The following is a 55,629-nucleotide window of genomic DNA, read 5'->3' as shown; positions in this document are numbered from 1 at the left end:
GCAAACATGATTTCTTAGAACTCACCGTAGATTTAGACCCCGAGGTAGATGTAGCCACGCCAAGTGTAGATGGTAACCGAACCGTCGCTACCGGCAGATCATCATCGTCTTCATCTTCATCAGCTAGAATCCAAAAACGTCCCCCAACCCGCTGCGTAGGTTTGGGTTCCTCGGCGTCCTTCGTAAGATCCACGACCTCAATTTGCTCCTCGCATTCTATGGGTGCCTGCACACACTCAAGAACCTCGATATGGAAAACATCGCTAATAAAACTCTTACCAATCGCAATATCTTCGCCAACGTTGAGATGTCGTCCGGCCAATATGTCTCTGTCTTCGTCACGGATCGTCTTCCAACGGGACGGATACGAGTAGATCAGGCCATTGATTCATCGCCCCGCCTTTCTATCATCCTGAAAACGCACGTACCATTTTGAATGATTCAAGAACTCCCAATCCCGATCTGCCGTCGAGGGATCCGGGCTGGACGACGTGGAAAGAAGAAGATTGGGCGCCGCCACCGACACCGGCCGCCACTCATCGGGTAGGAGCGGATCCGGCGAAAGTCGCAGAGGCGACGGTGGCGAAAGATCTGCTCCGCAGGATGTGACAACCGGGTGGAGCGGCGGTGAGGATCTCCCCTTCCCGTTGGCCCCCAACCCTGCCCCGTCCGCCGTCGAGATCAGCGGCGGTGGCTCCGGCAGAATTGGTGGCGTCGGGGACGCGCGGCCGCCGCCCGTGGAGTCGCCCGTTGAGTCGCCCATGGCAACATTTTGTGTGTGTGTGGTGGATAACCAACATTTTGTTTGTCAGACTGATTTTGAATATCAAAATACACGAAGGCCACGTACATTGGATGGAGGGAGCAGTTTATCTGTAGCAGATGACAGCCCCTCATGTATCTTTTTAAATCCGCGTGTCAAGTGCAGCAAGCCCACTAATAGTTAATTAGTAATAACAGATAACAGTGAGCATCCGATGTAGACCAGATCGGACCTCTCAATTATTACTACCAGGTGGTAAGAGCACTGACTGTGACAACAACTAGCACGCTCACTCATTCACACTCTCAAACTGAGCTGGTTGTGCTGTCTGTCTTCTCCACGGCCGGCGCTGCTCTGCTCTCCACTGCCCGCCCATCCCGCTCTTCACCTCCGCCTCGCCCTACTGTAAATCAGTTCCGTCCGCCTCCTTCCGGCAACGCATCTCCCGTCACCTCGCCCTCTCACTACGGCCACAGAGGCTCCTAGATCTGAACCAGCCGCCGCCGGACAGCAGCAGGTCAGTAAGCCTCTCTCTCTCTCTCTCTCTCTCTCTCTCTCCATTCATGTACCTTCCCCTGCCTGCTGTGACTCACTCAACCCCCATTTGCATCTAGGCAGGCGGCATCCGTCACCGGCAGGCAGGCGACATCCATCACCGGCAAACCTCCCACGCACCGTGCCTCGGACGCACAGCAGCAGGTCAGACCCCCCCCCCCCCCCCCCCCCCCTCTCTCTCTCTCTGGCACGATGAGTTATAGGATCAATGCCTAAGTTTTGTTGAGCACACAGATTTCTTTTCTGTAAGCATTGGTATTATGTGCTTTCCATAGTTGGTATAAAAATAAAGAAAACAGTTTAGTTCTGTTTCTGTTCTCTCTGTCTTGTGAATGGAAATGGTATTTCGCTTGTGAGTTGTGATTCAAAATTCTCTGGCCTCCTGGTGCCTTAATTATGTTTCTCTTGTGATTGCAAAATTCCCATCAGGCACAGGTACACACTTCCCTGGCCTGCTGTGCTGTGGCTCAACCCCCCATTTGCAGCAGCAGCAAGGTAATTGGCAGGCAGACGGCAGCGGCATCGATCCGTTGCCGGCAGAAGGCAGGAAGGCAACATCCATCACCAGCGCGCTTGCGCCAACGTACGTTGCTATACACGCACTCATCTTCATTCATTTGCAGCTTACAGCAGCCTACTAACGAACAAATTCCTTTTGATTTCTGGATTCGACCAGGGGATGGCCTACGCGGCCCTTGGCGTGGCGCAATGGGTGGTGGGCAAGGCGCTGGCCCCCGTTCTGGATGGTGTGCTGGGGGCTTGGGCAGCCGCCAGGAACTTTGGTCCTAACGTCGAGGCCCTCAGCACGGAACTGCTGCTCGTGAAGGCCACGCTCGAGCAGGCTGGCCGCAAGGAGCTCGGTGGGCCAGCCATGGAGATGCTTCTGCAGAGGCTGCAGGATTCGGCGCACAATGCCGAAGACTTGCTGGACGAGCTGGATTACTTCCGCATCCACGATGAGCTGCACAGCAAACATGATGCAGCAGATCAGCATGCTGAGGGTAGCATCCACGAACTCGCCCTCAATGCTTGCCACACCGCCAAAGCTGTTGGCAAAATGGTGAACTGTTGCCCGTGGCAGCGTGCTAAGCGCCAACAGAGGTCACACAGTGATTGCTCCTCAGTGTCAGACACCAATCAGGAGGTCAGGGGATGCATGCCCAAGCTCAGTAAACTCTTATGTTGCTCAAATTCTCCACATCCACATGTTGGTGATGATGATTGTGGCAAGTCACAAGAAACAACAAAGTTTGAGTTTAATAGGGTTGATTTCTCTCAAAGGATGAAGGACATTGCAGAGAAACTGCAGCTTGTGCGGAAGGATGTTAATGGACTTTTGCAGAGTTGTGACCCTAGAAGTGTCTCAAACATTGCCCAGTGTCGTCCTATCACCAAGGGTCGAATTGATGAGCCAAAACTGTACGGGAGGGATCGTGTCATGGATAGCATCATACAGGACATCACCAAGGGTCAATACTGTGACAAGAGTCTGACTGTGATTCCGGTTGTTGGTCCAGGGGGAATGGGGAAGACTACACTGATACAACACATATATCGCAGCCAACAAGTGCAGGATCATTTCCCAGTCATGATTTGGATATGTGTGTCACTCAGTTTCAATCTGGATAAGGTGCTAGAGCAGATTAAAGCATGCACCCCTGCAGCTGAAAAGGAAAAAATTGGCAGTATAACTGAAGATTTGATTGAGCAAAGATTAAAATCTAAAAGGTTCTTACTTGTATTGGATGATATATGGAAGATTAGTAATGAGGATGACTGGGGAAAATTATTGTCGACACTCAATAAATCAGAGGAAAAGGGTTCCATGATTCTGGTCACAACTCGGTTTGAAGCAATAGCACAGAAGGTTGAAACACCTTGCCAGTCAATAAAGCTGAATGGTTTAGAATCTGGAGAGTTTAGAAAGTTGTTCCTTGCATTTGTCTTTGGTGATGAGCAATATCCAAGGGATAAACAATTTTTGCTTGAGACTGGAGATAAGATAATGGAAAAACTAAAGGGCTCCCCTCTTGCGGCAAAAACGGTTGGTAGATTACTGAGCAAAGACCTTAGTTTGGGTCATTGGAAAAGGGTCCTAAAAAGTAAAGGATGGGAGAAGCAGACTGATGGCAATGAAATTATGCCTGCCTTGAAGCTTAGCTATGACTTTCTTCCTTTCCATCTGCAACAATGTTTTGCTTATTCTGGATTGTTTCCTGAAGATTACAATTTCAGAAGTGACGAGCTAATCAGTCTATGGATCGGACTAGATATTTTGATATCTGATGATCAAAACAAAACATTTCAAGATATAGGCTTGAGCAATTTAAATGAGTTAGTCATCCATGGATTTTTCAGAGAAGAGGAAACTAAGTATGGTCTGCGTTATGCTATGCATGACCTGCTGCATGATTTGGCATTGAAGGTTGCATCTCATGATTGTCTTAGTTTAAGTCTCCCTGGTGTTGGGTCAGTAGATTTTCAGTCAACCACCCGTCACTTGTCTATAAGCACATATGGTTTAGGTAAATATGATGCAATGTCTGGTAAAAAATTAAAGAGGGAATTGGAAGAACTAAGGACAAGATTTAAGGTTGAAGATTTGCAAACATTGATGTTATTTGGAGAAATGGATGAAGGTTTTGTCAAGATATTTGGTGATTTTTGGGGGGAAGCGAACACACTTCGTGTTCTTCATTTGCCCAATATGTTTTGTCCCATGGAGTTCATGTTACATAACTTTTCAGTACTTGTCCACCTACGATACCTATGTCTAGGGACAAGTAAGAGGCAGATGCATTTACCACTGAACATCTCTAAATTTTATCATTTAAGGATTCTAGATCTTAAATGGTGGAATGGCAGTCGTGATTTGCCTGATGACATGAGCAACCTTGCCAAACTGTGCCATTTTTATGTCCCAAGTGATGATCAGCTTCATTCTGATATTTATAATGTGGGGAAACTTATACTCTTAGAAGAGTTAAAGGTATTTCAAGTCAATAAAAAAGGTGAAGGGTTTGAACCAAAGCAACTAGAGCATTTGACCAAGCTAAGGGAGCTTGGCATCTACAAACTTGAGAAGATAGATACAGCAGAAGAAGCAACTCAAGCAAAATTGATGGAGAAAAGATACTTGAGGAGGTTAACATTGAGCTGGGATACTAGGCAGTCTAGTGTTGAGCCTGGTGTGGAAGCAGCGGTTCTTGAGAGCCTTCAACCTCATGGAGATCTTCAAGTGTTGTGCATTAGAGGGCATGGAGGTCCTTCTTGTCCAACATGGCTGGGTGATGAGTTCGCTGTTGAAGGTCTACAATCTCTTTTTCTGGATGGTGTTTCTTGGGAAGTTTTCCCTTCTTTAGGGAAGGCTTGGGATCTTCATGTATTAAGGTTGCAGAATATTGCCAGACCGAAGGATTTTATCATAGAGAAAAGCTTTTGCATGCTAACAAAGCTTATACTCATTGGCCTTGGAAGTTTTGAAAAATGGGTTTGCACAGGTGAACAAGAGTCTTCCATTGGTGGAGATTTGTTGCCACCGGATGCTCATATGTTCCCTCTTTTGCAAGTTCTGGTTATTAGAGACTGCCGGAAACTGTTGGGGTTGCCTTTCTCAAACCACATTGTTTCCCCAGATTGGTTCCCCAAGCTACAAGAGCTTGAGGTACATGACTGTCCTGAATTCTTGCCAGTGATTCCCATATCCTGGATCAAAAGCCTGCGTTCTATCAAGATGAAATATGTAAAGATGCTAAAGGAGTTTGTGCACTCAAAATCGTCCGATGGAGTTGAATTGAAAATTATTGGAGAGGGTGATCTGCATAGCTTAGACCAAGTGCTGGTTTTTGATAAAGAAACAAGTATTGAGAAGCTGACACTTGAGAGGTGCCCACCTCTGGAGTTGAAGCACCTTCTGATGCTGACCTCGCTGAAGACATTGATTGTACAACAATCAGATTCTCTAGTTGGACCACTAGGAGGTCAGGGTGATGTGGAATGGCAGCTCCATGTTGAGTGTATCGAGATCCATGGCTTAACTGGTAATACTGGCGAGGAACTGACAGAGCTCCTCCCAAAGCTCTCCAAATTGGAAATATCTGGGTGTCAAAACATAAAAAAGCTGGTAGTGGGGGTGGATGTGCAACAGACAACACAAGAAGCATCAGAGATAACCGCAGCAACAGAGGATGATGGGGTGCTGCTCTTCCCCGCTCATCTCCGTGACTCACTACGGGAATTGGATTTCACTTTGTGCCCAGAGCTGGTCCTGGTGGACCCGCCAACTCTTGTTCCTGGAGAAGGATGGCTACAAGCCTTGCGATCTCTCCAGAGATTAACAATACAGGGGTCCCCAAAGTTTCTATCCACCTTCTCCTTTTCCTGTCACATTTTCCCTTCCTCCCTGCAGTTTCTGGTGCTTTGTGATGTGGAAGGCATGGGACACTGGAGCCCCTCTCAAACCTCTCCTCTCTCACCAGATTAAAATTGCAAGGTTGTGGAGAGGATCTGAAATGTCAAGGCTTCTGGTCTCTCCTTACCACCAGAGGCCAGCTCAACGAATTAGAGGTCATGCACAGCCCTAGATTCTTTGCTGATTGGGATCCCAATCCCAGCTGGGCTTTGGAAGATGCTGAGGGAGGTGAAGAGCAGCAGGCACAGCTTGTTTCATCCATACTGCGTGAGCTTAAAACAAATGACGTGGCAGGACTTCTTGCTGCACCCGTCTGCAGATTCCTCTCTTCCTCCCTCACCAAGCTGAAACTTTTCGGGAATTGGTGTGAAGGGATGGAGCGGTTCAGCAAGGAGCAAGAGGACGCCCTTCAACTCCTCTCCTCCCTCCAGGTACTAGAGTTTTGGATTTTCAAGGACCTTCAACAACTCCCTGCAGGGCTGCGTAACCTTACCAGACTCAAGACATTATCAGTCATCTCCTGTCCAGCCATCTTGTCGTTGCCCAACGATGCTCTCCCGAATTCACTGGAAAAGCTACATGTCTATAATTGCAGGGGGTTGGAGGGAACCATCCCAAGAGGCAAAATACAGTGATCCAAGGTAACACAAACATACTTTCTTGTGTTTTCCCACTTTTCCCTTTGCCTGCAATCCCGCTTAATAACTCTGCATTTATTCATTAAGACGTGGCAGTCTTCTCACCTATTTTGGGTGTCACGGTCAAAATAGCAGTAGGACATCAGTATGGAAGAAATGAGACTTCGGGTCAAGCTACTGATATTAAAGTGATTTTTTCTTTTCATATGCTGCTATGTTGCTGTCAGTACCAGGTGTTCTTGCGTTTCTAATTTCTGTTGGCTTGCTCTTCAGGTGTTCTTATGTTTGTTTGGTGGGCTTTCAAGCCACTTGTGATTACATTTTGTCCAAAACTCATGAAGACTGAAGGTGTGTCCGGAAAATGTTCAGTTTTAGGGATCAAAGGATCATTTGGCATAATTATGGAAAACAATGAATTGTCAGTGTTTTGCTGTTGATCATGTTCACAGTTTTGCCATCCAGGTATACTTGCAACTGATAGGTTTGCAGTTTTTCAGTTCAGTCTACGTTGTACTGATACCAGGTATTCTTGCATCTGTCATACTGTTGTTGTTTAACGGAAATTTAATGGCGTATAGGATCTTCAGAAGAATAACCGGCATAGCATATCAGTGCATGTGTGGAGCCAGTTCAGATCATAAGCAGTAGTAGAAGTGTCAAGGTAATGCATTGCAGGTCATGTACAATTTTGAAATTGTAAAATTCCACTATGGCACTAAGGTGCATGCTCGCAGCCTATTTATAAATAACACTAGTTCATTACGTTGTTCCATCTTGGTATAACATAGTATGTAAATTACCTTTATTAACAGTGAATCAGGATGTCGATTATTTCGTTGCCCCCAACTATTTACATGTGAAACCTGCCTATCTAGTGATGGGACTGTAATGATATATTTTTACCTATTTCAGTCAGACATGCATGTACTGTTGGTAGCTAATCTGAGTTACGATGTTGCTTTGTTTTATAGATGAATCTCCTCGGAAGCCCCAGATTGAGTTGGGGGAAAGGTGTGGTTGACTGAGGCCGTCTTCTGCCACTGCAATAGCCACACGAGATTGGTGCTGTTCGGCGGATGCAGTTTTAAGTTTTAACTGTCAACTGTTCCTTGTGACACCTTTGATACCTTGCCCCTTATTCTCTATTCAAACGCATGCTGGTCGCCCAGGAATTGCTGCAGCCATTGCCGATAGCATCCCCCAAGGCACATTGTCAAGCTGTTATTGCATATGATATTTTCGAAGGTATCCCCGTGCTGCTGCTGCATTGTGCAAGAAAAGGATAAAAAGGTCAGGTCTAAATATTCAGATATGCTTCATTTTAATCACATGGAGGGATGATGCTTTTGTACTAATTAACAAGATTACCATTTGCCAATGTGCAGCTGACAGCCTTTTATCATGAAAAACTGACACTGCAAAGGTAAGAAGGAGGCTATGTATGTCTGCTCCGCGTAGAGGGACGCTATGAATAATCAGCTGACTGAATGGCTGGTTGATTTTTGCAGGTGTGAGTAACTGGAGAAGGTTTTGTACTCACGGTTCTCGCCAAGAACTGCAACTCCAGCAGAACGTTTATTCATGTGAGGTAATAAGGCCACAGTGAAATGCAACTCTGCAAGAAGTACACTAGCTAGCTAACATGTTCTTATTAGTAGCTTAACCGACTTGAAACGTTTCAGAACTGGACTGCTGCCAAAGATCAGTTGAATTGCAAGTCTGCAGAATAAATAAAAATGCTTGCTGGAGCCATGCTAAGGAAGAAGAAGCCTTTCCTAGGCTAGGCTAGCAGAAGCGTAGCCTGCAGCTAGGTACTGTATATCTGAAGCTGCCGTTTTATGATGTTGCTCAGAATTAAACTGCTGTGCGTTGGTCAATATTTCGGTCATTTATTCAGTGTTAGTGTAGCAGACAATATTGTGACCCTGACCAGCAGAACCATGCCAATTACTTGCACATCTCCTTGTCAGGAACCAGGCTGCATCTTCCGAAGAAGTCGACACTTGTCATGTTATTAACTGAAGAAATCGACACCCAGCGGTCATCTTCATCAAATCTAACAGCAACTTACCACTTTCCCCGGACACACTGCCACACCCTTCATCGCGCATCCAACAGCTCTGAAGACCGGGGCCGTCGCTATTTTGCATTATGACCTTTACTGTCTCCTTGTTCACCAGCTTTGCTGCTGCTTTGCCTGGCAGATGACATCATCACCAGAGAGGAGCTCAACATGCTCTTGAAATGACGAGCTGCTTCTTCGCCATCAACTGTGTGATCTTGTGCTCCAGATTGGGTAGCAGAAGTATCTGTCGATTGCTTCTGTGAAGATGACCAAGGTGTATGGAATTCCAATCCAAATGCCATCAGGCCTTCATCATGCTATTGTTGAATTTGTGGTGTTGCACAAACTGAAGTTTCTCTTTTGAAGTGTACGTACATTCATAAAAAGGCAGGGAGAGGAGAAGATGATTTGTGGTCGGCCACCACATGTTATTAGACATTTGTTTATTTACGTCTCGAGTTATAAATGTGCGCCTTTCCTTCTAGTTGCATTGAACGTGCTCTGTTATTTTACTCTGCTAAGATACGACGATGGGCTGGAGTTGTGCTCAACATCACAACCAATGTGTGTTGTGAAGGTGTAGTACTGCTCACTGTCGGCGAAAACAACATGTAGTAGTTAGTACATACAGCTAATGAAAATTCAGGGGGAGATCTACCAGGCTAGCTCCTTCCCTTCATTGCCGGTGTGCTTCTCTGCTGTTCATTCATGTTGGTGTGTTTCTTCTTGTTACGGTGTCGGTGTGCGGGCACCATGTGTCAAACAAAAAATTGGATTTGGGGGCTCTTCTCTTTGATTTTCCTGAGCGTTGTTGCTCGATCACCACAAAAGACAGAGCTTAATTAGTTTTCATCGATGCAAAGGTTGGCAGCAGATTTCTTTCTTTCTTTCTTTCTTTGTATGCGGACCCAGGGGTCTGACTGACATCATCTCAGGAATGAATGGATGATTCATTAGTAGTACTGTGCATGGCTGTAGGGAGGGAGTGCTAGCCCTGATCGACGATGTGCAAGGATAGAAACCTGCATCTGCAACAAGTCCGGTCAGCAAGGCTTGATGCCGCGGGGTTTCCGAGCGGCCACTGCTGCTGCGGGTGGCCACCCACCATGGCCATGGGGGGTGTTGTGTGGTGTATGCCATCGCCAAGGACAGAAGTGTTGAGAACTTGAGATGTAGATATATATGTGTATTTCTTGTACAACAAGCCCTTCTTCTTTCATGTATAGTTGAAGACGTGGCTACCCTTTGTACTTATATATACGTGCGTATTGCACCCGATCAATATATCGTGAGTTGCATAATCCTCTACATGTTATCAGCCTAAACCCGATTCCTGCCCTAGCCGCGTCGCCGTTGCTTCCGAGCCGCCGCCGCTAGACCCTTCGCTACGCCCGCGTCGCCGATTCTTCGCCGCCGCCGTAGCTAGCCTCGCCTCCCGATCTCTCTGCTCGCCTCGCACGCCTCGCCTTCCGCTCGCCTACGCCTCGCCGATTCGCTCGGCTGCCCAATGCCCTTGGCCTCGCCTCGCACGCCCGCCTCCCGATCGAACCCGCTCGCCTCGCACGCCCGCCTCTCGATCGCCCTGCCCCGCTGCTTCCAAACCACTGCTAGCCACCGAAACCCGAGCCCTACCCAGCCAAAACCGAACCAGCAGCCATGTCCGGTTCTGATCTCTCCCACCGCAGCGCCGCCTCCATTCCTCCGGCCGTCCGTCCGCCGAACCCCTTCGACTCCTCCGCCGGCTCCTCTGCTGCCACCCTGCCCGACCCTGCCTACATCCGCGATGTTCCCATCGAACGTCGCGTTCCGGTCATCCTCTCCCACAAAGAGGCGAACTTTTATGCCTGGAAGACATACTTCAATCTCCTCTTCCGTGAGTATAACCTGCAGGATCACATCGACGGCACCGCCAACCTCTTCGTCCTGAACCGCGACGCCGACTGGCTGGCAATCGACGCCACCATCATCATGTGGCTCTTCCTCACCGTGTCCAAGGACATCTTCCACACCGTCGTTCGCGACAAGGACGATGCATGCACGGTGTGGAACAAGATCATTGGCCTCTTCACCGACAACAAGCTCCAACGGATCGTCTTTCTGCAGCAGGAGTTTTTCGGGTGTCACCAAAATGACTCCTCCATCGACGACTAATGCATGCGCCTCAAGACTCTCTCCGACGAGCTCAACGACATCAGTTTCAAGGTGGGCGATGAGTTGCTACTCTCCACCCTCACCGTCGGCCTCAATGAGGATCTCGGCAACGCCGCCTCCAACCTTACCCTCATGGCGAACCCTACCTACGAGCACGCGGTGGCATACCTACGTCTCGAGGAACGCCGGTTGAAGCATCTTCGCTCCCGTGCCGTTCACACCGCCTTCGTTGCCGGCTACTCACGCGGCGGTCCTGCTCCCATGAGCGCGCCCCCCGGCTTTCCGGGGCCGTACCAGGCGCCCCGACCCGCGGCTCCTCCCGTGCAGCATGGCGCCTATGGCGCCCCGTACCAGCCGCGATCTCCGGCTCCCGCGGCTCCAGCGGCTCTTCCTCAACAACCGCCGCAGCAGCAACAGCAGCAGCAACCGCGCCAGCGGCGCCGTGGCCGTGGCAAAGGCCAGCAGCAGCAGCAGCCGCGCTAGTGGCGCCGTGGCCGTGGCAAAGGCCAGTAGCAGCCGCAGCCGCGCGCCGGTGCTCCCCAGCAGCAGCCGACGCCACCTTGGGGGGGGGGCACAACCCCTGGACCGGGTTTGTGCATGCCTACACCATGCCCGTGCCCCGCCCTCCCGCTCCGAGTCTCCTCGGGCCCGGACCATCCGGTCATCAGGCTTTCTTCGCCGGTCAGCAAACCGGCCTGGTCGCCCCACAACCCTACTACTCTCCTGCTCCGGTTGGCTATGGCGGGCCACACCCTAGCGCCGGAGTGACTGGCTAAGCGGGCTACCAGGCGCCGGTCTCCTACGATCCGGCTCTCCTTGCTGCACTACATCAACAGCCTCCGACCGGGGCATATTCCGGCGGTGGTGACTGGTTTATGGACACCGGTGCATCTTCCCATATGGCCGCTTATCCGGGTAACCTCTCTTTCGCGTCTCCTATTCACACTTCCTCTCGTATCATTGTCGGTAATGGTGCGGGTCTTCCTATCACTCATATTGGTTTCACTAGTTTTCCTTCGAACTCTAGACCACTTTATGTCAATAATGTTCTTGTGTCTCCTGAACTTATTCAAAACTTAGTCTGGGTCCGTAAACTTTCTCGTGATAACTCTGTTACTGTGGAATTTGACGAAGTTGGTTTTTCTGTTAAGGACGCCCTCACCCGGATGGTTCTTCACCGCTGTGACAGCCCCGGCGATACGTACTCCGTCCAGCCTCCATCATCCACTCATGCTGGGCCAGTTGCTTTTTCTGCCGGCGTCGATCTTTGGCACGCTCGTCTTGGTCATCCTAGCTCCACTGCTCTTCGTCAAATAGTTAGGTATTTTTCTTTTACATGTAATAAAACGGATGCGCATTCTTGTCACGCATGCCGTCTGGGTAAACATGTTCGCCTTCCCTTTAGTGCTTCATCCACAGTTGCATCGTTACCTTTTGAATTAGTCCATAGTGATGTCTGGACCTCTCCCATTGCTAGTAATACTGGTTTTTCATATTATTTTGTTATTTTGGATGACTATTCTCACTTCGTGTGGACCTTCCCATTGCGTAAGAAGTCCGAAGTTGTTGCACCCTTACGGCCTTCTACTCTTACGTGTCTACACAATTTGGTCGCCCTATCTGAGCTTTGCAAACTGACAACGGGAAAGAATTCGACAACATCATCATCCGCAATCTTCTCTCCACACATGGCACTATTTTTCGTCTTACATGTCCATACACTTCACAGCAGAACGGTCGGGCTGAACCCATTCTCCGCACTCTTAATGATTGCGTTCGCACTCTCCTCTTCCATGCATACATGCCACCTCGCTTCTGGCCCGACACTCTTGCTACCGCCACCCTCCTCATCAATCTTCGTCCATGTCGCACCTGGTGGAACTTCACACCTCATCACCTCCTCTTTGGGTCTCCTCCCTCATACGACGGTCTTCGTATCTTTGGTTGTCTGTGTTATCCTAGTACCGCCGCCATCTCTCCTCATAAACTTGCTCCTCGTTCTCTTCCGTGTGTCTTCCTCGGTTACCCGGCTAACACCAAGGGCTATAGATGCTATGATCCGGTTTCCCACCGTGTCATCACATCTCGGCATGTTTATTTCGATGAGCTGTGTTTTCCGTTTAAACAGGAACAGCAGGCGGCTTCTTCATCGGCGCCCGGCCCCTCTCTGGCCGACCCTGTCCGCCCGGCTTCGACACACGGCACAGGGCGCCCCCTGGGCGCGCGGTGCCCCTGGACGTGCGGTGCCCCCCGGACGCGCGGTGCTCTGTCTCCTGCCCGCAGCTTCATCGGGCCTGCCGGCCTCTGCGCCGATCTCAACGGCCTCTGCGCCGGTCTCCACGCCGGCCACTGTGCCGGCCTCACCGGCCTCCGAGCCGGCCACCGAGCCGGCCTCTTCGGGTGCCTCGACACCGAGCTTGGCGCCCGCCTCCGAGCCAGCCTCCCCGCGTTCTTCATCACCGGGTTCAGCCCTGGTCTCGCCAGGATCGCCTGCCTTAGTCCCGGCTTCTTCACCGGACGCGACGCCGGCCTCTTCACAGCAGGCTGTGTCGCCGGCTTCTTCGCCGCCGGACTTGGCGCCAGCACCGGTGGTTGCTGTCGTACCACCACCCGTTGGCCCGGTCACTCGGTCACGCCTGGGTGTCCATCGGCCGAGCACTCGCTATCCTCCGGATGAGTACACCTCCGTGGCTTCGACATCTTGGTCACCTTCACCCCTGCCGACCTCCGCCCGTTCCGCGCTTCGCGACCCCATGTGGTTTGCCGCGATGAAGGAGGAATTTGACGCATTGCAACGCAATCACACTTGGAAGCTTGTTCCCCGTCCTCCTCGGGCCAACATCATTACCGGGAAGTGGGTGTTCAAGCACAAGTTTCATCCGGATGGTACTCTTGACCGACACAAGGCTCGTTGGGTCGTTCGGGGTTTTCGTCAACGAGCAGGTGTTGACTTCACCGACACTTTCGCACCGGTTGTCAAATCCGGCACGATTCGGACTGTTCTTCAGCTGGCGCTTTCTCGCTCCTGGCCTGTGCACCAGATGGATGTTTCGAATGCCTTTCTTCATGGTCATCTTGAGGAACAGGTGTTCTGTCAGCAGCTGACTGGGTTCGTCGATGAGTCTTCTCCAGATCATGCGTGCTTGCTCTCTCGGTCCTTGTACGGGCTCAAGCAAGCTCCTCGCGCGTGGTACCAGCGCATCGCAACGTTTCTTACTCAGCTTGGCTTCCGCTCCACTCGCTCCGATGCTTCATTGTTTGTCTACCACCAGGGTGATGCTACTGCTTTCCTGCTGCTCTATGTCGACGACATCATCTTGACAGCATGCTCGACTGCCCTTCTTCGACAGCTCACTGATCGTCTTCGTGCTAAGTTTGCCATTAAGGACTTAGGTCCTCTGCACTATTTCCTCGGGATCAAGGTTATTCGTCGAGCAGATGGCTTCTTTCTTCATCAGCGGAAGTATGCTCACGAGCTTCTGGACCGTGCCGGGATGCTTAACTGTAAACCGGCTGCCACACCTGTCGATACAAAGGCCAAGCTTTCTGCCACAGATGGTTCTCCTGCTTCAGATGCTCCGTTCTACAGGTCGATTGTTGGTGCTCTTCAGTACCTCACTCTTACTCGTCCGGAGCTCCAGTACGCTGTGCAGCAGGTGTGTCTCCATATGCATGCTCCTCGTGATGCTCACTGGACCGCGGTCAAGCGCATTCTGCGCTATATCCGTGGCACCTTGGATCTTGGCTTGTCACTTCAGGCTTCATCCTCTCTGGATATGACGGCTAATTCTGACGCTGATTGGGCCGGCTGCCCTGACACGCGCCGCTCGACCTCTGGTTATTGCGTCTACCTTGGACCATCACTCATCTCATGGTCGTCCAAGCGGCAGCCCGTTGTTTCCTGCTCCAGTGCAGAAGCGGAGTACCGCGCCGTTGCCAACGTCGTCGCCGAGTGTTCCTAGCTTCGTCAGCTTCTACATGAGCTCTTGTCTCCGGTTGACAAGGCCACCATTGTCTACTGTGACAATGTTTCTGCGGTCTACCTCTCCGCCAACCCAGTTCATCATCGACTCACCAAGCACATTGAGATTGATATCCATTTTGTTCGGGAACAGGTAGCTCTTGGTCATATACGCGTGCTCCATGTCCTTACGTCCCAACAATTTGCTGACATCATGACAAAGGGCATGTCTACTGCGTCTTTCGAGGAGTTTCGATCAAGTCTTTGCGTCGACCATGGTGCCGCTTCGACTGCGGGGGGGTGTTGAGACGTAGATATATATGTGTATTTCTTGTACAATAAGCCCTCCTCCTTCCATGTATAGTTGAGGACGTGGCTACCCTTTGTACTTATATATACGTGCGTATTGCACCCGATCAACATATCGTGAGTTGCATAATCATCTACAAGAAGCTCCGCCAGTCAGTGTGCATGCAGATGTGGAGCAGGCTTTTTTGTGTCTTGCAGTGGCGGAGCTACATAAGAACAAAACAATGCCATGGCCCTCCCAGCCCCAGTCCAATATACAAAGGAGTGAAGGTAAATTTGTACCAAAATTTGGGATCCCCTGTAGCCTAAGCCATCTGGCCCACCCAATATTTTAATTGTAGCTCCGCCAGTGGTGTCTTGGGTCTGAATTTGGCGCATGCCTGCGTGCCAGTTGACCACAATGAACACATCAGGTTGGCTGGAGAAAATTTTCGTTTTGTAACTATTCACATCTCTTTCTTTGCAGGGCCACATCTCACCCATGCCCATGGAAAAAAAATACGTCCCTAACACATCCCTTGGATTTTCCTTTTATTCTTCCTCTATGTTTTTTGGATGGCGTCTTCTTCACCGATTTTTAGAAGCTATTCGCCTTTCTCTTTTCGTTGTTTCTTTTCAGTTTTTTCCATGATAGATTTTTATTTTTATTCTCCTCTTTTTTAGTTATTTTATAAAATTAATGGGCATTTTAAATTTTCTGCACATTTTTAAATTCTTAAATAATTTTCATACCAAGAAATAGTTTTTCAAATCCATGAATATATTTTTTAGAATTGGCGACATCTCTTCCAAATAGTGGACATTTCTCATAACTCATGAATATTTTTAAATTGCGGATATTAACCCATGACAATTTTTTGTAAATTAATTAAATATTTTAAAAAATAGAAATCATCTTTTTAAAATATGTGACTGTTTTATGATTTTTCGAAAAAATTCAAATATTCCAAAAACAAAAAACAGCTTTTGTTTCCGAAAAACCAGCTAGCCAGCGGTTACTGGTTCTTTAAGCTAGCTAGCGACGTGAGAGGAGCAGGTGACCTACCGCTGCTAGGCTGTGGCCCATCAAGCTAACGACACGCGAACAGCGCTAAATAGTTATTCCCCATTTGAAGGTTATTGTGTCAAATTGTTCGGCAAATACACACGGGCGGCGTCATGTGCCAGGCCCTAATAGGGGAGGAGAGGACGAGTGATTTTCTTTCTAATCGATTTTTCCCCATAGGTTTCATAGGGTTTCTCTGGTTTGTGTTTTTATTTCTGTTTGTTTCCACAGGTGTTCTTCTAGTTATTTTCTTTTATACCTTTTCCATTTTTATTTTTCTTATTTCTTGGAGTTTCAACTCTTTTGAAAAATGTTTAAATTTTTTCCCAAAAATGTTCATGTTTTCTTAAAATCATAATTTAAAAAATTTATTCTTAGAAGTTATACTCCCTCCGATCGATATTACTTTTCGTTGCTTTAGTACAACTTTACTAAAGTAACGGCAAGTAATATGGATCGTAGGGAGTATTTTTTTTCTGATTTTTCTAAAAGGATTGCATAGTTTTTAAAATGTCCACACGTTTTTTTAAAATATTCAAGCATTATGTATAAAAATTCCACACACTTTTCCTAAATAATTTTCATGCAATTAAATAAGTGTTCACATTTTTTAAAACACGGCTTTATGCTCTGGCAATGTTCACTTTTTGTAAAACAGCAGGACAGTGGCCGCAGCTCTCGCAATGTCCCGCTGTCCTGCCACGCGAGACAAAGGAAGAGTGCCGCACTGCGTTCGCGTTCTTTGTGTCTGATCTTGAGAAATAATATGCTCACACCAAGACGCAGATTAAGGAAGTAGTTCCCAGGGTTGCACAGCAGGTCCGTCGCACGTGTATGATTACCAGTATTGACCACGCTTCGTGCATGTTACAACGAAGCAAAATACGGAGGCCTATGAAACGGACGAGATGAGTAATCCTAAATTACACATCGGGTCGGACTAGCTCCAACGCGGACTCTCAAATCGTCCGTATATTTTCAAATCAAGTGGTTCGGGTGTGTTTTGCTGCAAGCCCATGGAGTAGATATGCTTGCTGGAGCCATGCAAACTTAAGAAGAAGCAGACACATTAATTGGCTAGGCAGCAGAAGCGTAGCCTGCAGCTAGATTCTGAAAATTGTTCATATTTTCAAAACAAATTCGTGTTTTTTTGAAAAATATTCGCCCATTTAAATTTTTGTGCCGGAATAAAAATTGTCCACAGCATTCAAAGCTTGTTCGAGTTTTCCAAAAGTTGTTCAAGACAGTTCTGTGAAGTGGGGATGTGGGCTGCTGGGCTGGGCCATGCAGTGGTTGTGCGATGCGTGCAATGCTGGATAATTTCGAAATCACTAATTGAGGAGTACTCATTGCAAAGATCACTCCCACTTTTCCAGATTGCGACAAGTGACACGTTGCATGTGCGTCACTTATCGCAACCTGAGAGTTTTCCTTTTTTTTCGTAGATCCGTTTATTCAAAATGTTTTTATCTCTTAAACCGTGCGTCCAAATCTTGAATCATTTTCACCATTGGATTCTTTATAAGATACATGATTTCCCAAAAATTATTATAATAATATTCCCTGAATTAATATGGTGGAATTCTCAGTTATCCACTGGAATCAGTCTGAAACGAATGGAGTTGCATGTGTGTGTACGTATAGGCAAGTTAGATCAAGCATAATGTCCACTTGTCATGCCACTGATCAAGGACGAGTAACCAGTGGTTGTTGGGTCTCACAAACTTGTGCGTGTCTCGTGTTCATGTCGCTATACATGTCCCATCTGTTCACATTCTATCTTCAAGGAGCCCTGAACTTCCCATCTTGTTCATTTCTGTTCACATTGTACTTTTCCAGCATATATAGTTGGTTCATTTAGCTTTCGGCGATCTAGTAATCAGTCAATATTACTGCCTGGTTATATTTTGTCATTTTTTTATCAAAGCATACATGATGCTTTTGAGCATCACACACCTTTGAATGTTGCGCACGAGTACAAACTATGAACTCACATACTCCCAAATTTTGAAACAACAAAAACCAATAACAGGAACTGAAGTATGTACTGCAGTTTACTTCATTCTGTTTTTGGAACACCCTCCAAGGTCATCTTCAGATCAAGGGTGTGAGCTTCTTTTCTGACATGTTGAATGCATACAATAGCCAAAATCCAGAATCATCTACATGTGGGACAATTATCCCCACAATTTGGATATCATATATAGGAAATGACGAGCAACCAGTAGGCTGCCTACATTATTTCAACATCATAGTGAAAATGGGCAGTAAAATTATGATGTCTCTTTATCTGTCCAGCATTGCACCATGTTGTGATGTATTGACGAGGATCGGGCATCACGACAGCTTGTCTTTTTTCATCCCTGTTAAAATAACTGAGTGGCCCTACAATTTGAACGTATAACAACCTGTATTAGAATTCTATTGCTACAGAGCTCATTTCCCTTTCTCCTTGGACCTGAGAGCCAAAAGTCCCTGCCCACCGGCCCTCGTCCATATTGAATGCTCACTAACCAACACTCAACAATCATCAAAACCAACACATCCGCTCCAGCTCGGTGGGAGTAATGTCACAGCCAACTCAAAAATATCATGAACCAGTAGTACTCCTCATTTGATGCTAACCAACCGACACGTTCATAATGGTTTGGTACTATGTCAGTCTGGCAGTGCCAAAAATGTGGGAAAAATAAAACAATGACGAAAAGTCTCCAAGTGTAATTTGTCTCCCTCATTTTATGTCCTTTAGTAATGAGTGAAACTGTATAATTATACTATCAAGCAAAAGGACACCACTTCCTCTATAAGGCCATCAACTACACGCATTGCCCGCCTTCTCACAGTGAGATCTTATAGTCCAGCTATGAAGGGGTTTTTTTCTGTGGGGAAGAACTACCACCAAGGTGTGAATGCTATAGTGGTTTGGACCAATGGTTGTGTACAAATTAAGTGCCATACCGTTTTCTTATCGATCTGTCTGGTTTACATCACAAATTTTGCACTAAGTAGTATGGATTATGTACACCCTAGATTCATTTTTGTTTGAATATGAATTTTCAAAAATCGAGAAATAGTACTTGGTTACTAGATTAAAGTTGAATTCTCGGTTGTCTCATGAGCATACATAATTTCTAGAAATTATAATAAAACTACATGGAATTAATATCAAGGAATTCTCAGTTATCCTTTTAAATTTGAATGTTTGAAAGTCATAAAATAACATGGAAACCATTGGATATATTCTAAAGAAACCTAGAAAATGTATTATGAATTATTAGTTTCTTAGAAGAGGCATAATTTCTCTGAATTAGCATACTGGTTTTCCTACGATAATTAGTGTTTAATTCCTAGTTATCCAATTGATATTTGAATTCTAGAAATCATGTGTTGTTTCCCCCAAAAATATCCCTGGAATTAATATCATGGACTTATTAGCTTTATCAAAAGAAAAAATTATTTATTGGTCTTAGTACAATAAAGTTATTTTAAATTTGTATCGGGGAATTCTTGAAATTTGGAGAATCACGAAATGTCATGAAAATAACTCAATGTTCTTTTAGGAAAAATATCTTGGAACTAGAGTCAGTAAATTCTAGATTCTCTTAGAACTTGCAAAATTTTCGGGAATTGTAGAGTCATCTTTAGTACAGCGGCTTGTCTTCTCTCTTTTCTAATTTAGATTATCTGCTCACTCATTGGTGCCTATCTACAGTAACCGAGTAGTCCTGCAATTTGGATGCCAACCTGTATTAGAATCGTCTCGATCTCGATGCTGCTTTGACTCCAAGAGCCGCAAAATATCCATCCTCCTTATGAAATGTTGGCTAATACTAGCCACAATGGGGAGTAACTTGAACTATTAACATGAATATGTTACTAGTTCATGTTACTACCTCTACAACGAGGAGTAACATATGTGTGGTGTCATGCAACACTTCATTTATTATGTTATAGACTCATTTTGTCTTGGTATGTGTTAGAATAAATCCGAGGCATACCGTCGATCATCCGAGGACCAAGCAATCACACAAGGCACGGCGCCAAGATTTGTTAATGAGGTTCACCGATATGGCTACATCCCCGGGGCTTGACTACGGGCGCTCCTCCCCGTGACACCGTCACAATACCGCACCCGGTCGCCCTGGACACCGGCACATGCCGCCGGCTTCCCCTGCGTTCCGGTGCTATTATGTTGGCATAGGTTACATCGTGTGTCTACCCCCGCTATATATGAGAGGCCTAGGATACAAGTGTCCTATTAGGACACAACTCCACATCCTATGTAAACACAATACAACTCCTAGTCCAACTGTAACCTACCTTGTACATAATATTCGACACAACTCTAACAAACTCCACCTTGGCGAATATTCTCCACCATCCTGGATTTGTCCATGCGTCAAACTTCCATGTACATTGGACTTGAGCTTATCCCATGAGTGCATCCGCTACTCCAAAGACTCCATGTGACTCCACCTGCAACTTGTAGTCCCTCCTTTTCTTGACCACAGTCAACACTCGAGCAAACTTAAGTTCCTTGTTACTCTAGTTTGTGCTCCCAACTTCCAGAGTATCCGTCCAATGTCATCACACACTGATCTCTGACCTGCGTGAAAGTGAACAACTCACATATTGGGTGTCACACGTAAGAGTTACCTGAACTCAACATCATCGCTCCTTTCTTGACCGCTTGTCTGAAACTTGAAGGAATTTCACCATTGCTTATAGTCATCCCGAGTCAAATTCGCAGTTGTCTCACCACATGTATGACCACCAGAGCCCTGGCCCGTCTCCATGTCCCGTGCGTACCGCACGCCTCGCCGCTATTACCGCGTCGAGCCTCCGCTGTCCCGGTCGAGTCTCAAGGGTCGCGAAACCACATCACTCAACCCCCACTGCAGAGTACCACCGATCATCACCGACCGATGACGAATTTCACGCTTCCATCAGACCACTGGGCTTCAGTCTGAACTACGTGTCCCTCGCTTTTTCCCACCGCTGAATAGGCTTCGGTTCTCTGGATCCATACACCGTAGCCCCTCAATCTAGCTCCACCTTCAACACGACTCCATGGTAGATGATCAGTCCACCCTCTGCGCCTCATCGACTTCAAGCTCCGTGTATACACCACCTTGAATCAATCCCGCGCCATAGTCTTGTCGAAGCCACACAAGCCCTCGGGGCCTGCGCCACGTGTTTCCACGCCCAGAAGTCGGTCACCATCAGCATCACGCTCCTATGTCGTCAGCGCCGATTTCACCACCGTCTTCTATATCAACCGACTCACGTTGATCCGTCAGACTATCTAGTCCGACCCAGCCGAACTATCCCGACTGCAATCATCTGCAACTCCTCACAGTCCTCATCGTCCGTCTGGCTTGACATCCCGTAACACCTTCAAGCATCCCTGTTGTGCCAACAATTTTTACACTTATCTGTCATAACCCAAGGTTTCCGGTTCCGTCGAACTTCTCCACCTCAAACCTAGTACCCGTTGGCTCCATGGTTCTTTGTATAACTGACCTGTGAAAAATATCGAGCACTCTTTTGGTGATCCCAAGTACACCGAGCATACTAGTTGCAAATCCAATAAGATTGCTTCTGGTCTTCACGTAGAGTAGAGTGGCTCCCGTGGCTCAACTCCGATGCTAGCTTTGCCTTGCCAATCCTTTTCCTTTACGATATAGTACTTTCCATTGATGTTTGCACGTCCGTGTCTCGGCCTCCAAGAGAATGCGTCTCCTCCAGGGACTCGGTCCCTTTTTTCCAATAACAAATCTCGTACGTACTCCTCGCACCGTATGCATCTGGCCTCTACACGGCTGCTCAGCCATCCACGCCAGGGCCTTGGGCCACCATCTGCCACGTGCCACGTTGCTGCTGCCGCAACTCGCGTTCGTCGCTTGACGCACACCCGATCGATTAGCGGGTCGATCACCGCACGTCCTGCCTACCGACCGCAGTTCGTAGCCATGCAACCGTAGCAGTTTCCGCGGCTGCCCACTTCCAGATCGATCTCGTCCGAGGTTTCGTGCCTGCGTGCCACGAGTCGCCGACCTGCTGCGTCCGATTGCTTCTTGAAGATAAAAACACGACCAACTCTGCATCTTTGATCACAACTCGCCGAGGATCACTCCCGTATCGCGACCGCTTCTGCAGATTTCTGTCGATGCTTCCTTCCTCCTCTAGATCAACCTCAATCGCCTCCCGGACCTCTTCAACCTTGCTCATGATACCACTTGTTAGAATAAATTCGAGGCATACCGTCGATCATCCGAGGACCAAGCAATCACACAAGGCACGGCGCCAAGATTTGTTAACGAGGTTCACCGATATGGCTACATCCCCGGGGCTTGACTACGGGCGCTCCTCCCCGTGACACCGTCACAATACCGCACCCGGTCGCCCTGGACACCGGCACATGCCGCCGGCTTCCCCTGCGTTCCGGTGCTATTATGTTGGCATATGTTACATCGTGTGTCTACCCCCGCTATATATGAGAGGCCTAGGATACAAGTGTCCTATTAGGACACAACTCCACATCCTATGTAAACACAATACAACTCCTATTCCAACTGTAACCTACCTTGTACATATATTCGACACAACTCTAACAGTATGCGTGATGTTACTCATACTATGAGTAACTAGCTATGTTACAACATGACACCTCTTTATTAATTACTTGCCACATCATCTATTTTGTCTACATATGTGTGATCTTACCACCTATATTACTCATTGTGGGTAGTCTAACTAGCTATTTTACCACATGCCTCTTTTTTTTCATTAATTACTTGTCACATCATCTATTTTATCTAGATATGTGTGATGTTATCATCTATGTTACTCTCACTATGGCTAGTCTCACAAAGTTTGAACGATCACAACTAAATGCATCTGGTCCAGCTCGGTGAGAGTAACATCCCAACAGCCCGAGAGCGGGACAGGACACTCAAACGAGCAGTAGTAGTACCTTCTCATTTAATGCTAACCAACCGACGTGTTCATGATGTTTTGGTACCATGTTAGGCTGGCAGTCCCAAAAATTTGACAAAAAAATCCAATGATGAAAAGTCACCACACATGATTCAAGTATCGTAACATTTGCTTATCGCTCTATCTGGTTTACATCATAGTTTTTGAACTACGGTAGTACATATGCATTATGTATATCCTAAAATCACTTTGTTTGTATGAAGATTCTAAAAACGTTCCTGGAATACTAGCATGTAATCCAAGTTTTCTTGTAACATAAACAATTTGCTGAAATCTTCTTAATATTTGAATTTTGGAAAATCGTCAAATAGCGGGGAAACCATTGGATGTCTAATTTCAAAACTTCCTATACAAAAAGTACCATGAATATAGTATTTCTTAGTTTTCTTAAACAAGGCATAATTTCTCGAAATTAGTATGCTAGAATCTCCCACAATTAGTAATGTTTACCTGTAGTTGTCCACTTAAAATTTGCATTCAAGAAAATCATGAGTTGTTTTCCCAACAGAAATGCCCAAATTAACACACTGAATCTCTCAGCTTTGTTTGAAAGGCATGCGAATTAGAACCATGGAGTTGTTGGTATCCCAGTAAAAACGGGGTGAAGGTGAAACCGACAGCCGCGTGATTCTCGTGGATGCAAACAGTAGCGGTAATAAGTTAAGACTTTGGAGGTTGGTGGAGTAAATTGAAAAACACAAACCCAGGGGTGATAAGAGCTGCTGCCTGGCTGTCTGTGCCCTGCGCTGCTCTCCACTCTCCGCACCACACCTGCTCTTCACCTCCGCCATCGCCTGCTCCACAGCGCAGCTTCCTCCGCCTCCTCTCCTACGGCCACGGATCTGAACCAGCCGCACCGTAACGCCACCGCACAGCACAGCAGCAGGTCAGACCTCTCTCTCTCTCTCTCTCTCTCTCTCTCTCTCTCTCTCTCTCTCTCTCTCTCTAACCCATTGTTAGAGTTTGGGTGAGAAATACACAAGTTTTTTAAGCAATATTATGTGCTAGCCCCCGTCGCGGATTGAGAGATAAAGGGGGGATTGTGAATTGTGAATTTGTGATTGAAAATTCTCTGGCGTGATGCCTTAATTTGTTTCTCTTGTGATTGAAAATTCTCAACAGGTAACCCTTCACTGGTCTGGTGCGACTCCATCACCGGCGCGCTTGCGCCAACGTACGTGCTCCTACCCTTGAGTTTGCAGCTACCTTCAGCCTACTTAAGAACAATTCCATTTTTTTTGCGCGGAAGAACAAGTTCCTTTTGGTTAGGCATCGCTACAAACAAGCATGCCAGTGGTGTTCTGCTGCAAGCGTCTGTTGTTTTTGCGATTTTAATTTAATTTCAGCTTCTCTGTTCTGATTTTCCATTATGTACTTGGCCATAGGCTACTTTGCCTATCAATGAATTTTTTGTTTTTTTAAACAACTTACGAACGAGTTCCTTACTTCCTTTTGATTCTTGAATGCAGGCGCCGCACATCATCCATCCCTGCATCCGGCCAGGGGATGGCTGATGCCGCCCTAGGCGCGGCGCAATGGGTGGTGGGCAAGGCGCTAGCCCCTGTTGTAGATGGTGTGCTGGAGGCTTGGGCGGCCAGCAGCAACTTTGGTGTCAACATCCAGGCCCATCAAATCGGAACTGGAGCAGGTGCAGGCCACGCTCGAAATAGCTGCCACCATGGAGCTCATTGGGCCAGCCACGGAGAAGCTGCTGCGGAACCTGCAGGACTCGGCGCATGATGCCGAGGACTTGTTGGACGAGCTGGACTACTTCTGCATCCACGACGAGCTCCATGGCAGGTACGAGGCTGCTGACCAGCACGGCAAGGGTTGCGTCTGCGACCTCGCCCTCAATGCTCACCACACCGCCAAAGCTATTGGCAAACAGCTGGCATCTTTGTCCGCGTACTGCTTCGGTGCCAACGCTGGCCGTCCCCGACAAGAAGATGCAGCACAACATGTCAGCTGTTGTGCCTGGCAGCGTGGTAGGCAGAGATCACCCGGTGATTCCTCCTCGGTGCCAAACGCTAATCAGTCTGTTCAGGAGGTCAGCGGATGCATGCCCATACTCGGTAAACTCTTCCCTGCTTCATCTTCCCCACATCAACATGTTCATGGTGATGGAGATTGTGGCAATTTGCAAGAAACACCAATACCTGAGTTTAATAGGGTTGATATCTCTCAAAGGATGAAGAACACTATAGATCAACTAAAGCTTATGCATCGTGAGGTTAACAACATTCTGCCACATTGTGCCCATAGAACTGTCCTAGACATTGCCCAACGCCGCCCCACCACCACACCTCAGAGTGCAGAGCCAAAACTGTATGGAAGGGGGCACCTGATGGATAGCATCATACATGATATCACCGAGGGTCAATACTGTGACAAGGGTGTAACTGTGCTTCCAGTTATTGGTCCGGGGGGAATTGGGAAGACAACTCTGATACAACACATATATAACAACCAGCAAGTGCGAAATCATTTTCCGGTCAGGATTTGGATATGTGTGTCGTTCAATTTCAACCTCGTTAAGGTGCTAGAAGAGATTAAAAGATATACCCCTCCAATTGAAGGTGAAAAAGAGTGTGTTAGACCAGAAGAGCTGATTGAACAAAGATTAAAATCGAAAAGGTTCTTACTTGTATTGGATGATATGTGGCAGTTTACTGATGTGGATGACTGGAAAAAACTATTGTTGACACTTGGTCAATCAGAAGAAAAGGGTTCCATGATTCTAGTCACAACTCGGCAAAAAGAAATAGCATACCAGGTTAAAACAACAGAAGAACCAAAAGAACTTAACGGTTTAGAACCCGAAGAGTTTGGGAAGTTATTCCTTGTATATGTCTTTGATGGTGAGCCATGTCCAAGGCACAAACTTCGTTTGTTAGATAAGATACTAGAAAAACTAAAAGGATCCCCTCTAGCAGCAAAGACTGTTGGTAGATTACTGAGGTCAGACTCTAGAATGCGTCATTGGAGAAGGGTCCTAGACAGTGACAAATGGGAGACCGATAGCAATGGGATTATGTTTGCTTTGAAACTTAGCTATGACTTTCTCCCTTTTGATCTGCAAAGGTGTTTTTCCTATTCTGCATTGTTTCCTGAAGATTACCTTTTCAGAAGCCATGAGCTCATTAGCCTGTGGATCGGACTAGATATTTTGACACCTTGTGATCAAAACCCAACCTCTGAAGGCATAGGTCTGAGAATTTTAAATGATTTAGTGGCTCATGGATTTTTCAGGGAGGTGGAAATTGATGGTGATCCATGGTATGTTATGCACGACCTACTGCTTGAGTTGGCATTGAAGGTTGCATCACATGATTGTCTTAGTTTTCGTCTCTCTGATGTTCGATTGGTAGAAGTTAAGCCATCCATCCGACACTTGTCTATAAACATGGAGAACTTGGGTGAATACAATGCGGTGTCTGGCGAAAAATTGGAGAGTTTGTTGAACAAACTCAAGGTTGAACATTTGCAGACATTGATGTTATTTGGAAAAATGAATGAAGGTTTTACTAAAATATTTGCTGATTTTTTTGCGGAAGCAAATGCTCTTCGTGTTCTTTATTTGCCCAACATGACATATCCCGTGGAGTCCATGTTACATAACTTTTCAGGACTTATCCACCTACGATTCCTATGTCTAGGGACATGGGAGAGACAGGTCCATTTACCACTTAGCATCTCCAAATTTTATCATTTAAGGGTTCTAGATCTCAAGTCATGGTGTGGCAGTGGTGATTTTCCCGAAGACATGAGCAACCTTGCAAAATTGTGCCATTATTATACCCCAAGAGAGGATAAGCTTCATTATGATATTTGTAATGTGGGAAAACTTAAACTCTTAGAAAAGTTAAAGGTATTTCGTGTCAATAAAAAAAATGAAGGATTTGAACCAAAGCAATTGGAGCCTTTGACCAAGCTAAGTGAGCTTGGCATCTACAACCTTGAGAAGATAGATACAGTAGAAGAAGCAGCTCAAGCAAAACTGATGGAGAAAAACTACTTGAGGAAGTTAACATTGGACTGGAATAGTAAGCAATCTAGTGTTGAGCCTAGTGTGGAAGCAATGGTTCTTGAGGGACTTCGACCACATGAAAATCTACAAGTGTTGTGCATTCGTGGGCACAAAGGCTCTACTTGTCCAACATGGCTGGATGATGAGTTCATTGTTGAAGCTCTACAGTCTCTTTGTCTTGATGGTGTTTGTTGGAAGGTTTTCCCTTCTTTAGAGAACATGAGGGATCTTCGTGAGCTTGAGATACAAGACTGTCCGGAATTCTCGTCGGTGATTTCTATATCCTGGATTGAAAGTCTCCGTCATGTCACGGTGAAACGTGTAAAGTTACTAGAGGAGTTTAAATACTCAAAATCATCAGATGGAGTAGAATTGAAAATTAAGGGAAAAGGTGATTTGCATGGCTTAGACCAAGTGTTAGTTTTTGATAAAGAATCGAGTCTTGAGAAGCTGGCACTCGAGAGGTGCCCAGAATTCTCATCGGTGATTCCCACCTCCTGGATTGAGAGTATGTGCCATGTCACGATTGAATGTGTCAAGCTACTAAAATGGTTTGCATACTCAAAATCATCTGATAGAGCAAAATTAAAAATCATTGGATGGGGTGATCTGCAAAGCCTAGACCAAGTGTTAGTTTTTGATAAAGAAACAAATCTTGAGAAACTAACACTGTTGAGTTGCCCACCTCTGGAGTTGAAGCACCTTCTGATGCTAACCTCTCTGAAGACATTGATTGTAAAAGATTCAGATTGTCTGGTTGGACTACTAGGAGGTCAGGATGATGGGGAATGGCAGCTCCCTGTCGAGCATATCAAGATCGAGCGTGTAAATGGTGATTGCGGGAAGAAACTGACAGAGCTCCTCCCCCACCTCCCAAGGCTCTCTAAATTGGAAATAAGGGAGTGTAAAAACATAAAAAAGCTGGTACTGGGGGTGGATCTGCAACAAACAACATCTGCAGCAGCAGAGATGGAGGGAGAGGAAATAACAGCAGCAGCAGAGGAAGAGGATGATGGGTTGCTGCTTTTCCCAGCTAATCTCTGTGACTCACTACTGGAATTGGAGTTTTATAGGTGCCCAGAGCTGGTCCTGGTGGATCCACCCTCTCTTGTTCCAGGAGGAGGATGGCTGCAAGCCTTGCGATCCCTCCAGAGATTAACAATAAATCATTCCCCGTTTCTATCCTCCTCGTTTTGCCATCACATTTTTCCTTCCTCCCTGCTGTTCCTGGAGCTTACGGGTATGGAAGGCATGGGGACACTGGAGCCCCTCACAAACCTCGCCTCTCTTGTAACATTAAAACTGTGGGATTGTGGAGAGGATCTGACATGTCGGGGCTTGCGATCTCTTCTTACCACCGGGGGCCAGCTCAAAGAATTACTAGTCTCTTTCAGCCCTAAATTCTTTGCTGGTTGGGAGGACGTTGAAGGAGGAGAAGAGCAGCAGACACAGTTTGCTTCATCCACACTGCATGAGCTCATGACGGATGACGCAGCAGGTTTCCTTGCTGGACCCATCTGCAGCTTCTTCTCTTCTTCCCTCACCAAGCTGAAACTTTGTGGGCACGAATCTGAAAGGATGGGGCGCTTCAGCAAGGAGCAAGACAACGCCCTTCAGCTCCTCTCCTCCCTTGAGGAACTTGAGTTTTCCTGTTTCCGCGATCTTGAGAAACTCCCTGCAGGGCTGCACCACCTTACAAGCCTCAAGAAATTAATAATCTATGGCTGTCCAGCCGTCTCGTCATTGCCCAGTGATGGCCTCCCCAAATCACTCCAAGAGTTATGGGTCCGCTGGTGCGGCAACAAGAAGCTAAAACAGCAGTCCATGGGGTTAGTGGATACCATCCCCAAAATCGAAATAGACTGATCCAAGGTAACACAAACATACTTTCTTGTGTTTTTCAACTTTGCCATTTTCCTGCAGTTACGCTTAATAATGTTGTGTTTACTCCCATCCGCTGTGCAGGACCCTGCCTTGGAGTGGCCTTGTACATTCTTCTAGCCTTGTAGAATTCAACTCTGTACATAAATCTGGTAAGTACTTTTAAACTGAAACTTCAGTCCTGCTGTATCATATCAATTATATCATCTTCCACTTATACTCACTGCCAAAAATATATCCACTTATGCTCCCGCTATATTAGATTTTATTTTCTTATCAATAGTAGTATAAGTATTGAAGATTTGGTCTTTCCAGTTTCCACAAGTGAGAAAACCAACATCATTATCAGCCAATGCCTTCTGCAAGTATCTCTTTGTTTTCTCTCGATGTAATTACCAATGAAACCTGTGATCAACATTTGTTTTGCTTTTTTGTGCAGGCGTTTTTTTCAATGTTATGGGCTTCTTCCTATTAGCACTTAATTTGGGTTATTGTCATTCATTAAGATGCGTTATGTACTTTTTATTTTGCGCGTCACAATCAAAATATTGCTACGGCATCAGGATCAAATAAATGAGACTTTGGGTCAAGCTAATGATATTAAGGTGATCATTTTTTTTTTCTCATCCACTGCTATGTTGCTACCAGTACCACTGTGCCAGGTGTTCCTGCATTCCTAATTTCTGTTTTCTTGCTTTTCAGGTGCTCTAGTGTTTGTTTGGTAGGCTTTCTAGCCACTTGTGTTTACATTTTGTCCAAAAGTCATGAAGACTGATCTTCATTTTAGTCTACATTCTACTAATACCAGATATTATTTCATTCCTCATAACTGTTATTGTTTATTGTTTTAATGCCCGTATTCATCTTCACAGGGATAGCCTGCATACCATGGCACAGCACCCCTGGAGCCAATTCAGATAATAGGGAGCAGTAGCAGTCTGAAGGTAATGCATGTCTGGACGTGTGCAATTTCAAAAAAGTATTAAGATGCAGTTAATAGCCTGAATATAAGTGTCATATGTGGAGCTGACAGGAATCAAAGCTGCCCCCCTCCAGCAGGGTGGGCCTGATTCAGCCTCCTGTCGCCTGCTTGCTGGAGCGCACCGCCATTTCTGCGCACCGGCTATGCCACGAGTGCCTTCTTGATCTAGCCGGGGACCCGTGCCTGTTTATTGAGCAGGATTTTTACATTCCGGCATGGTCGCCTGGCCTCTCCTCGGTCGCTGGAATCAATTGCCACCGGGTCAAGTCAGCTTTCATCCACCTGCTTGCCTGCCAAGTGCTTGCGTTTATGTCCACACGGTTTGTTCCACTGCGACCTATCTAGCTCGAGTACTATGAACAGTGACCTGCCAAACACTGGGTTTCACAACCAGAATTATGGAATAAACGAGACTATATGGGTCAAGATACTCATATATTAAGGTCATAAAATGTTTTCATCCACTGCTACATTGTTGTCAACACCAGGTGTTAATGCATTCTAACTTCTGATGGCTTGCTGTTCAGGTGTTCGTGTGTTCTGATGGCTTGCTCCTACTTTGTTATCGGTACACTTGTGTTTATATTCGTCCAAAACTCATGAAGACTTGATAGCAATCTCGTAATTTCAGTTTTGATGTTCAAAAGGTCATCATGTTCATACTTGATAGTGTTCTGTCACCGATAAGGTATGCATTTCTGTAGAGGATCTTCACAAGAACATCCTGTGTACCTACCATGGCAGTGCATGTGTGGAGCCAATTTTTGATGAGACGGTAAATTTTGCATTTCAGGGCATTTGCAATTTTGAATTTCAGAACCCCATTAAGTCATCAAGATTACCCACACACAAAAAGTCATGGCATAATTGTGGAAAGTACTCAGTTTTCAGTGTTTTGCTACTGATAAGGTTTGCATTTTTTATCCATTCTACATTCTACTGATACCTGTTTTTGTTTAATGAAATTTAATGGTGTAGAAGATCTTCCGATCCTGCATACCATAGCAGTGCACGTGTGGAGCCAATTTTTAACGGAACAGTGAATTTTGCATTGCAGGGCATGTGCAATTTTGAAAATTTCAGAACCCCATTAAGTCATCAAGATGCATAATTACAACCATAGAAGTCTTTTAACAAGACTTCTCTTCTTTGCAAGGACTACATGTCACCAACAGACTGGCAGAGCTGCACTGTAAGTTTACGAATTAACCTGAATTTTTTTCATACTATGGCATCATACAATCGCTGTCTCTGTCTACTCTTTGGGTTTGCAGTTTTGAATTGTCTGAGACTGAAATTTGTAGTACTGTGTTTATTGAACTGCTCACAGTCAGGGGAAAAGCACGTAGAACTGCTGACAAATTTCAGGGGGAGATGACTTGTCATTCATTTCATTTTAGAAGGTTTAGATGTCACTGAACATGGTTTACGATCGATCCCGTACTCGCGGCGGTATGCAAGGATCTGTATACACACCTACATGACCGCACCAAAAAAAGGCTATCAATGTGTGTTGTGAACGTTTAGTACTACTCACTGTAAAAAAAATGTAGTACCGCCGATAAACTTCATTTCATTTTATGGCACAAAAAATAGGCTACCAACCTGGGCCAATCACTCAGCATGAGTCCCAGTGCAGGTATGTTGTTCCCCGCCGAAGTATCAGACCTGAAGTGTCTGCAAACTAGGCCCGGTCTGTGTCTTCCATTTCATTGCTCTCTATTCATAAGTAATCGCTATAGTTATTTTAGTAGAAGTCATCGAGCATACCACTAATGATTGAAGCCAACAGTATGCTTTGCAGATCTTATCAATCTGTTATCTTGGTGAAATTGCAGTGCAGTCTTGGGAATCGTTTGTGCATTTGAAGTGGTCACTGCAACTTGGAATTGGTGCCTAATTGGTCTTCAAATGGATTCTTATTTCCTCCCTCTGAAGTATCTCATGTATATACAACAGCGTAAGAATTCAGCTCTCTTTTATCATACTCTAACCAGAGCAACTCTCTTTTATATGCTGCAAAATTAAGCTTCTTTTCATGATCTTTTATCTATCAATCAGACATGTGCTGTTGGTGGCTAATCTCAGCTATGATGTTGCTTGTTTTGCAGCAACTGATTGAGTTGGGGAAATTGGGAAAGGTGTCGTTGAAGGGTTACCATACCTTTCGCTAGAAACAATTGTCGAAATGCATGGTACACACTCATGCATATACTGGAATCGGTGTCCCTGAATCTGAAGCCTGCCCCTCATTCTATTTTTCATTGGATGCAGTGTACAAATCAAATCCATCCTAAGCATAAGCTGGCCAGACAGAAATTGCTCCAGTCATTGCCAATAGCAGCACCCCTCCAAGGCACAGATCGAGTAGTTGCAGGAAATATTCCGATGGTGGCCCGCGCTGCAGCCGCGGCATTGTGCAAGAAAAACAGGAAGGTCGAGTGTAAATATTCAGATATGCGTCATTTTAATCAGATGGACGGATTATGTTTTTTGTACTAACTAACTAGCAACTCTTCTGTGCAGGTGATAATAACAAAGTAACAAGCAAGATTATCATCTCCTTAATAAGCCTCAAATAGCAGAAGATACAGCTGACACAGCCTTTTATTACCCAAAACTGGCCCACTGCAAGGTAAGAAGGGATTATTCATGTCTGCTCTGAGTAGAGGGACATTATATGTATAGCATAATCGGCTAATTGAATGGCTGGTCGAATTTTGCAGGTGTGACTCACTAGAGAAGGTTTACATGCTGCTGAGCAGTTGGGGCCACCAAAAGGAAGACTGCACTCACGGTTCCCGCCAAGAAGGGCACGCAAGGACTGCTACACACCTACTCGACGACTGCTTCAAAGGAGAGTGTTCACTGATGCGAGGTAAATAGGCCCCACCCAGTGAACTGCAACTTTGCGAGATAGCTACATGTTCTTATTTGGTTAGCTGAGTTGAAAGCATTTCAGAATCGGCTGCCAAGGTGCAACCAGGCCGTGGAATATCTGAAGCCATGCTAAGGAAGAAGCAGAAACACTGCCTAGGCTAGAAGCAGCGTCACCTGAAGCTATCTGAAGCCTTCCCGCAAAAAAAAATGCTGCAATATTGTTCACGTTCATACCGTGTGTGCGATGGTAAGTATTTCAGTCATTCAGTATTAGTGCAGAACCATGCCATTTACTTACACATCTCCCTCCTTGTCAGGAACCAGACTGAAGAAATCAACACTTGGCATGTTGTTAACTGTAGGAACCGACACCCAGCGGTTGGTTGGTGCCAAACCGGTATCATGGTTGCCCGTACGATCTTCATCTTAACAGAAGCTTACCGCTTTTCTCGGAATTACGACACACCGCTACCCTTGATCGTGCATCCATAAAAAAAAACAGTCTGAGGACTGGAGCTGTCGCTGTATGAATTACCTTTACTGTCTCCTTGTTCATCTGCTTGGGTGAAATAAATGGTCAGCTTCTTCTTCTCAGGACAAGAATGCTAAGCTGCTCATCTCATGTGGCTTGCTTCAAGTCAATCCTGGCCTTCAGTTCCAATCCAATTTCGCCATCAGGCCTTCACCATGCAGTTGGTAAACCTGTGATGTTGTACAAACTCAAGTTTCCCTTTTGAAGTAGAGTGAATTCATAAAAACGCAAGGGGAATATTTTGATTGGTGTTCATCACATACTGTATTAGAAATTCTACGCATATTATCATTGTCTTCATCATCCTTTATTTACGCCGTGGGTTATAACGGCGCACCTTTCCTTCCGGTTACGCTGAATATGCTCTGTTATTTACTCTGATTGTCATCTCTAACTAGCAGCTAAGATAAGAGGGGCAGGAGTCGTGTCACGAGATCCTTGACCAATTGCTCAACATCACAGCCAAATGTGTGTTCTGAACATGTACCATTGCTCTGGTCACTGTCGGGGAAAAGAACCATGTACGTAGTAGTTACAGCTAATGAAAATTCAGGGTTGACTCTGACTGCAATATGAGCTAATGCATGCGGAGCCAGAGTTGCAATATGAGTTGCTGCAGTACACCGGGCCTGACTCTGACTGCCATCATCTCAGGAATGAATGATACAGTAGGGAGTGCTAGCCTCTGATTGCAAGGAAAGAAACCTGCATCTGCAACAAGCCCGCTTCAGAAAGGCTTGATGCTGCCTGCTTTCAGATCGGCGACTGCGGCTGCGGGTGGTCGTGACCCGCGACCACCATGGGGTTGTGTGCAAGTTGACCGCAATGAACACATCATGCTAACTGAATGAACGATATTTCCCCCCTTAAATTTTCATTTTGTAACTATTCACATCTCTTTCTTTGCAAGGCTGTTACGAATTCAAACCCATATCTCACCCATGCCTGCAGGAAAAAAAATACACCCAATCACATCCCTTGGATTTTCCTGTCATTCTTCCTCCATGTTGTTTGCGAAATCTATTTTTTTTTGGTGAGGATGGCACCCTTTTCGCCACTTTTTGGAAGCTTCTAGAAACTTTTTCGCTAGTTTTTTATTTTCCTTTTCTGCGTTTCCTTCTGGTTTCCTTTTCGTTTTTCCATGTTCATTTTATTTCATTTTTCCTCTCTTCTTTTATCTTCTTTTTAAAAATTAATGAGCATTTTACAGTTCTTCAATAATTTTAAAACTCATAAATGTTTTCTCAAATCCATGAATATTTGTAAAATTCAAAGACATTTTTTTCAAAATAGTGAACAGTTTTATAATTAATGAATAATTTTTAAATTGTGAATATTAACCCATGAACATTTATTTAAATTCACGAACATCTTTTAAAATTTGTTAATGCGTTCTGATTTTGTGAAAATTTTCAAATCTGAAAACAAGAAAGCTGTTTTTCTTTAGCCAGCGGTTTACTGGCTTTTTTTAAGCTAGCGCCATGAGAAAAAGTGCAGCTATGCATGCTAGCTAGTGATGTGAGAGGAGCAGGAGAGCTAGCGCTACTAGGCCGTGGGCCATCAAGCTAGTGACGTAGAGCGCTAAAGGCGCGAAATAGGCACTCCTAAGTGGAAGCAGTTGATCTTAGCTCGAGCTCATGCGAGATTGGATGAACAGTAACATAAAAAAGTCAAAAAGTTATGAAGTTTTTTCGTTGTAAACAATGATAATTTTTTTTGCTTAATTGCAAACTTTCATCATGGAATGGCATTCGTGGAAGACGTAAAAAAAATATATCAATGCTCTTAAAATGTTATTTTCAAAAGCATTTTGGAGCATCGTTTTTTTTCCACGTCTTTCATGAAAGTCATTCCATGTTTAAATTTTGCAAGCAATCGAAACATCTGTCAATATTTGCTACAAGAAAATCAGAATATTTTGATTTTTTTTATCTTACTGTTCACCCGAGCTCGAGATGAGAAAAGGACTTTCGCTCCCGAGTTCCCTATTTGAAGTTTATAGTGTCAAATTGTTCTGCAAATACATAGGGGGCAGCCTCATGTGTCAGGTCTCAATAGGAGGAGAGCATGAGCAATTTTCTTTCGAATCGATTATTTTCCATAGGTTTCATAGCGGTTTGTCTGGTTCTATGTTTTTCTTTCTGTTTGTTTCACAAGTTTTTCTTTTATACTTTTTTTTTACCTTTTTCTTTTTCTTATTTTTTGGAGTTTCAAATCTTTTAAAAAATGTTTAATTTTTTCTCACAAATGTTCATGTTCTTAAAAAAATCAGAATTTTAAGAAAGATTCATTAAAGTTATAAACTTGTTTCTGCACAATTTTTTTAAATGTACGCACGTATTTGAAAAATACTCAAGCGTTATGTATATAAATTTGGCAGACACTTTTTCTAAATATTCTTCATGCAAGTAAATAAGTGTTCACCTTTATGAAAACACAGTTTTATGTTAAATACAGACTTACCAACGAATGCAAAGTAAACCTTCTCGGTACATAAACAATCCCAAATGCCTAAATGCATTGATGATCCATGACAGTGGCAGAATGTGGGACACCTCTCCTATATGACAAGCAGAGGGGCGCCAATGTGATGCTCTCTGCATCAATTTGCTGTTGTTTTCACCCCTTTGCTCCCATGATCCAAGCGAGCAGCTAGGGTTTCGCTTGCCTCTTGTCGGCGCCTCCATCGGTCCGCCTCATCTTTCTAGGACCATGGAGGAACCGTGGAACATCGAGGCGCAAGCTTTGATTTTCTCTGGGAAAAAACACAGCACTACTCCTTCCTTTTTAAAATAGGTGTCAATGAATGTACTAATTTTTCGAGTTGTCTTTTTTTATGTGATTTGAGTTGTGAGGATACACTAGTAGTAATGTAGCCGGGCCCTTGAACAGTCATAGCACCGCCCTGGCCCACCTTCAACCAACTCACAAGGCCACCACCATTCCCTCCTGCTCCGTTTCTCAAAAAAAAAAAAACGCTCTGCTCCCGACCATGGTGGCGACAGCGACGGCGAGGAGACGGGCAAGGACGAAGGCCCATCGACTTCAAGCTGCTATTCTCCCAGCCCCACCCTCTCCTCTGTCCGCTAGAACTGGAAGCAGGCGCCACCCACAAGGTCAGCTCTCGTCTGTTTCTGCTCGCGCCCTGCAGGTGCTTGCATTTATGCCCAGGAGGTTCGTTCCACTGCGACCTAGCTAGCTCGATTACCATGGTCACCAACCAACTTCCCAGTTGCCGACCGCGTGCACGCACGCTTGTTTGCTTCAATGGAATCGCAGCTGTCTCCAGCCTATTGTCCGTCTCTGTCGGCGCGTCCCAGAAATTAAGTAATGGCCACCATACATCAAGGGACGAGCTTGAGCTTGAAGCGAATAAGGGCATCTTCAGCCGTGTCCCCAACAGGTCCCCCAGGCCATTTTTTCGGCGCTGGCGTCGAAAAAACGGCCCAGTCGCGCCCCCAAGACGCCGAAAATCGCCGGTTCGGACCTTTTCTCCGCCTGGCGGTCACAGGCCGAACCCGGCGCGCTGGGGAGCCGTTGGAGGCTCCGGCGCTAGGGAAAAGCACGCCTGGCCCACACCGACAGGGGAAAAGTTAAGGTTTTCTTCCCCCGACTCGCCTCGCACCCCCCGCGCCCTCGGCCACCACTAGCTATATCCCGGCGACGGCCGCCGCCCTACTCCGCTAGATAGCCATCCCCCGCCGAAAAATAGCAGCACTTCGCCATGGCAGCCCCTCCCACAGCAGCTGGGCGTTTCCGACCGCCGTTTCCGGCCGCGGAGGCGCGGTTTAACGGCGGGTACACGCCCACCGAGCGCAAGGTGTTCGGCGTTTTGCCTGCCTCGGCGATGGACTCGGATGAGGAGGAAGAGCTCGCCGCGCTGCTGGAGGAGGAAGCCGCGGCCGACGTCTAGGAAGAAGAGCATCTCATGGTGCTCACCGCCCTCGCCCAGCTGCTGGCGAGCAGTGAAAAGCCACGGCGAGGTGGCTCGGCGCCGGGGCGTGTGAAAGCAAAGAACCGTCATCGTCTGCAAGGCTACTGCATGCTCTACTCCGACTACTTCGCCGATGCTCCACTTCATGGCGAGAGAACATTTCGGCGCCGTTATCGGATGAGCCGAAAGCTCTTCCTCAGGATTGTGAATTCCATCCGGGAGTTCGACAACTACTTCAAGTGCAAGATGGATTGCACTGGCGCTCTTGGATTCACCTCCATCCAGAAGTGCACGACAGCGATGAGGATGCTTGCATATGGAGCTCCAAGTGATTCACTCGACGACTATGGGCGCATGGCCGAGTCCACCAGCATAGAGTGTTTCTACAAGTTCTGTCGGGCAGTGGTGGCAGTGTTTGGGCCATAATACTTGAGAACACCCAATGCGGAAGACACTGCTCGGATCCTAGCCCAGAATGCAGCAAGTGGATTTCCTGGGATGCTTGGAGGCATCGACTGCATGCATTGGAAATGGAAGAACTGCCCATTTGGTTGGCAGGGGATGTACAAAGGCGCTAAAGGCGGTTGCAGTGTGGTGCTTGAGGCGGTAGCCACACAGGACCTCTGGATTTGGCACTCCTTCTTTGGTATGCCAAGAACTCACAATGACATCAACGTGCTGCAGTGCTCTCCTGTTTTTGCCAAGCTCGTTGAGGGCCATTCTCCTCCGGTGAACTTCGAGATCAATGGGCACCAATACAACAAGGGGTACTATCTAGCTGACGGCATCTATCCGAGATGGTCGACATTTGTGAAGACGATCTCAAACCCTGTGCCAGGAGGCAAGAACGCCTGGTTTGCGAAAGTTCAGGAGGCTTGCCGGAAGGATGTCGAGCGGGCATTTGGTGTGCTCCAATCTCGATTCGCTGTTGTTCGGTACCCCACTCAGACCTGATCGAAAGATCAAATGTGGGAGATCATGACTTGCTGTGTCATCTTGCACAATATGATCATCGAGAGCGAGCAAGAAGACCCAGTGATTGACACTGAACCATACTACAGGCAGGGTCCTCTAGCCGAAGTTGATCACCAGCTACCGGCAACTTGGACTGCCTATCTCAGTATGCGTCAGGAGATCCGAGACCCACAGGTGCATCATCAACTGCAGAAAGATCTGATTGAGCACCTATGGAGGCTCAAGGGGGACGCCTCGTGATGAAATACAAGTTTTTATTTGTTGAACAATATAATTTGTATTGAATTATTTGTTGTTGTAGTATTTTGTTGAAGTATTTGATTTTTCTGTGATAAAATATGTGATAAGAAATAATTGTGTTGATAATTGAACGCCGAGACACGGCGAAACCATGCCGAATATGAGCCTATTCTCAGCCATATGGGCCGTTTATTCGCCAAAAATTAGACTGCAAAGTGGGCTAATTTCGGCGCCTGAGGACGACGACTGGGCGCAAAACCGCCCCCAGCGCCGAGTGCATCGCCGGCTCGTCCCCAGGGGATGATTTTTATGCGTCCTGGGAGGGCCAACGGCTGGAGATGCCCTAAAGCTGAGCCTTGTGGGAACCAATTCAGGTACTATAATATGATCCACTCGAGTTTAGGCGCTGGTCCCCAGTGCAGTGCCTGTCTTTTAACACCGGCTTACCAAGCTCAATCACATGACATGTCCTTGTGCCGGCCACCCCCTTGAAGACCGCAACCACACCAGCGCCAGACCCGCAGCCTAGCCTTGTTCTTACTCTTGGGTTTGCTTCCGGGATGGGATGGGATGGGATGCGATGTGTTTGGTTGATCAGATCCGGTGGTAGCAATGTGGAGAACTGGAGATGGACATACGCATCTTTGGCTGAAGCAGATCTTTGTTCAGGGGCACCACAACTGCGGCTCCTTCAGTTTAGTTCACTACCAGTATGGTTAGACACCTCGTTACCGAAGAAGCCCATGCGCTTGCTTGTCCAGCAGCCAAACCAAATGTGATCCTGCTCTCTCTTGATCCCACCCTCGCTCGTATCAACTCCAAGCATAGCTGCACAGGTCGAATAGCAATATCCAGTGTTGTTAGCACTCTCAAACTTGAGCGCGCATGCGCAACCTTGCACGCGGCTCTCTCTACTCTGTTTTTTTTTTTATGGAATAGCAAAATCTCATAGATATAGATTACATGGTATGGTAGTAGAACAACTGTCGACCAGACCCTTGGCCTCACGAATCGAAATACTCGCTGTATTTTTTTTCAACAAGACCAGCAAGCCTCTCCATGATGTGTACAGAGTATATTCTGGGACGACCGGAGTAGTTTGTAGTGTTGATTTGAGTACTAGTTTATTTGTAGCTGATGACAGCAGTCCTTTGTCCTTGTTTTTTTCTTTCTAATCCGTGTGACAAGAAGTGCAGCTAATAGCCTGATTATTACTACTCTCTTTGCTTTGTGCAGCTGCCTAGTGCTTTCGCCTCACACTTGTTCTTTACAGGCAAGCAAGTGTAGCACGATTAGCTTTGTTTAATCGTTATTAATTAACAGGTGATGCAAAGTACTTTTGTGACACACTGGCACAATTCTCAACACGTTTTAATATCATATTCTTCCTCTTTATTGACTGCTTTTCTTTTAAAGCACCATATTGTCTCTCCTTTTTGTGTGGGTGGAGAAGGTGTCATATCTCAATGTGAATGAGTTAGTGATATTGTATCTTCTCTTGCCATCTTTTGATCTGTCATCCAACTTTCAATATCTTTTTTGACTTGTGAGGAGGAGACTCAGACCCCGCGTTAACGTAGATGGTATATCAATATATTCTGGGATGATGGAAGTAGTTTTTATTATAGCCGTTCAATATCATTACAAAGCAGTGCATTTTGTTATGATCAGTCAACAGTGAATCAGGATAATTGCTAGGGATTTATTTGCTTCCCCCAACTGTTTACATGTGAAACCTGCCTAGCAAGTGGTGGAACTGTAAGCGTCTCGATCTGATTGATCTTTTACATATTTCAGTCAGACATCATGCACTGTTGGTAGCTAGACCAAAATTATAATTACACCTCTCTACTTCTCTCCCTCGAAAACAAAATTACAACTCTATGCTCTAAACTGCAGTGCCCTTCCTGAAAGAACTGGGCACAGTTTCAGCTCAGGCCCCACGCCCACGGTCATGGCCGGCGACGAGCTCCAGCACCCCCTCCCTCGCAGCACTCGGCACTGAGAGAGCGGGCGCCATAACCGCTTGGATCTCCTTCGCCGGCAACTCCCGCTTCCCAGTCACCCTCCTCACCGCCGCGGGTACCTTTCCTCTCCCCCCCACTCCCATCTGTATGCAGAAATTAGGGGCAGCATCGTTAATAACAAAACTTAAATTAAGACATGGGTACCAAGACTAGGTTGGTCTAATACGTCCTATATCACAGCCAACTTGGTTAGAGTGAAACCATATTAGGTGATGGTATCATGTGGAGTATGCATACATTCATGCATCGACCAGGAAACCAACAAAGGCCGGCAGTTCAGTATGGAATATAATTAGCTAAACAGGGTCCAAATTGAGTGCATTGGCTCCACGGGATGCTTTGCTGGCAGCGATTAGTTTAGTTGATCAGATCTGGTGGTAGCATTACCTTCCAGCTGTTGGTATCTGGTGAGAGAGGGTGGGAGGGAAGAAATAGAAAGGCTTTGTTTATCATACAAAGTGTTGATGACATCCCCTTACACACCTACTTTGTAGACAACACCGGGCATACCAAGTGTCTCTCTCTATGTAAGGTGTTCCTGCAGGCCTCCTTCAACGACTCAACAACCAACACAACACTTCTGCTGCTAGCTAGGCAGGCGGCATCCATCACCGGCAGAGAGGCAGGATCCTCCAGCACCTCGCATCAACGTACACACCTATTACTCTTTAATTTGCAGCTAGCAACAACCTATACCAGTAATCTCCAGGATTACTTGCTGGTACGGGATTGGTGATGGCAAATGCATGAGTATTTACGAATGGATTCCTTTTGATTCCTGGACGCAGGTGCAGCACGTCTTCTATCCCTGCATCGGATCAGAGGATGGCCGACGTGGCCCTCGGCGCGGCACAATGGGTGGTGACCAAGGCGCTAGCCCCTGTTCTGGATGGCGTGCTGGGGGCTTGGGCGGCCAGCAGGAACTTTGGTCCCAACATCGAGTCCCTCAGCACGGAACTGCTGCTTGTGAAGGCCACACTTGAACAGGCTGGCCGCAAGGAGCTAAGCGGTCCGGCCATGGAGGAGCTGCTGCAGAGGCTGCGGGACACAGTGCAGAATGCCCAAGACTTGCTGGACGAGCTGGACTACTTCCGCATCCATGACGAGCTCCACGGCACGTACGATGCTGCCGACCAGCACAGCGAGGGTGGTATCCACAACCTTGCCCTCAATGCTCGCCACACCGCCAAAGCTGTTGGCAAACTGGTCAACTGTTGCCCTTGGCAGCGTGCTAAGCGCCAACAGAGGTCACACGGTGGTTCCTCCTCAGTGTCACACACCAATCAGCAGATCAACGGATGCATGCCCAAGCTCGGTAAACTCTTATATTGCTCATCTGCTCCACATCCACATGTTCGTCATGATGATTGTGGCAAGTCGCAAGAAAAACAAAAGTTTGATTTTAATAGGGTTGATTTCTCTCAAAGGACGAAGGACATTGTAGAGAAACTGCAGCTTATGCGTAGTGAGGTTAACAAGCTTTTGCGGGGTTGTGACCCTAGAATTGTCCCAAACATTGCCCAGAGGCGTCCCATCACCAAAGGTCGGATTGATGAGCCAAAACTGTATGGGAGGGGCCCTGTCATGAATAGAATCATACATGACATCACCAATGGTCAGTACTGTGACAAGGGTCTAACTGTGCTTCCAGTTGTTGGTCCAGGGGGAATGGGGAAGACTACACTGATACAACACATATATCGCAGCCAACAAATGCAGGATCATTTCCCAGTTATGATTTGGATATGTGTGTCACTCAGTTTCAATCTGGATAAGGTACTAGAGCAGATTAAAACATGTACCCCTGCAGTTGAAAAGGAAAAAATTGGCAGTACAACTGAAGACTTGATTGAGCAAAGACTAAAATCTAAAAGGTTCTTACTTGTATTGGATGATATATGGAAGATTAGTAATGGGGATGACTGGGGAAAATTATTGTCGACACTCAATAAATCAGAGGAAAAGGGTTCCATGATTCTGGTCACAACTCGGTTTGAAGCAATAGCACAGAAGGTTGAAACACCTTGCCAGTCAATAAAGCTGAATGGTTTAGAATATGGAGAGTTTAGAAAGTTATTCCTTGCATTTGTCTTTGGTGATGAGCAATATCCAAGAGATAAACAATTTTTGCTTGAGACCGGAGATAAGATAATGGAAAAACTAAAGGGCTCCCCTCTTGCAGCAAAAACGGTTGGTAGATTACTGAGTAAAGACCTTAGTTTGCGTCACTGGAAAAGGGTCCTGAAAAGTAAAGGATGGGAGAAGCAGACAGATGACAATGAAATTATGCCTGCCTTGAAGCTGAGCTATGACTTCCTTCCTTTCCATTTGCAACAGTGTTTTGCCTATTCTGGATTGTTTCCTGAAGATTACAATTTCAGAAGCGATGAGCTGATCAGTCTATGGATTGGACTAGATATTGTGATACCCAATGGCCAAAACCAAACATTTGAAGATATAGGTCTGAGCATTTTAAATGAGTTAGTCACCCATGGATTTTTCAGAGAAGAGGAAACTAAGTACGGTCTATGTTATGTTATGCATGATCTACTGCATGATTTGGCATTGAAGGTTGCATCTCATGATTGTCTTAGTTTAAGTCTCCCTAGTGTTGGATCAGTAGAGATTCAGCCAACCACCCGTCACTTGTCAATAATCACATATGGTTTAGGTAAATATGATGCGGTGTCTGGTAAAAAATTGAAGAGTGAATTGGAAGAACTGAAGACAAGATTTAAGGTTGAAGATTTGCAAACATTGATGTTATTTGGAGAAATGGGTGAAGGTTTTGTCAAGATATTTGGTGATTTTTTGGGGGAAGTGAATGCTCTTCGTGTTCTTCATTTGCCCAACATGCTCTGTCCGGTGGGGTCCATGTTACATAACTTTTTAGGACTTGTCCACCTACGATATCTATGCCTAGGGACAGATGAGAACGAGATGCATTTACCACTTGTCATCTCTAAATTTTATCATTTAAGGATTCTAGATCTTGAATTGTGGGATGGCAGTCGTGATTTGCCCGAAGACATGAGCAACCTTGCCAAATTGTGCCATTTCTATGTCCCGAGTGATGATCAGCTTCATTCTGAGATTTATAATGTGGGTAAACTTAAACTCCTAGAAGAGTTGAAGGTATTTCAAGCCAATAGAAGAAGTGAAGGGTTTGAAACAAAGCAGCTAGAGCACTTGACCAAGCTAAGGGAGCTTGGCATCTACAACCTTGAGAAGATAGAAACAGCAGAAGAAGCAGCTCAAGCAAAACTGATTGAGAAAATTTACTTGAGGAGGTTAACATTGGACTGGGATAGTAAGCGATCTAGTGTTGAGCCTGGTGTGGAAGCAGCAGTTCTTGAGAGCCTTCAACCACATGGAGATCTTCAAGTGTTGTGCATTAGAGGGCACGGAGGCCCTTCTTGTCCAACATGGTTGGGTGATGAGCTCGCTGTTGAAGCTCTACAATCTCTTACTCTTGATGGTGTTTCTTGGGGAGTTTTCCCTTCTTTAGGGAAGGCGTGGGATCTTCGTGAACTAAGATTGGTGCATATTGCCAGGCCGAAGGAGTTTACTATAGAGAAAAGCTTTTGCATGCTAATAAAGTTTGAACTCATTGGCCTAGGAAGTTTTGAAAAATGGATTTTCCCAGCTGAACAAGAGTCTTCCCTGGATGGAGAGCGGTTGCCAACGGATGCTCATATGTTCCCTCTCTTGCAAGTGCTGATTATTAAAGAGTGCCCGAAATTCTTAGAGTTTCCAATTTCAAACCATATTCTTTATCCTAAACTACAGGAGCTCAAGATACAGGACTGTCCAGAATTCGTGTCTCCCATCTCCTGGACTGAAAGTCTGCGTAATGTCGAGTTAGCAAATGTGAAACTATTAAAGAGATTTACATACTCAGGATCATCCGGTGGAGCAGAATTGAAAATTACCGGAGAGAGTGATCTGCTTAGCTTAGACCAAGTGTTACTTTTCAGTAAAGAAACGGGTATTGAGAAGCTGACACTGGACAAGTGCCCACCTCTTGAGTCGAAGCACCTTCTGATGCTAACCTTGCTTAGGACAATGATTGTAGAAAATTCAGTTGGTCTAGTTGGACCACTAGGAGGAGATCAGAGTGATGTGGAATGGCAGCTCCCTGTTGAGTATATCAAGATCTATAAATTAAATAGTAATATTGGGAAGGAACTGACAGAGCTCCTTCCCCACCTCCCAAAGCTCTCCAAATTGGAAATATGGAATTGTAAAAACATAAAAAAGCTGGTAGTGGAGGTGGATGCGCAACAAACAACACAAGAAGCATCAGAGATGGGGGGAGGTGAAATAACAGGAGCAGCAGAGGAAGAGGATGATGGGGTGTTGTTCTTCCCAGCTCATCTCTGTGACTCACTACGGGAATTGTGGTTCTGTAACTGCACAGAGCTGGTCCTGGTGGACTCGCCAACTCTTGTTCCTGGTGGAGGATGGCTCCAAGCCTTGCGATCCCTCCAGAGATTAACAATACAGTGGTCCCCAAAATTTCTATCCACCTTCTCCTTTTCCTGTCACATTTTCCCTTCCTCCCTGCAGTTTCTGATGCTTTGGTTTGTGAAAGGCTTAAGGACACTGGAGCCCCTCTCAAACCTCTCCTCTCTCACCAGATTAGAATTGCATAATTGTGGAGAGGATCTGAATTGTCAGGGCTTGTGGTCTCTCCTTACCACTGGGGGCCAGCTCAACAAATTAGAGGTCAGGGGCAGCCCTAGATTCTTTGCTGATTGGGATCCCAATCCCAGACGAGCTTTGGAGGATACTGAGGGAGGTGAAGAGCAGCAGACACAGCTTGTTTCGTCCGCACTGCAGGAGCTCAAGATTGATGACATAGCAGGACTTCTTGCTGCACCCGTCTGCAGATTCCTCTCTTCTTCCCTCACCAAGCTGAAACTTTTTGGGAATTGGTGTGAAGGGATGGAGCGGTTCAGCAAGGAGCAAGAGGACGCCCTTCAACCCCTCTCCTCCCTCCAGGTACTAGAGTTTTGGAGTTTCAAGGACCTTCAACAACTCCCTACAGGGCTGCGTAACCTTACCAGCCTCAAGATATTATCAGTCAAGTTCTGTCCAGCCATCTCGTCATTGCCCATCGATGCCCTCTCGGATTCACTGGAAAAGCTAGATGTCTACGAATGCAGCGAGGAGCTAAAACAGTACTGCAGGGGGTTAGAGGGGACCATCCCAAAAATCAGAATATCGGCTGAACCAAGGTAACACAAACATAGTTTCTTGTGTTTTCCCACTTTGCCCTTTGCCTGCAATCCCGCTTAATAACTATGTGTTTGTTCCCATCCACCGTAGATTCAAACACAACACATGCTGTACCTGGCACCTTACTGTACCTTCCTGTACTTAAATCAGGTAAGTACATCTAAACTGGAACCTTACTCCTGCTGTACCATATCTGATAAGACACAACACATGCTGATTGGCCCTGATCTTTCACTACACACTAATAACAGCAATATTTGGGGATTTTTGGTGGAGAAGTGTATGAACCATAGTTTTAAATAGCCGGCTATAGCTATAGCCTTTTTCAGCAGGGTGCCGCTAAATGGTCGCCTTCACAAATAGCCCGCTTTAGCTCCGCTATAGCCCAATTTGGAGGCCCGCCGCTATTTTCCATAGCCCGCTATTTAAAACATTGGTATGAACTAGGAGAAGTTGATCTATCTAGCAACCAGAAATTAGATAGAACAGATAATTTAGTTGAAGCATAGTAGATGTGAGAGGAGAAGCAGAAACTAAGATGGGGGTGCACCCAAAATACCTTTCTGATTGAGACTAATCAGCACCTTTCTTTGAACTGAACTATAACTGGGCTCCCTCCCTCTTGGTTCTAATTTCAGGCGGAGCCATTACATGCAAATTAGCTGCAGGAACCTTCATTAGGGGTGTCCACACCAATATCAGTTATATACACTCCAACTGATACTCACCGCAAAAAAAATTCAGTCTTACTCCTACCATATCAGATTTCCATTTTCTTCTCAACGGTAGTGAAACTATTTAAGATTTGTTTCTCGACGCCCCTTTTCTTTCCACAAAATCGATAAAATCGACATCATTATCAGCCAATGCCTTCTGCAAGTCTATCTTCTTTTTTTCCAACAAAACCTGTGATCGATCACCATTTGTTTTTGTTATCTGTGCAGGTGTTTGTTTGATCTTATAGGCCTCTTCATATTTTGCATTTAAATTTGGGTTATTGTTATTCATCAAGACTTGCCACTTTGCCAGTCTACTCTCCTATTTTGTGTGTCATGATCAAAATAGCAGTAGGACATCAGTATGGAATAAATGAGACTTCGGGTCAAGGTACTGATATTAAGGTGATTTTTTGTTTTCATATACTGCTATATTGCTGTCAGTACCAGGTGTTCTTGCATTTCTAATTTCTGTTGGCTTGCTGTTCAGGTGTTCTTATGTTTGTTTGGTGGTCTTTCAAGCCACTTGTGTTTGCATTTTGTCCAATACTCATGAAGACTGAAGGTGTGCCTCGAAAATCTTCAGTTTTAGGGATCAAAGGATCATCTGGCATAATTATGGAAAACAATGAGTTGTCAGTGTTTTGCTGCTGGTCATGTTTGCAGTTTAGCCATATATTTCTACTTATAGGTTTGCAGTTATTCAATTCAGTCTATGTTCTACCAATACCAGGTAGTCTATCTTTAACGGAAATTTAATAGCGTATAGGATCTTCAGAAGAATAACTGGCATAGCATATCAGTGCACGTGTGGAGCCAGTTCAGATCATAAGCAGTAGTAGTTCCACTATGGCACTAAGGTGCATAATCGCAGCCTATTTATAAATAACACTAGTTTATTATGTTGTTCCATCTCGGTACAACATTAATATGTAAATTACCTTTATTAGCAGTGAATCAGGATGTCGATTAATTCTGGGAATTTACTTGGTGCCCCAACTGTTTACATGCGGAACTTGCCTAACCAGTGATGGAACTGTCAGACATCATGTACTGTTGTTAGCTAATCTCAGTTATGATGTTGCTTATTTTGTAGATGAATCTCCTTGGAAGCAGCAGATTGGGCTAGGGGAAAGGTGTGGTTCACTGAGGCAGTCTTCTACCACTGCAACAGACACACAAGAATGGCGCTGTTCGGTGGATGCAGTCTACTTAATGTAGTCCATCTTAGATGGATTTTGGTACACCTTCATACTGTGCATGCTATACGATGGTTAGTGTCGTGATCATTCATTTCAGTGTGTCTCAATATATTTTTACCCTGCCGGCGGAACCAAGAACCATGCCAGGTCCTTACACGTTTCTTCTGCTGCTGCTTTGCCAGCAGATATAACATGGAATGGAAGGTACCTGCCTGAAAGAAATCTGAAGCCTGTCAGCCTTGTGCTGGCACTCAGAACTTGTCTATTCACATTCATACCGTGTGTGCGATGGTTAGTATTTCGGTCACTCAGTATTAGTATAGTAGAAAATATTCAGACCCTTACCGGCAGAACACATCTCCTTGTCAGGAACGAGGCTGCATATTCTGAAGAAATCACACTTCTCATGTTCTTAACTGAAGAAATCGACACCCAGCGATTGGCGCCAAATCGGGCGGGCTCATCGTCGACTGTCCGATCTCTATCCAATAGCAACTTACTGCTCCGTCCAGAGTTACGACACAGACCACCCTGAAGAGTGCATCCAACGTCTCTGAAGACTGGAGTTGTAGCCACTCCTTTGCTGCTGCTACTTGGGTACCTGCGTGTTGGTGAAACAAATGGCCAGCTTGTGTTCTTCTCAGTAGGAGAAAGAATGCTATCGGCTCATCTCATCTGGCTTGCAGGCTTCAAGTCCAGGCCTTAAGTTGTACAGTATTCCGCAAATCCTATTCTGCGTGCCTGCTTGCTGAAGCACGCGCTGTCACTGAATCGAAGGCAGTGAAGTCCCAAGATATCATCACCGGAGACAGAGAGGAGAGGAGCACCATTTACTGCACGTCGCGTAAGTGAGCAGCTCAAGATGCTCATTTTCTTCGCCATGAACTGCACATGATCTTGTGCTCCAGACTTGGTAGCAGCAGTATCCGTCAAAGACTTTTGGGGAAATGATCAAGGTGGCAGGGCTCAGACCTTGAGTCAATGGGCTATGGAAACCATTCAATTTCCAGTCCAATTTAGCCATCGGGCCTTCATGCAACTGTTAAACCCGTGTTGTTGTGCAAACTGAACTTTCTATTTTTTTCAAGTGTACATTCAGAAAAAGGAGAAGATGCTTGATGGTCGGCACATCTTAGACATGCTATCGTTGCACATCCATATCTACGCCTCGAGTCGCGAAATCTTTGACCAATCGCTGAGCATCACCAATGTGTGTTGTGAACCGAGCAGTACTGCTCATCGAAAAAGTACTGCTCACTGTCATGCAGTACAGCTGATAAAATTCAGGTAGAGATGTGGCTTCTCTGCTGGTCATTCATGTTGGTGTGTTTCTATGGTGTCAGTGTGCACACCATGTGTGTAAAATGAAGAATTAAAAATGGATTTGGGGGCTGTTCTCTTTGATTTCCGCGAGCGTTGCTGCTCGATCGATGACCACAAGAAAACAGAGCTTATTAATTAATTAGTTTGAACGATACAAAGGTTGGCTGCAGTAGACTTAGCGTGATGATGAAATATGAGTTGCTGCAGTACTAGACTGGCATCATCTCAGGAATGAATGAACGAATGAATGATCCAGTAGTAGTATTGTGCACGGCTAGGCTGGGAATGCTAGCCTTGATGATGTGCAAGGACAGAAACCTGCCTTCCTTTGCAACAACTCCGGTTCAGAAAAGCTTGATGCCGCGGCAACTGCTGCTGCGGGTGGCCACCCACCATGGGGGGTGTATTGTGTGGTGTATGCCATTGCCAAGGGACAGAAGCTTTGTCAGTCAGTGTACAGATGTGGAGGAGGCAAGGGCTTTCTTTGTGTCTTGGATCTGAATTTGGCGCTTCAGTTTATCTTTGATGATCAGAGAGACTCGGCGACTGTACATGATCAACAATATTCACTCCACTAGAGCGAACACCTGGCCTGGGTAATCTGGAGATGAAGAAGCTTTGCGTAAAAATGCAGGTTCTTCAACACACGGACAAAACTGCGCATGCCTGCGTGCCAAGTGACCACAATGAACACATCATGCTAACTGAATGAACGCTTCAATAGTTTTTATTTTATTTTTACAAAATTAATGAGCATTTTAATTTTTCTGCACATTTTAAAAAATTTCAATAATTTTTCGTACGAATAAATATTTTTTAAAAATTCATGACGTTTCTTCCAAATAGTGGACATTTCTCAGAACTCATGAATATTTTTTAAAATTGCGAATATTAAACCATGACCATTCTTTGTAAATTGACTAATATTTTAAAAAATAGAAATCGTCTTTTAAAAACATGTGATAGTTTTATGATTTTGCGAAAATTTTCAAATCTTCCAAAAACCAGCATATTTTTTTCTTCCAAAAAACCAGCTAGGCAGCGGCTGCTGCTTCTTTAAGCTAGCTAGCGATGTGAGAGGAGCAGGTGAGCTAGCGCTGCTAGGCCGTGGCCCATCATGCTAGCGACACGCGAGCGCTAAAGGCGTTAAATAGGTATTCCCTGTTTGAAGGTTATTGTGTCAAATTGTTCGGCAAATACACAGGGGCGGCGTCATCTGCCAGGCCCCAATAGGACAAGAGGACGAGTGATTTTCTTTCTAATTGATTTTTTTTCATAAGTTTCATAGCGGTTTCCCTGGTTTGTGTTTTTATTTCTGTTTGTTTCCGCAGGTGTTCTTCCAGTTATATTCTTTTATACCTTTTCCTATTTTTTTTATTTTTTATTTTCTTATTTCTTTGAGTTTTAACCCTTTTGAATTTTTTTTAACATTTTCCAAAAAATGTAATTTTTTTCTTAAAATCATGATTTTAAAATTTTATTCATAGAAGTTATGCTCCCTCACATCCATATTACTTTTCATTGTTTAGTACAACTTTACTAAAGTAACGGCAAGTAATATGGATCGTAGGAAGTATTTTTTTCCTGATTTTCTAAAAGGATTGCATAGTTTTTAAAATGTACACACGTCTTTTAAAAATATTCAAGCATTATGTATAAAAAAATCCACGCACTTTTCCTAAATAATTTTCACGCAATTAAATAAGTGTTCACATTTTTTAAAACACGGCTTTATGCTCTGGCAATGTTCACTTTTTTTAAAGGAGCAGGACACTGGCCGCAGCTCTGGCAATGTCCTGCTGTCCTGCCACACGAGACAAGGGAAGAGTGCCGCATTGCGTTCGAGTGCGTTATTTGTGTCTGATCTTGAGAAATAATGTGCTAACACCAAAATCATCTCTTTGCAGATTAAGGAAGCAATTCCCAGGGTTGCACAGTAGGTCCGTCGCACGCTTCCTGCATGTGTTATACCGAAGCAAAATATTGAGGCCTGTAATTTGAAACGGAGAAGGTACGGTGCGCCAGCCGTTGCGTTGAGTAATCCTATTATACATCGGATCGGATCGGACTAGCTAAGGAATCCTTTAGAGTAACTACTACCTACTCTACGTACGTACCTACTCTTTCAGATTGATCGAATAAACCAAACCCTAGCAAGGCATCTAGCTATACGTGGTGATCCTTCCTTGAAGAACAAAAAAAGTAAACGCTGGTGATCGATGGCCGACTTGGAACAGCAGCAGCTGCTGGCGGCGGAGCCCGACGAGCGCAGCTCGGTGATCTTCCTCGCGGGCTGCACCTTCGTTGCGCTCTTCTCCATCGATCGCCATCTTCGTCATGATTCTGTTAGCCTCTATCGGCGACCCCGAGGATAAGGACCTCAAGATCCTCCAGCCTGGCCGCCCCCATTCTCAGCCTCCTCAGCGGTATGCTCATGCAGCGGCACGACGGAAACCCGGAAGGAGAGCGGTTCGTCGACAAGTTGCTTCTGCTCTGGTGATCCATCCATCAAACCGTTTCGGCTAAGAGATTGAAGCTGCCTATCTGTAGAGAATTGAAGGCATGTCTGGCTCTGTAATGCCTGGCCGGTTGATGACTTTGTTAATTCAAAGTTGGGCTTTTCTAGAGCCTTCGTTCTAAGAATTGAAGGCATGTTTGTCACGTTATTAAAGAGTTTATGCATCACATTCTTAAGCTTGTAATTAAGATTATTGAACGCTACTGGAGATGACTTCTATTGTTCGTTCGTGAGTGTGGTTTTATGTAGACTGAGCTCCACGGTACCTGCTATCTATGCCGTTGGCAGCAGATTCCTTTTCCCCGAGATATGAATCGTGGCCTGCTACCCAATGCAATTTACAGAACATCTAGATCATAATCTGCGCATGCTCACTGTAGCAACAGTATATCCAGAGCAGATATGGTTGAGGAATTGTATGTTGAGGCAGAAAAACAGCACGTGCGTGGTCAAACTGGAAGTCCGAACCAAGAGGACATGTGTGGTCTGGCAGAAAAACAGCATCTGATCCGTGGGAAACACACACAAGATTACCAGACAGAAATGAAGCAAGCTTCAATCTCAAAAATAAATAAAACAAGAAAGCAAGATTCAATCTTGAAAAAAATTAAAGAAATAAAGCAAGGTTCCAGCAGCGACTCTCGGCCGTTCATTAAAAGGTACGGTTCTTTCTCCTGATTCTACCTATTCTTTCTCTATTATTATATAATATACTCCTACCTCTGTAGCATAATGCAAGATGTTTTTGCATTTTTAAATTGAAGTGCAAAAACGTCATATATTATGATACAGAGGGAGTATATGCAGAGGGGAAATGTGATTCCCCTTTGTGGCGTGCCTCGATCGCTCTGCTCTAACCATTCCTTCCTCCTCTGCTTTGCTCCCAGATCTAGACCAGCAGAATTGGAAATTATTGGAGATGGTGATCTGCATAGCTTAGACCAAGTGTTAGTTTCCAATAAAGAAACAGGTCTTGAGAAGCTGACACTCGAGAGGTGCCCATCTCTGGAGTTGAAGCACCTTGTGATGCTAACCACATTGAAGACATTGATCGTAAAAGATTCAGATTGTCTGGTTGGACCACTAGGAGGCCAAAGTGATGTGGAATGGCAGCTCCCAGTTTGGTTTCCCAAACTACAAGAGCTTGAGATAAGTAACTGCCCAGAATTCTCATCAGTGATTCCCATATCCTGGATTGGAAGTCTGCGTCGTGTCATGATCAAAGGTGTCAAGCTACTAAGGAGGTTTGAGTACTCAAAATCATCCCATGGACCAGAGCTGTTTATTTCGGGTAAAGATGATTTGCGTAGCTTAGACCAAGTGTTACTTTTTGATAAAGAAACAGGTCTTGGGAAGCTGACACTCAAGAGGTGCCCGTCTCTGGAGTTGAAGGACGTGATGATGCTAACCTCGCTGAAGACATTGATTGTAAGAGAATCAGATAGTCTGGTTGGACCACTAGGAGGTCAGGGTGATGTGGAATGGCAGCTCCCAGTTGAGCATATCTTGATCTTTGAATTAAATGGTAATACCGGGGAGGAATTGACAGAGCTCCTCCTCCACCTCAGGAAGCTCTCCGAATTGAAGATACGGAACTGTAGAAACATAAAAAAGTTGGTACTGGGGGTGGATGTGCAACAAACAACATCAGCAACATCAGAGATGGGGAGAAGTGAAATAACATCAGAAGCAACAGCAGAGGAAGAGGATGATGGGGTGCTGCTCTTCCCACCTCATCTCTGTGACTCACTACAGGAATTGGAGTTAGATAACTGCACAGAGCTGGTCCTGGTGGACCCACCAACTCTTGTTCCTGGAGGAGGATGGCTCCAAGCCATGCGATCCAAGAATACCTCAAAGTTTCTATCCACCTTCTCGTTTTCCCGTCACATTTTTCCTTCCTCCCTGCAGTCCCTGGAGCTTTGGGGTGTGGAAGGCCTGGGGACACTGGAGCCCCTCTCAAACCTCTCCTCCCTTACCAGATTAGAATTGGGAAATTGCGGAGAGGATCTGAAATGTCAGGGCTTGCGGTCTCTCCTTACCAACGAGGGGCAGCTCAACAAATTAAAAGTCTTATACAGCCCTAGATTCTTTGCTGGTTGGGATCCCTATCCCAGACGGGCTTTGGACGAAGTTGAAGGAGAAGAGCAACAAACACAGCTTGTTTCATCCACACTACGGGAGCTCTGCATGGATGATGCGACGGGGCTCCTTTCTGCACCCATCTGTAGCTTCCTCTCTTCCTCCCTCACCACGCTGCAACTTTCAGGGGATGGGTCTGAAGGGAATTGGTCTGAACGGATGGAGCGCTTCAGCAAGGAGCAAGAGGACGCCCTTCAGCTCCTCTCCTCCCTCCAGGAACTGTGGTTTACCCATTTTGATAACCTTCAGCATCTCCCTGCAGGGCTGGGCAACCTTACCAGCCTCAAGATATTATCAATCATTGTATGTCCAGCCGTCTCGTCATTGCCCAACGATGGCCTCCCCAAGTCACTGCAAGAGCTAAATGTCAGATCCTGCCGAAATGAAAAGCTAAAACAGCAGTGCAGAGGGTTAGTGGGAACCATCCCCAGAATCATAATAGACTACTAATCCAAGGTAACACAAACACAAGTTTTTGTATTTTTTCACTTTGCCGTTTTCGTGCAATCGCGCTTAATAACACTGTTTGTTCCCATCTACTGTGCAGGGCAATGCCTTGGAGTTCCCTTGTACATTCTTTTAGCCTTGTAGTGCTCTGCTCTTTTCATACAAACACATTTGCAACATGCATGACATGAGCATCTTGTGGCTGCTGTCTTCCTTCCTGTACATAAACCTGGTGAGTACTTCTAAACTGGATAAGACTCGGCGTGTGCTGATTGGCTCTGGTCTTTCACTGCACAATAATAATAGCAATATTCGGGGTTTTTGGTGGAGAAGTGTATAAAATAGGAGAAGTGTATAAAATAGGAGAAGTTGATCTATCTAGCAACCAGAAACTAGATAGAAGAGATAATTTGGTGGAAGCAGAAAAAACTGTAAGTGCCTCACTCTGATTAATATTTTACGTACCTATTTTCAAGCAGACATCATGTACTGTTGGTAGATAATGCCAGTTATGGTGTTGCTTCAAGTTGTAGATCAATCACTCCAGGACAGAGAGAAAGAAGTAGCCGTGGTTCACCCAATATGCCTCCATGTGGTACCTGCACATAAGGAGGCTGACATGGACGTATGGTGCTTTTTGGTTCACTGTTGAGAGGAATGTCATGAAGAAGCTCAGCTTGCAGTCACTTGTCATACCAAGATACAGTTTCCATGTAAGAATTGTGGCAACTTCACAACCTATTTTAACAGAACATTAGAAAATGCGCTGGGGAGATTGCTTATCTCAATTACAACCAAATAACTGACCTTTATATTTCTGCAGTATGGATTGAACTGGGAGATTGAAGCAGTTAATAGCCTCATTGTAGAGGGCATATGTGAACCTGACAGGGAAGTGGCCAGAGTTTGCTATATCAGGTATGTTTCTTCAGCTGTGCAAACTTCAAACTATACTTCATCTTGAGTTCACATGATCATGATTCGCTCGCAAATAATAAGGTGCTATCTATATTTAACCCAACAGTTCAAGACTGAAGCTGCCAAGGAGGGTGATGAGTATGTGGCGCATCAGGGGGATGGAAAGATCATGAGCGCGGAGACATGTTGTTAGACATGGACAATCCTACTGCACGCGCTATACTTTGGTTAGTAGTTTGTTCATTCTGTATATAGCAAAGGTATTTTGACCCCGGCCGGCAGAACCGTGCACAAATACTTACACATCTCCTTTGCAGAGGAATGGAGGGTACCTGCCTGTTGGCGAAATAAATGGTCAGCTTCTTCTCGGCACAGGAATGCTGCTGACCCGGCTTGCTTGAAGACCTGACCTTCATTTGTATTCCAGAAATGCTACTCCGCGCCCCTGCTTACCGGAGCTCGCGCCTTGATCAGGAACCAGACTGCATCTTCTGAAGAAATCGATGCTATTAACTGAAGAAATTGACACCCAGGGGTTGGCGCCAAGAGAGGAGATGAGCACCATTTACTGTCGATAGCCTCTGGGAAGATGACCATTCCAATCCAATTTCGCAGTTGTCGAACCTGTGAAATTTCCCTTTTCAAGTGTACGCACATTCATAAAAGGCAATTACAGTATATCTGTATATTAATTACAGTATATCTGTATATTATCATTGCCATCATCATCCTTTATTTACGTCTCGG

At 45.6% G+C, this 55,629-nt stretch overlaps 3 protein-coding genes across 9 annotated transcripts; all 3 read left to right on the top strand.

Annotated features, from left to right (window-relative positions):
- The first annotated feature begins 1,055 nt into the window (after positions 1–1,055).
- On the top strand, positions 1,056–8,922 carry LOC125534958 (putative disease resistance protein RGA4). The gene is given in 12 exon segments (XM_087542651.1): positions 1,056–1,280; positions 1,378–1,462; positions 1,748–1,901; positions 1,995–5,751; positions 5,754–6,370; positions 6,641–6,829; positions 6,946–7,028; positions 7,339–7,657; positions 7,753–7,790; positions 7,876–7,955; positions 8,050–8,178; positions 8,338–8,922. Coding segments are annotated over 2 exon segments (4,365 nt in total). The 5' UTR covers positions 1,056–1,280; positions 1,378–1,462; positions 1,748–1,901; positions 1,995–1,997; the 3' UTR covers positions 6,365–6,370; positions 6,641–6,829; positions 6,946–7,028; positions 7,339–7,657; positions 7,753–7,790; positions 7,876–7,955; positions 8,050–8,178; positions 8,338–8,922.
- A 14,717-nt stretch (positions 8,923–23,639) lies between these two features.
- LOC147982706 (uncharacterized) lies at positions 23,640–33,513 on the top strand. Of its 2 annotated transcripts, none has more exons than XM_087542649.1 (18): positions 23,640–23,783; positions 24,020–24,071; positions 24,367–28,796; positions 28,890–28,957; positions 29,245–29,410; positions 29,508–29,526; positions 29,678–29,749; positions 29,839–30,230; positions 30,315–30,475; positions 30,581–30,696; positions 30,845–30,979; positions 31,626–31,747; positions 31,899–31,982; positions 32,062–32,223; positions 32,314–32,422; positions 32,514–32,665; positions 32,742–32,914; positions 32,985–33,513. In XM_087542649.1, the coding sequence occupies exon 3, from the start codon at positions 24,468–24,470 to the stop codon at positions 28,788–28,790; it is 4,323 nt and encodes a 1,440-aa protein (XP_087398775.1). In that variant the 5' UTR covers positions 23,640–23,783; positions 24,020–24,071; positions 24,367–24,467; the 3' UTR covers positions 28,791–28,796; positions 28,890–28,957; positions 29,245–29,410; positions 29,508–29,526; positions 29,678–29,749; positions 29,839–30,230; positions 30,315–30,475; positions 30,581–30,696; positions 30,845–30,979; positions 31,626–31,747; positions 31,899–31,982; positions 32,062–32,223; positions 32,314–32,422; positions 32,514–32,665; positions 32,742–32,914; positions 32,985–33,513. The 2 variants fall into 2 exon arrangements, with proteins under 2 accessions (XP_087398775.1, XP_087398774.1); XM_087542648.1 differs by having other exon boundaries at positions 32,750–32,914; positions 32,985–33,512.
- Positions 33,514–40,874: 7,361 nt separating this feature from the next.
- On the top strand, positions 40,875–53,967 carry LOC147982705 (putative disease resistance RPP13-like protein 1). 6 transcript variants are annotated; one of them, XR_015615492.1, is made up of 7 exons: positions 40,875–41,025; positions 41,164–45,615; positions 45,707–46,723; positions 46,823–46,897; positions 47,429–47,605; positions 47,717–47,825; positions 47,904–48,673. XR_015615492.1 is itself a non-coding variant. In XM_087542650.1 (3 exons), exons 2-3 carry the CDS (start codon positions 41,201–41,203, stop codon positions 53,965–53,967), a joined length of 4,455 nt encoding a protein of 1,484 aa, XP_087398776.1. In that variant the 5' UTR covers positions 40,875–41,025; positions 41,164–41,200. The 6 variants fall into 6 exon arrangements, 1 of the variants encoding a protein (XP_087398776.1); XR_015615491.1 differs by having other exon boundaries at positions 45,707–46,737; XR_015615490.1 differs by having other exon boundaries at positions 46,823–47,605.
- The last annotated feature ends 1,662 nt before the right edge of the window (positions 53,968–55,629 follow it).

The sequence above is a fragment of the Triticum urartu genome, chromosome 2A (genome assembly GCF_056163025.1).
Source record: "Triticum urartu cultivar PI428250 chromosome 2A, HENAU_Tu73, whole genome shotgun sequence".
NCBI lineage: Eukaryota > Viridiplantae > Streptophyta > Magnoliopsida > Poales > Poaceae > Triticum > Triticum urartu.
This window is presented reverse-complemented; position numbering and strand designations above follow the sequence as displayed.

What these genes read in the sequence shown, in the direction of transcription:
- LOC147982706 (XM_087542649.1), top strand. Translation starts at nt 24,468, where the DNA reads ATGGTGTGCTGGAGGCTTGGGCGGCCAGCAGCAACTTTGGTGTCAACA.
- LOC147982705 (XM_087542650.1), top strand. Translation starts at nt 41,201, where the DNA reads ATGGCCGACGTGGCCCTCGGCGCGGCACAATGGGTGGTGACCAAGGCG. An exon ending in GGAGCTCAAGATACAGGACT is followed by an intron (nt 44,184 to 52,495) that starts GTCCAGAATTCG and finishes GGCAGCTCCCAG; the next exon opens with TTTGGTTTCCCAAACTACAA.